At 37.1% G+C, this 52,733-nt stretch overlaps 1 protein-coding gene across 1 annotated transcript; it reads right to left on the reverse strand.

Moving 5' to 3' along the window:
- Positions 1 to 1,272: 1,272 nt before the first annotated feature.
- On the reverse strand, positions 1,273 to 38,649 carry CUL1 (cullin 1). Its single transcript, XM_027675788.1, has 21 exons — positions 38,335 to 38,649; positions 26,226 to 26,400; positions 25,150 to 25,317; positions 24,036 to 24,086; positions 22,984 to 23,074; positions 22,111 to 22,274; positions 18,661 to 18,823; positions 14,971 to 15,101; positions 12,142 to 12,249; positions 11,945 to 12,051; positions 10,740 to 10,788; positions 10,078 to 10,209; positions 9,416 to 9,533; positions 8,408 to 8,484; positions 7,762 to 7,893; positions 6,834 to 6,926; positions 5,470 to 5,517; positions 5,294 to 5,376; positions 3,722 to 3,827; positions 2,855 to 2,968; positions 1,273 to 1,903 (listed from the first exon to the last, which is right to left on the reverse strand). Exons 1-21 carry the CDS (start codon positions 38,472 to 38,474, stop codon positions 1,823 to 1,825), a joined length of 2,331 nt encoding a protein of 776 aa, XP_027531589.1. The 5' UTR covers positions 38,475 to 38,649; the 3' UTR covers positions 1,273 to 1,822.
- Between the last annotated feature and the right edge of the window lie 14,084 nt (positions 38,650 to 52,733).

The raw sequence follows: 52,733 nt of genomic DNA on the forward strand, positions 1-52,733 counted from the left end.
ATTCAAGAGAGAAAAAAAGTCCAAACATTAAAAACTTATTTTCTCTGTGCTTGGGTAGAACATGGCTCTTGGTCTCATGCTGCAGGGACAGTATACAGAGTACTGCTTTCACCAGCCTTGGGTTAAGGCTTGGCTTTGAGAGGCAACTTGGAGCAGGTCATTTCTGGCCTTCCAACTGAGAACAACATTCAGGCTGTTTGTTCTTCTGTCATCATACCACTCTTAACTCCTGCTACAAAAATCTACTAGCCCTGAACTTTCTGCAAGAATTGTTCACAAAAACAACACAGCATATACTACTACTAAAAAAAAAAAAGCCATCCCTGAAAGCATCACAAGCTCCACTCTTCTAAATTTCCAAAAGCAATTTTAAAACTGAACAGCAAGATGCTTCTAGTCCCCATGCTGGCAGTCTTTAGTACAATTAACATTAATTCAGAACATGAATAGCAAGCCTGCAAAATCTCGGGTGCAGATGAACCTTCCCCTCTGCTTTTCCAAATCACTTTGGATCACATCTAATACTGCTCCATAATTTTTTTTAAACCCATACATTTTTTTTAGGTCAGAGTTCAGCTGTAACCATTAGTTTCCCTCAAGAGAAAAACATGAACAACACCAAACCTGGCTCCTTTATCTTCCTGTGTGAAGAAACACTGAACAAATCACAAATTCTAAAGGGAAAAAAGAGTTTGGCTGCAGAAGTAAAGTTCTTTTCACCATCATGATTAGAAAATATAAATTACCAAAAATGAGACTTGTGAGGATGGCAGCATTTTGCTTGTAGCATGTGGAAAGCCAATACTCATTTCACAAAACGTTGTGAGAAGAATGGAATGAAGCCTGGTCAATCAATGTATGTGTAGTAACACTCAAAAGTATTTTAATTCCCATCACAGGCTGCATTTAATGGGAATTAATCTTTAGGAACACACTCAATTTTCTGTTCTAGCCAAAGAAATGGGCAGCCTAAACTTCATTTATTCCAGGCAGCATTTAAGCAAGTGTGATGCATTTTATAGCACACTGAGCAATATTAAAAACAGCTCCAATTTCAGATGACCGAGGATTGCCATGTCTAGCCTAAGTATTTTCTATTCTGCAGATCTTGTGAAATCATCACAACTTCCTTTTATTTTCAAAGTGCAGACCTTTCCTCTTAAAAAAGAAATAACATGCACAGATGATGATAGACGACAATTTCTTCAGAGAACAAAATGTGCTTAAATCACCAGAAAACAGGGAGGAAAAGCAAAACGAATTTCTAATAGCTTTCATAACCATTATACCTTTTATTTACATTTAGAAAGATAAGTCATGAAACTTAAAACAATAAAACCAAATGCAACTTGTACAGAAATCTTTTAATTTTTTTTTATTATTTATCACACATTAAAAAATGAAACACACTATACAAATGGTTTTTCATAGCAGATTACACATGGGTCCATTCAGACTCACTCTCCAAGTGCTGCCAACACGTATAAGTACTGCCTGTGATGGCAGCTGTTTATCATATAGCCAATGTATTGATTTAAATGCAGTAGCATGCAACCCTTAAAGGAGAAGGGTTTGATTCCTTTCTGTTCTTAAGTTAGGTTAAATGGCATTGGTGTCCATATTTACATACTTGAAATGTATCAATCCTGAGCAGTTCTGATGTAAATCTGAGACTGGCTGATGGGAGTCCTGGTCTCAGTTATTAAAAAGGGAGGTCCAAATGGCAGCAGGGTGGCTGCTATGAAGTTCCGTCGCTTTCATCCTTTCCATCACATACCTATTTGCCGAGTGTCACACAGTCAAGTAATTGCTAATAAAAATGTTAAGCCAAGTAACTGTAGGTGTCCTTCTCACCATCTACACGTTCCAAGTACTCCTTCTCAATGAGAATGTCAATGCATTTCTGTGGGATGAACAGAGGTTAGTGGTGGGACACTGGCAGAAAAGCCCTCTCTGTGGTTGCTGCAAACTTTGAAGGATTTTGGCCCCCGCGGGAGTTCCCTGCCAGGCCGAGGATGGGAGTAGGCAAAGGGCACAAACCATGGCAATTTGCTCTCCTGTTTCTGACCACATCCAAGTAGAGGACTTTGCTAATCCATTTAACTGAATTATATCTACTTGATGCCATTCCAGGGGAGTGACTAGTAGATCAACCCATCATCAGTATGCTGAGCAACTTCACAGAAAGACAGCAAACAGAGAATTAAACCAAGGTGCGGAGTGCTCACTGTAAGGGCACCAGACACAGCAGCTGCAGTAAGGAGCTGCCTGTGGCACTGCCTGACCGGGACCATCTCAGCACAGTTTATGCAATTGGTCTCCACTGCCTCTTCTTTGCCCCACCCATCCCCTTGGCTGTGTATGTAAAAACCACTGGTGAGCCCACTTCAACAAACTGGTAAGGAAATTAACACATTAATTAGTAATTAATATAATCAATAGAATTATTAGTAAATAATTAAATACAGTGCCTCCTATCCCAACATTTTTATCCTGAAAGAGATCAAGAAGCTGTTTCATCACGCCAACCCGAAGGCTGGCTGCACTCCCACAACTATGAGAGCAGGAACAAACAGTAAGCCTGGAGCAAAGGCTACAGTAAGCTGGCACTGATGTGAAAAGATGTAATCAAGCTACTACTTTACTTCTGCCAACAATGTGAAACGTGTATTACCCTAAGAGAAATGCAGTATTTCTGGTTAAAACATTTCCTACTTACTTAAAACTCAAAAAAATCTGTCCCTACCCATCCCATCTCCTTAGCTTTCCTTTTTAATTCAGAAGCATGTGTTTTGTCTATATAAATACTCATCACCTCCTGGAACACAGGTACAGAGATGTGGCTCTCCCATACCTTAATTACAGGAACTCGTGGCTTGAACCTTGAAGACAGCTGTGTTAGCACTTCTCCAAGCAGTTGCTGGTGTTTTAGAACCTTCCTCATTTTCATGATTCTCACAATAGCAGCCTGCACAGCAAAGTGGGAAAGGTGTGCTTAGGAGCAAACTACTTGTCCTGGATAATGCCATTTAACAACTCCCCCAGCAGATCACATCTGCTTGTGCAGAAGCACCACCACAACAAACCTGAGTACCAGACAGGGAGAAGTTTGCCCACAAATGTCAGCTACTCAGGCACACTGTAAGAACTCAGGTTCTACACAGCACACAGGCATTAGAAGTGGCTTTGACACAAGATTTTTAAGACCTGTCAGTCTTATCAATAGCACCAACTGGTACCAAGAGCAACATGAAACTACTTGTGTAACAAAAAAGCCTTCTTTATTTATATATTTAACTTTACTGTAATGCTCTCTTAGTAGCATATGTGTATTTCCTTCCCCTGACTCTTTGCTTCTCAAGTGGATTCCAAATGAAATGATATAAAAACACTGTTGATTTCATACTACTTAGGTATTATTAGTTTTCACCCTGAACAAGGTCTGGTGAGCGTGTGCATCCACGGAACCCAAACACTATCAACATCAGATTAGAACAAATGTGAAGAACACATTCTATCTGTAGAAATGCCTTCCTCCACTTTCTATTACAGACTCCAATCACCTTTAAGAGCATTTTAAACACATTTTTAATTCTAACACAGTGCACTGCAATGGCATGTTGTCTTCTAATAAAAATTAGAAAACCCCACAGTAAGCTTCATTAAAGGATTACAAAGCTGTAATTCTGAGATCATGGCAGCCTTCTGCAATACAACTCACCTGAATCAGTAGTTTCCTATCTTCCTCTATATTTTTGTGTGTAGTTTCTTGTTCCTGCTTCTGTTCAGTCTTCATTGGCACATTGATGTTTACCCTTAATTTTTTGCTGTAAAGAAAAGCAAAAGTTAATAAAACAATTAGCCTGTTTAAAAACCGATCAAAGAAACAAAGAAAAAACCCCCCTAACAAAATCCAACTCCAAAATAAAAGCCACACCACCACAATTACTTTACAACAAAACAGGACTCTGGGTCTTCTGAAAATTTTAGACGCTCTTATTTAAGTTAAAAAAATATTCAAAAAGACCCCCAACCAATCAAAAAACCAAAATAGCTTTTTGATCGGTATTCGTGTATTTCATGTCTTACTGAATCCAGCTAGTGACCTGCTAGGTCTAGCTAGCACTGTACAATTACACTGTATTTGAAACATTTCTGTGTTTAGTAAGAAACTTTGAGTCAGTGAACAGGACAAAGAAAAGTAAGTCGAAACAGAATGACCTTTCTGATTAACAGACTGGACTCTGACCACAATGTGAAGAAATCCATCTGTTTTGTAAAACTGAATTCTGCCTTTCTTCCACACGCTCCCTGGTGCTGATTGTTGTGCTGAAGTGAGCCCACTACCGCATGTGACCACTCTCAAGACAAGGTGCTGTGTCACAAGTGGGGAACAAACCTCAGCATCAGAGCACCAATGTGCACAGGGCTCTGCTCAGCTTGTTGGCTACACTGGAGGGGGAATCTGTTATTTATTTAGCGCAGTGTTGTGCATCATACATTGGGAACCACTAAGGTGCAGAGTGCAGCAACACTGAGCTGTTCCCATCACTGCATTAAGGTAACTGAACCACGAATGCTCAAACCTTTAATTATGGGTAAAGGGGAAGAGAAAACAGGTAAACAGTGAGGTACAAGGAAAGGTTTCAAAATGGTTCTTTCACTTGATATCTTATCTTCAGGAAGTACCAAACTCACTGAATTTACGTGTGTTTCCATCTATGCTCTGGTAAGCATGATAAAAAGTCACCACAAGTACTGTAAACAGCTTCAACTGCAGGACTGTTTAAAATAGGCAATAAAACCTACTGAAAATCATGTTTATTAAGTCTTCAAATCACTGTACACTCTGCGGTTCTAAAATGAGCCTGATCTTCTCATGTTAGCTCTAGTGGATGAGCATTTATGACTTTGACCTTTGCTGGTCACTGGGCACAACTGTAACCTTATAAAATACCACGTATTGTGCTGAGTGCATGCGTGTCATGCACCTCAGTAAAACAGCAGCACTATGTCTTACCAGAAATAAATAATTCAAGAATTAGACAAGAATCAGGGAACAAAAAGGGCATATGAAAATACATCGAGGCCTTGACAGACTTTTAAGTCATAAAGCTGAAATCTTACCCATCCCCCCCACTTGCCAGCCCTCTCCCTTAGTGCTGTATTTCAATTGGCAATTGAACCCTGAAGCTTTCATCTCAGGTATATTAGGTTTTACTCAGATTTGAAAGCAGAGGAGGATGCTACCCATTATACATAAGCGATGCATGCTGTTCAAATTTTTCCTTACTTTTTATAACCAAGATAGAGTTTTATTAAAGTATCTGGTTTTAACTCCACTTCATCAACATTTGCATTTTCATCTTCCAAAACCTGTAAGAAATAAATAAACAAACAAACAAATAAATAGTCATTAACACATTTTGCTGTGTGTTAAGCAGGTCATAAAAAAGCAAGAGTACTTACAAGCAATTTTGATTTCAAAAGTATCTGTAGAACTTGTGCCAAGATATCCTACAAAAATTACAGAAAATATTATCAGTACAGATTGCACTTTCTCTAACTTAGAAACTTGAACAAGAATGCACATATTTAGACTAAGAACTAGCAAGTGCAGAACACTGTAAAATGAGGGGGGAAAAAAGGCAGTAAAAACATAGTTCACAGAAATAAAATACAATAAGGCCCTTTTTGGGTGTTATGACATTATTCCCCTTGTGGTCGGTCAAGTAACATAAAATTCTTAAGAAAGACTAATTCCAAACAGTAGACCTTTCTAGTTGCTGGTTTAGGAACTATTTTGCAAGCAGATTTATAAGCCTAAGAAATAACTTTTCCCAAACCATGCAAATATATATACCATGGTAAACTTAAACTTCAGAAAGAAAGCACACTCTGCTTTCTGATTAACATCTTTTTACTTTCTTTGCTACACCAGGATCTGTTGTGTTGATGTTGCTGGTCGGTCACCCAGATGGCTACTAGTGTCAACATTTTGAGCAGGCTTGCAAAACTGCTCTCTTACCACAGCAGAAATCTTCTAGGATCCAAGCAGTTAGTTTTCAGCTGTATAAAGAGTTTTATTCTGATCCAGCCATAATTTGGGCTAAATATTTATTTTACAGAAATCTCTCTCTCTCTCTCCACAAAAAAAGTATCTATAATAAAGGGCAACCCCCTAAGACTTCTGGGTTTGCTGTAAACCATCATTAGCAGTAACTTTCTAGATATGAATTTCTCGAAGTAAAGATCTCGCTGACTAGGAATTGCCTAACTTTCCAGAAGTTGAAGCAGACTTGATTCAAATCTACTACTAAAGGCCACAGATGCTAAATAACCTGTGGGCTATAAAATCTACTTGGAAAGAACAGGAGGGAACCTGTTCCACAGGAGAGAGTTAGCCAATGAAACTTCAGATTTTGCTATGTTCATGTATAAAAGCCTTGAGATGTAAAAGAATGACAGATACACAGATCAATCATTTAGGGACAACGTTTTTTTTGCTACAGTGTTGTCTTTTAACATTAAAATGTACGTAGTGAAATTCTGAAAATTTCCTACCAGAGCTCATCAGGGAGCTAGACAATTCACTCCAGTCATGAACAGGAGTATACACTCACTAAGATTCATCAGAATCAGGCAGTTATGATTACAGGAAAGTAAACAAGGAAAGTAAGTTGACCAAGAATAGAGCACATCTGTCACCTTCAGGACAGAAACCGACTTTGGTTTCAAGCACATGCAATCCCAGTTTCTTATGATAGCAGAAAGAGCCCTGAAGACCAAAAGACTTGTTCACAAGAGTGTGGTAAAATGTGCAAAGTCACTACCATTTTTATTTGAGTACTGTCTGTCAGCTGCTGCACGGTATAGGCATCTTCTGTGTTGTACTGCAGTAAAATCGCCATCTGGAATGTGGATGCCTAACAGATCCAAAAACAGAGAATGAAAGGGAAAGGGGGAAAATCAGAAAATGAGAATGAACAAACACATTTTCTGAATTTGAACAGCCTGAAATTTACCAGTTAAACACACATACTGGAATATTTGGACAACAGAGAATACCCAACTAGTGCTAATCATTACATAATACAGAAAAATCTGATGTTGCTTACCCAACCAGAACTCCACCTTCCAGCATTATCTAAACTAAATCCCAGGATTCTGATCATTTAGCTAGCTGCAGACACTTCATCAAATCTTATGGTGTCAAAGCACTATCCTTGCACTTGCTAATATAGTTTTAAATTATTTTCCTCTGTCACTCCCTGACTCTTACCCATTTAATCTTCATTAAAACCTACACAGACTACTGAATTAATTCTCACAACTCCAGCAGAATAATGAAACCAAATTTATAAACAAGGCAGCTATCAGTGGCTATCACCACAGGGTTAACATATGTTGATAACATGGTCAAAGTCTGAGATTATCTTGTTTCTGCTCACTGTTGTGAACTCCCCTCCTCTGTCGACTTTTTGAGAGAAAGTAGACACAAAAGTATAACCAGCATCAGATCCTACACAAAGAGCTTGCAATTGTCTCACACAATGCAATTCAACACCTGTTTAGACCACAGGCAATGTATTCCCTTTCCGAAGTCTTCTTTAATTCTTCCGAATTTTCTTTTAAGCACAGATCGTAAGTATCAGTACAGTAAATAAAACAAACACACAATAAAGGTTCTAGCAGCTGCATCCAGTCCTCTGAATGCAATCATTACCAATTGTTTTACTGGCATGACATTGTCCTCCTCACCTGTAGTGTGTATCTGTTTTTGAAACAGTTGGTAACCAACTCCCCTTTGGACAGCTGATACAACCATGTTAATTTTCTTCCACTATGACGACTGGCATAAAATGCAGTAAATCTCTGATAGCTCCGTTCTAACTGTATAAAACCAAGAATAAATAAATAAATAAATAAATAAATAAATAAATAAATAAATAATGTTATTAACTGTCATTTACCGTTACTAAAACATGCTACGGAAGCAACAGATGAACATCATCAAATCTGATCACCCTCAACCACCGTGTTGTCTGAATAACACAAACAGAAATCCAAAGTATTCAAATTCTGCAGACTGCATGAAAATTTCCCCCTGTTATGAGTTTCCCCTTTAAAGTACCATTAACAACACAAATGTAAACCAGCATTTAAGTTTCATTCTTTCTTTCATGATACATTAAGCACAACTAGAAAAAACACGTGTTTCACACAGTTCCTTCCTACCACTTTAGTCAATTATCTTGTTCCAAATATCCTCAGGCCAAATAGGCAAATACCAGAGACACTTCCAGTCCCCTCATACACAACAAAACAGAAGGAGACACCAGCCTTGTAAAACAAATTTCTCACATGATCGTTTCATGTTCAGATGAACCAAGTGGAGGTGCCTCACCTCAGAGGGCAGAGCAAACGTGCAGGACTGCTGAAACGGCCACGATCCAGAACTCAGCACCTGGATGCTGAAATCCACTGGAAGAGAAGTGAAGAGGCTGAGCTGCATTGTTCTCCTTGCTCCTAGACACTCTTCAAACACAGCCCCAGTTCTAACACAAATGCCTTGTGGTCAAACTAACATAGTAAAAATCATTAAGCAAATTTTTTTTTTCAGATCATAAACCAAAGACACTCATGAAAGCTGGAGAGCCTTAGATGTGACAGGCACTCAATTTTCTCTAATTTGGAGAAGTTATCCTGTTCCTATCCCCACAATGGACTTCTTTTTTAACATGCAAGTGTGAAAATTGTGAGCGTTCGTCATCACTCCACAGGACACAACTGCAAGAATAGACCTTTCACATTTATACTGTAAGGCATTTTGGGCAAGTCAAGTAAGAATAATATAGAAACTAAGTACAATTGAAGCCTGACAACACACAACTCTAGTTGTAATCCAAGAATTAATTATCAATTCCTGGCAGAGTTTGGTTCAACGTGCTTCAATTAAAAAAATACATATAAAAAAGCGGTAATGCCATCTAGCAACCTGGAACACACTATACTTTTTCCCTCAATCCTTTCACACAAGTGTGAACTTCAGCCATTTTGTGTTCAAAATCAAAACTGTTTAAAGAAAAACATCTCTCCAGTCAAAAATTAAAAAAAAGGAAAAGAAAAAGAAAAAAAGAAAATACAGGATTCAACTTCATTTAGTTATATACCTAAACATGAGCTGCAAAATCAGGAGGAGGCTACCCACAAAAGATATAAAGTGCTATCAGAATACAAAGAACAGACCTATAGGACTAATTTAAAAATCCCAGCTATCTTAGACAGAAGAACACTAACTGTAACTTCCGGCAGAACGATGTCTAAGTCAAATACTTCCCTCACACAGTTAGCTCTACAGAAATAAGAGAAAGCTAAACTATGCAACAGTAACTTAGGTAAATGTATTACTTACAATCTAATGGTTCTGAGTTGGTCAGGTGCTTTTTAAACTGTTCATTCAAATCCTTGCTTACACCAATATCTTGGAACATCCGCTGCAGTTTGGAGGTATACTCAAAACCACAAGCTTGCTGTATTTTAAAAGCACAGATACATCAGCAAGACACATTTTTGACATTGGATAATGAGAAGAACAAAGTACCAGAACTTAATTCCTTAAAAAAAGCACGAAGTTCCCTATTTCCCTCAGTCAAAGTACTGATCCCAACTAGATGAGCTCTTTAACTGTCACTGAAAACTGAAGAAAATTTAGTTTGACAATGAAGCAAAACACACAGTGAAACAGAATACTCAAAGGGTATTAGATCATATTTTGCTTGACTCTGCATGAATAAGAGTTAATGAAATTAAACTACTTTTCAGTAGTCATTCCCTTGAACAAATATATCCATGTCATTTATTTGCATAAGAATAATGAAGTTTAACTCCACACGACAGACAGGCATTACCAGCTCCTTTGATTAAAAAAAAAAGGAAAAAAGACAGAAAAAAAAGACCTAGGTATTTTTCTATTGTACATAAAATAAAGAAATGAAGGGACATACATTAATGCTTTCCAAAACAGTCGGAAGACGTGCAAGGCAGTAGATCATGAGACAGCCATGGAATACTCACTTTTAATTTAGAGATCATGCTTGCCTCAGCATCATCACTAGCACTGTTCTGATGTACAAGTCTTTTTGCCAGCATTTTAGCATAGAATTTTTGAAACACATCTTTATCCTCAATGTACTTGAAGACAACCATCTGGAAAAGCCAAGATAGTTTGTAAGGAAAAAAATATTTAAACATTTGTCTTGAAAAATCTGTAGCAGTAGCTACTTCACTTGCACCTAAATTTTTAAGGTCGGGGGTTTTGTTTGGTGCTTTTTTGGGGGGGAGGGAGGGAGGAGAACAGAGTGGTAGTGTGTGTTTGTTTCAAATGTGGATATGATTTGAACACATGAACTTCATATTCCACATGTGCAGCCTTTTATATATATGTGCATATTTAATGATATAAAAAGATACTGTAGAAATTAAATGTGTATGTATACAAAGATGAATTAAAAGCATAGATTTAATATAGCCACTGCTGTAAAAGGCTTTTCTTTAATACACAAAAGAAAATAATTTTTAAAAAGCCACACAGAGATTATTACTGAAAAGCTGAAATACTAAGTAATGAAATCAAATATGCAAAAATATTTTTTTTCTTATCTGCCTTGTGTGACAATCGAATATTCCTAACTTGTCAAAGGTAACACAGAAGAGAACTGTATTTATAGACATCTTACCACTTGATTGAGTGTATCTTCCAATTCTGCTTCTTCTGGATTCTTTGAGCTGCAATTAAAGAAATGCATTTTTAATGAATCACAAAACAGTAGAATTAAGCCAACACATGGATGTATGTGGAAACTTCATAAATAAAGAAATACAGACTTGAGTAGTTCTGGGATCAGAGACTCTTTAAAGAAGAAACAATGTAATGAAATGAACACTTCACTACTCCACCTGTGAGCAATTCTGAAGTATGCAATTGAAGTCCAGGGTGAAGTCCTGGACCATGACTTGCTTGGGACTTCTCGATACCTGATACTTCTCAGGATTTATGGGCTTAAACACAGATCTGTCTCTTCCTGTTGCTAAATGCTATCTTTATTTCTTATCTTAGATAGTACAGAGAGAAGAAAACAGTTCATAGAGCTGGGACTTGACTGAGTGAAAGCTCAGGTGGCACCACACTTTTCCTCCATGGCATGATTGTCCATCAGGTATATCCCAAATCTACCCCGCAGTATTTATAATAAATATATACTATATTTATAGTATTTATAAAGGAGAAAATAAAATCTTTGCTCTAGGACAGAGGGGATGGGGAAGGGAAAAGTGAACAAGTTCTTCCATTTTTGGGTTGTTTGGTGGTGGTTTTTCCTCCCCCAAAACAATTAGAAATGTTGCCAGTGACAAAACTGACACCAATCCAGTATGAACTGAACTGATACCAACAGTATATGACCTGCTGAACAATTTGAAGTCAAATACTTTGAATTAAAGTATGAACCATCAGAAGTCAGAAAGTAGTTTTTGTCCTCCTTGGTTTCTGCCCAGATGGAAGAAGTTATAGAGAAAACAACAGGAGGAAAGCAAGAGTTTTAATTGAAAAGGGAATGTGCCTCTCTTCATTACAACATACAACCCAACTCAAATTTTTTTGATTTAAAAAACACCTAAACCCTCCTGCTGTTTTATTAAAAACCCAGAAGTTATATTCCTATAAGGAAAGAAAGGTTTTCTTATTTCCCCTCCTCTTCCTTAAAAAAGAAAAGTCAACATAATCTTTAGGAATGATCCTACCGAAATTTTTGTATCCAGAACTTGGTATATTTCAGTAGGATCATTAAGTTCTGTTTCTGAAGATACAGTATGAAACTTCAAACACTAAAACATTTTAAAACAAAAGCCAACATGAAATAATAATTTGTCTTTGAAGACGTACCTTTTCTTTAGTAAAGAGTCACAGTATCGTGCCAGTAGCTCTGGGGATTTACTGGATGATTGAGCCATTTTTGTCACTGCATTATTATTTATAAATCGACCACAAGCCTATAAATCACAAAAGACAGTGAAATTTTGGGAGACAAAACACTGAATGGAAATAAAAAAAGTTCACCATATGGCACTCCATACACTTACTTTGTCTAGTGCAGCCACAAAGCCAGCATCATTGTTGAATGCAGACATGACTAAAGCATTGTATTTCTTATGGACATCCAATACTGTCTGTACATACATTTTTGGATCCTGCAATAAAGAGAAACTGGATTTTGCAATATGTTGACTTCCTGCTTTCTACCTCCTCCAAAATGGAGCTACTCACTGGCCTAAGCAAATTTTTAAGGGGGAAGTCTACAAAGCATTAGAAATATTTTAAAGGTAAAACAGTAACTAGAGTAATTCAGGTCCTATGTTCAGGACTGACTTACATCAGTGCAAGTTTTCATTTACAGCAACCAGAGTGCAGAGTTTATCACATTACACAGTACAAAAGACAACAAAATCATTTACTCAACCACTGCAACCATTTTCAAAAACTTATGCTTAATTTGAATCAGTTTATGGCACTCACAGACCGAGTCCTATGTGCAATTACTGATCTTTGCATCTCAATAAAGACAGAGTGGAGTCAGAGTAGGGACAGTGAGAGATAAGTAAAACACCAGGCACACAGGACAGCTACTATACAACAGACTAAAAAGTCTAAAAATCTTCGATCTGGAGATCAGAAGTTTGAAGAGAGTATGACCGAAAAGATGAATTATCACTAAAAGCCACATTTTGTAACTATTGGGTTTTTGATGAAAGTGTTTAAGAGAGATAAAGGCCATCTTTACAGATGAGGTAGTGGATTTCTGGAACTTGCTGCCACAGGAGGTTGCTGGAAACAGAATCAGCAGGTTCAACCAGGCATGGAGTTACTCTTGTAACATTCCTATCTGGCAACAAGAGTTCTGGATGCTGGCAAGAAATGGTCGAATACAGGTTGGGTTTTATCAGGATCCTGAAAAACGCTTCTTGTTGCCCCTGAAGACAGGCATAGACTATGTGGACCACCAATCTAAAACAATAACCAAAAGCACAAAAAGCAGCAATCTTCCGAGTGAAGAGCAGTCTTGTTAACATAGTTAACAGAGACCAGAGCACAACTCATTCTGCAGTAAAAATCTAAAATAGGTGAAATGAGTCAAGCTGGTATGACTATTTCTCTGCACTGACTAAAGAGAAACTGAGAAGCATTTGTTTAGCTGATTATCTGTTTAGATACAGTATGGGTAAATGAAGTTAGGAATCAATCCTAGGTGTGACAGAGGGCTAACAAGGCAACGATGAACAGCTATACAGTGGTGTGAATGATACCAGAAGAATAGGCAAGATGGTTCCCAAGGGAAACAGTCAAAGGTACTGCTATGAATATGAAGAACCAATGTGTGGAATAAAAAAAAGGAACAAAAGAGAAAGATGAAGAAATAAGGAACAGTGTCATGAGCAGGTAGAGTTTTGTCAATGGCTGGAATCAAAAAAACTAATACATACAAATCTTGGGCCTCCCCTCTCTCAAAGAGGAACACTAATTCCTGGAGAAAGAGCTTTCATATTTTTTTCGATAAATTCTTCGAGGCCTAAGCAGAAAAAAACCTCAAGAGTGATGACCACTAGGGGGATGTGTCAAGCACACAATCGGAGTGCATCTGATTTCCAAATTTAAGGTGATATCTACAGATGAAGTTGAAGATTCCTGAACTTGCTTCATGCTTACTTCATGATTCATAAAGGATCAACACTGCTAAAAAGCTATGTACTTAAAACTACAGAAGTGAACCACAGACCCTACACACATCATTACAGATTACTGCTTTTAAAGATTACTAGTATGAAGTTATTTCAAGAATTTCTCAGGACAGCAACAGTTTAAAATGAACTTTGTCAAAAATCAAAGTTAATCATAGAATATCCTGAGTTAGAAGAGACCCAAAAGGATCACTGAAGTCCAACTCCTGACCCTGCACAAGACCACCCCAAGAACCATGCTGACATGATCATCAGTGACAATGCCTGAGAGCATTCTCCAAGTGCTTCTTGAACTCCATTTTAAATAAAATTTACCAGAATCTATATTCTATCCTGATTTTGCCTCGTGCAGTGTTTAATTACTTTTTTTTTCCTGGAAAATATCATATTGTCTATATATAGGCAGAAAGGTCAGCAAAGGGTTTAAACAACTTCATGTTTCCAAGATGCAACCCTAATGAATACAAATTAGTATTAGACATAAGTCTGAAATTACAATTATGGGATAAAAATCAAAAAAGCCAATTACATGGCTAAATGATCGCAGTGTTTCAGAAGACCTGACTTGCTCCTTATATTGTGACCTTTCCAACCACTTCAGTTCTTTCTTCCTCTTATATTTCTCATTCTTTTCTAAAAAGCATAAAGCCGTGTACCAAAAAACTCAAACCAACAGACACTTTCTCCAGACAGTCCTACCCAAGTCAGAATTCTGTAAGATGATGAAATAAAATACAGTCCCTTGGAGATAATGTTTCTTCAAAACAGTGGACTGTCAGGTGTATTTGTATTGTAAGTCAGGTGTTCTATCTGTACAGTCAGCTTTCCAAGCAGCATGACATCCTGACAGAGAGCAAAAACTCAGACAGAAACTCGCCCTCCCCCCCAAAACCAAACCAAACAAAAAAAACACCCCACCACACAAAACCCCCTCCCACCTAAACAAAACCAAAAAACCCCCCCAAAACCCCTTCAAAACTCAAAGAGTAGTAACAAAGGGATATAACTGTTGTTCTAAACCCACTATCAACATTCGAGAATTGCCTAGTCCCTACAAATTAAATTAGTGAGAGGGAAAACATAAGCAAACTGGAAATTTTATCAGAAAGCATTCACCATCCTCTAATACAAAACTGGCAGCAACTGCACACAGATTTATTTTGATGGGATACTTGCATTTAGAGCAGCTTCTCCACATTTCTCAATTGCAGCTAGACCCTGATTATGAATGTGGGTTTCCAAAAGCTTTTTCAGCTCTCCAAGGCCATCCTGGATTCGAGATACAAGGTTATACATGCGACCCAAGTCTGGAAAAGGCAAAAAAAAAAAAAAAAGAGGAAATCTAACAATTCCCATTTGCACTGGCTATGATTCCAATTCCTCATTTACAAGCTGCCAATAGGAGTTAAACATCCACTGTCAACAAAAACACACATTAAATTGCTCCTGTAAAAAGTCAGAAAAAACTACAGTAAAAAATTATACAGTATAGCAAACCTTTGCACTCACCTGGAAAGCTAACACTAGTTAAAGAGAAAACAATCCTTTAATATTAATATGTTTTAGCTTCACCATGTGACATAAATCTCAAGACTAAAAAAACCCACTTGAATGGTAGAAAATTTACTTCTGATTTCTAGTTTTCATAGATTTAAAGCATGATTGTTAAAACGCTCTTATTTACACAACATTCTGAAGTGTTACCATGAATTAGAGACTGTTATTAGCATTACTGTTGGCTGTGCTATAAGTACAACATTCTCCAGCTGACCACTGTCCTTTAAATCTTAATCTGGACAGGATAGTTCTCAGAGATCTAACACTACCTGTAGTCCTTTGTATATTAACACTTTTACTTTGGGCAGCATCAGTGGTAATGGTTGGAAATTTAAGGCAAAATGTTATGTCTTGATATGACCTTAGCAGATAAACTGAAACACCATAAATCAAATTTTTCTCAATAAAGCATTGTTAATAAAAGACATTTCTTAAAAAAAACCCCTAACTGATTACCAGTAGAAATAATTGTACCTGAAAGAAAAAAGAGGTTATGAAAAGTATTACCATAGAACAAAACTAATAAAGGTAAAAATAAATTGGATGTCATTTCACATATGTTAAAACATCACATTAAAATCTCACCAGTTTTCAGTCAAGACTTTCCAAATCAATTGGTAATTCTGGAAAGTCTAATATTGAAGAGGGTTTTGGTTTTATTATTCAGTTTCAACAGGGTAGATGCTTTGTACCTTCTGAGTGCAGAACTCTTTAAAATAAAAAGCAAACTTTAATACGACTATAAACCAGGTACACAAATCCACTAGTTATCCTCTTGCAATCTTGCCCTCACTGAACAGGCACTCAAGTGAAACAGTAAACAATCAGATTATTTACTGTACACTAATGAGGATATTTCACCTTGCAATTCCACCTTAAGGTTGTCAGCTGCATCAAGCTCTTCTAAAGTGTAAGGACTTCTCTGAAGTGCTTATGAGCAATTTGTTACCACATGAGGATTATCAGATTAAACAAAACTGAGCAATAAAGAAGCTGGAGCTCTAACTAACTCTGAAATACAACACACAGTTTGATGCCTTCTAATACTGAAGCGATGACATCTCAATTTAGATCAGTTTCTGTGTAACATTTTCTGTTCCTTAGAACTTTGTCACACTTTTGGATTAGAAAAGGAAACTTTTTTTTCTATGAAAAGCATGATTGCAACCTGATGTTAACTTTTATAAGAACATAAGAATACTGTACAGAATTTTAGAAAAAAGATAGGAAAATAATGCCATGCATAGATATAATAAGCTGCTGCCAGATCTATCCACAAGCAGGGATTCACAGGTTGGTCTATCAGGATGTCTATATAAGGTGAAATAAGGAAGAGACGCTACAAAGCCTTGGGGAAGATTTGCACAATAACTCCACCTACGTTGTTACAGTCTGCTCCCAATAAACATAATTATTTCCTATAGGGATCATACTGATGTGAACAGGTGACACGTGATGAATGTGTCCCACAACCTTTATAACCACTTTATGTATCAGCTGCACAATGAGATTAAAAAGTTACAGAACACCAACAGGAGTGGCCTGTAATAAGATAAGCTTAAGCACGGTTCACATGGGAGGACCTCAAAACCAGTGTGTACTTTCAAGAGCAAAGCAATATATATTTTAATCGAGAGCAAGAAGTTTTTATTATAAGTTTAGGATAGTCTATAAAAGGCTACGTTAGCATATCACAAATTTGAGAATGAACTGATTAGAGTGATTAAAGAATGAATTATCAGACAATCCTTCAAAATAAATGTTTCTAATCTTGAGGCTTCATGAAACTTAGAAAAGGGGCAGGGAACTACTCTAATTTGCACAAGGAAGCCCGATAAGAGAAAATATTTTGAAAAAGAAGAAGAAAATCGAGTGTTTTAAAAGATCTAATTTATCTCAGAAATAACCTAAATGAAAGTAAAACCAAAGACATACAACTAGACAGTGCCCAAGACACAAGATACTTATTTTTTTTTTCACCCTGACAAACTTACAGAATTGCATCACTACAGTAAGTGACTGTATTAAAGGCTCACATAACCCATGAGCTTGATAAAAGGGGAAAAAAAAGCCTGTGAAGGCCTCCTGAGTCCAAACAACCCTTTTCTTGCTTATTCTACTACTAGTTCGATTGTCAGAAGTCATTTATGAAGTCATTTATTCCAATTAGAAAGTAAATATTTCCAAACATAAACATTTGACTCTTAAATACTGGTAAAGAATATTTATATTTAAATCAGCTAGCTTCTGACCTACTAATCATGCTGAATTGCCCTTTTCAGTTTTGAATCATCTCTTAGTTATCAACATGCCTATTACAGTAATAATTCATAGTTGCTATTTTGAGACTGATATATAATGAGACAGCCATAGTTGCAATCCAAAACTTTCAAGTGAATAGTATCATCATTAGTAACTTAATCATAGTATCTCTTAAATCCTTAAAAGCAGTATTTCAGCTACAGAGCCTTACTCTGACTTCAAATACAGATTTAATCCCCCAACTGGAAAATCAGAAATATTACTCATCATCTGCATGATCCACAGGAATTACCTGCCCCTAGTTCTGTCTTACTTTGTGCTACGTATTAACTTCCAAAGAAACTCGTAAAACCCAGTACAATTGACAATTCCTTAAAGATACCTAAACTCTGATAATCTTCACTTTCGTTAGAGGAACTGCTGAAGAAGTCTTTATTTTATGTATTCTCAATGATGGTATAAACTCGATCCATTAGTAACACTTAAGACTCATTTTCACAGCTAAAATTAACTCATCGATTAGTAATTTCCACCCTTTCCTTGTGCTGATATGGGGTTTTATGTATTTTATATAGTCTGTTTTAAAAGCTACTTATTTGCTTCTATTCCTCTTTTCACATTTCCTATACATAATTCTAAATACTTTAGATTTTAAAATTCTCACTGATGACTCAGAAAGATCCACGGATTAAACTGAAACAGCTGGGAGGGGCAATGATCTCTTTTCCATCTCCCATCTCTCTCACACAAACTTCAGCTCCTGCTGGAAGGATGGCTCCAATGCTCTTGAAGCTCTTCCAGCCATGTTAATAGAAATCAAACTAGTGATGTTCTGCCTTAATATTTGGGATTGGGATAGGTTCCTTGAAGCAATATTATCAGACATCCCAATTTAATCAAAACTTGCTTGTCAATCAGTATAGTAACTATCTTCTCTCTTAATCTAATTCCTGAACAAATCATATTTAGCCAGCACCAGATTTTACATTATTCACAAATCATCAGGGAGGAGAGCTCAGCCTAAAACCAATGTTTGAATCTCCTTACCTTCATTTTTGTCAGCATCCAACAAATTCTGAAACTCTGTATGAAATATCTCCAGATGTTTTTCAATAAGTACTTGCTCACATTTTCGTGCTAACTCATCTTGTGTGCTCTCATGGAGATATACCTGAACTCTACGCTGTTCCTCAAGAAGGCGAGCTTCAGCCTACAGAACACAGAGGGAAACATGAAACCTGCATGGAAGGCAGAACACGAATCCAACAGCAGAAAACAGATAAAATAATCTAGAAATGGCAAAATAATCTAGAAAACAACAATAAAAAATCAAACCTCTCACTAATGTGGTGTTATAGACGACCTACTCAAGCAGTTGTTTTTCTGGAAATCATAACATATGTTTGGAATCGATGCTTATGTTGATGATAATATTATGTACTGTTTAAATGGCGGGGGAGAAGCACAGCAAGACTGTTTTCCCATTGCTTCTGAATAAGAAGTTTACAGATGGAAATCTGCTGTCAGAAAAAGAGAAAGCTGCTGACATGAGATGCTGGCAGTTTTAGAATCAGAAAGCTCACCAGCTACAGGGGTAGTTTTGTTTAAGACAAACATGAAGGTATTTCATGCCTCCACAAAACTAAAAGGCAGAAAACTACAATTTAACAGTATGCCCATGACAAATTTATTTGAATGATCTCATCTACATTCTTACACAGAAAAGCTTTCCAATAAACTACAATCATTTAAATTATACTACCATTTAATCTGGCATATGAAATGCTACATATGCGTATCTTCCTGACAAACTAAAATTTTAAATGTCACTCGAGGAATAGTACCTACACCAAAATGTAAAACTGAAATTGTTTATATAACAATTATCTCTATTTTGTTTGGAAAAGTGTTAAAGATTCGCTTTACAAGTCATCTCTAATTGCAGCACATTATTAAGGATAATGTGTATGTCCTCATCAGTCCAAATTATTTAAATTAGCAGTGTCACCAAGAAAATGACATTAGGTTAATTCAGTTTCCTAGTATGTCAGAATATCGACTAAGCATGAAAGATCATAATATGGACAATAAAAAAAGGAACAATTCCACTGCAAGTATACTGCATCATATGTAGACAGCTTTAAATAATCTCAGCCACTGTTAGCTTCACTTTCTGTAGATTTTGCACTTAAGCTCTTGTGAAATGGTCCTGGATTACTGTCTCCTAGAGCTAAACCAGTACTGATTAAAATACAGGAAATGAAATCAACAGTTTGGGAAGGAATATAAACTCCTGCTTCAGAGTACTTGCTAGTTTCTTACCAGTATGGAATAACAATCTTTACTGACAGCAAATAGCAGCAAATCTTTCTGATGAGCACTCGGGACTGGTATCAGACTAGTAGTTCTACTGATCTTACATTTAAGCGATTCTGTACTTCTGTAGTTCAGGAAATTCTGCTGCTTCTAATGCTGCTTCTTAAAATATCCTTAGACCATCACTTTTAACATTAACAGTAAACTCTCACTTTCAGCTCCTTTATGAAAAGAAATATTTACTCTGACTTCATGTTTGCTTATGGTCTTATTTTTTGTGTGTTCTTATAATTCCATTTTCCTTTTAAAGTCACATTTCAGAAACAAGGGAAAAATAATTAGTTCACACAAAATATTTTCACCTGTTTTAACTATAATGATCAAAAGTTCAGTTTCAGACTATATTTCAAGGGACAGTCTTAAAAAATACTGACCTTTTTCCCTACAGCACATCAGGCTATGCCAGCTTTACTCATGAGTTCTGGCCTGAGAAGAAAAATTCACATTCCTTCTAAACTCAGTAAGTCTGCCTGTATAACTATATACACAAATCCTAATTCTAATTAAGATTTCATTGAGTATTCTACAAGAAACAACTGTAATTCTACTATAACATGGTAACACTGATGTTATGCTGGTGTGCACTAAGGTACTCCAACAGGTTTCTTTTTGTTTTCCAATGCTATTTATGCCCAGTCAGAACTTAATGTACAGTGCTTCAGGGAGAATGTCAAGTAAGAGTACTAACAGCAGATTACTCCGTCTGCAGTTCATGCTTCCAACAGATTACTTTTAAGATCTTATAACCACTAGTCTATAAGGAGATGCCAAGACTGCTCAAATAGCTTGTATACATCTCTACTATACTAATTTGAGCAGAGACTTAAGGCTATACATTTTCTTGCTGAAGATCTGCCCCGTCTTCTGCCAAGTTTATAAGTGCTTTCAGCTTCAACATCAGCTTCTAGCAGTGATTTGCTCTTTTGTGGATTTTTGAAGACTTGAGGATTGTTTGGGGTACTAATAAGTTATTTCTACTTGCCACTAATCTCTAGTTCTTGAAATAGCAATGACCTTCAGACAGCTTTTTACTGTCCTGTACCAAGGAAGCCTGGATGAGACAGTCATTCAGGTTATGAAGGATTGAAATTCCCTTACTCCCTTTTTACACGTATATTAGGATGAAAGTTAAGACAAGAAATTAAAATGGAAGTAGCAAAAAATAATTAATTCAACAACAGAAAAGTAAGCATAGGTAGGCTGGCTAATTACTGGGCAACTATCCCAACAGACTAAAGGCATGATTCGTTTTCCTGTGTTATATCAAGGACTCCCACTTTTTTTTCTTGAGTAATTCATTGACTTTAATGCCAAGAGTCAAGAGAGGATGTGTTCTGTGGTAAAAAGCATTACACAAAGGACACTGCATGGAGGGATGTGTATCTGCATGTCACATACTCAAAAAACTCTTATTTTTTAACTAAGCTGAAAGAGAAAAAACAAGCAGCAATTCAGAAAGTAAAGAAATGTGCTGAGAAAAATATATAAAGCAGTACTTGTCCAAGATGGAAGATGACCTATCTATTTCACATTCAGTAAGACTGACCCAATAACCAGGCTAGAAATAGTCAATGTTTATCCTGTTTGCTCTTAGTTGCTCTGTCTGGGATTCTCAAAAGCAGAGACTAGTCAAGACTTTAAATCTGGCCTCTGTTGATCAGAAGTAACTGCGTAAGGTTCATTACAACGAAATATTCTGAGAGAATTAATGTCCATTAATGATCTATTTCCTTGGCCAGCTTGGTCAGGAAGAGATTCCAATAATGTGCCAACACACAGTTCCCTGTACAGGAACAGTAAACCTGTAGGTTTAAAGCAAAATTACTGTTTTAGTGTCTTGAAGTCTAACAAAATGTGAATTTATTTTAACATTCTCTCCTGTTTTGCCCATTAAGAATGTTTCAAACTTTCACTGTACTTCCTGAAATGCAGCAAGGAGACAAACTTCAGACCAGATAAACACAGAAGCAAATCACTACAGGGAAAAAGAACTAACTCTTCCCATCAAAGAACCAGCATTTTAAGAAACTGCTAATAAAAGCCTAGAATTTATATTATTTTACCTCTAAAAAATATCTGTATCCAGAAAAAAATAATCACAAAGCTGATTAAGTAACTTACCTTCTTCATGTACTCTGTGACTGGGTTCTGTTGCAAGAATTCAGTACTTTCCCGTGTATAAAATCTCTCTGTGTCAGCAAGAAACTGAGATTCAAAGGATTCTTTATAGACAGTTAGTGTAGGTCCTTTTGCAAATGCATCATCTTCATTCAGCCCCAGCTCCACTACATGAAAGAAAAACAAAACCAAAAAAACCCAAGTAATGACAAAATTGTTTTTTATGAAGTGGTCTCTTGCAAATAAACGAAGTACACTCCTTCTAACCTAGATGAAGGTAATTGATTGGGACTGTATTAATGCCACTTTTAAAAACTTTTAAAAATACACATTGATTTTGCACTTACACAATAACCAACACAAGACATTACTCACGTAAATTTCATTTTTGGATACATTTCTTAAATGGATTATAGGATTTGGAAAACTTTGCAATCTCAAAAGCTAGTTCAAATTTCCCCCCCCTCTTAGAGTTCCAGATTATATGCTTTTGTTTTTATTAATGAAATCTATAATCTGGATGGCAAAACTCTCAATATCATGCAAACGGGAAAAAACAACCCCACTCTGCTTTGTAAACTACTATACTTCTCCCCTTCCAGATTTAGGTTCTAAATATCAGATTTGTAAATAATGAACACTCTTGTCCATCTGTTGCACTTTCAAGTATTACAAATATGGTATAATCAACTGTAATTGTACCAAGTGTCAGTACAATATGAAGTTAAAAAATAAATAACTCTATTTAGGTTATTATAAAAAAAAAATCTTTATTGGACATCTAAGGAGGTGGGATGTTACTTCTGGGCTCTGATAGGGTACCTACATTTACTTATTCTTAAAAAAATAACAGAACCTTAAAGAAATCTCATTTACCATAGGATTGTACAACTCCACTGATCAGCCTTGTATTGATAGTTTCACCATTTCTTTCCTTTTCAATCAACTTCAACACTGCATTTGTTACCTTAGAAAACAGGAATTAAAAGTAAGTCAAGAACAGAAAAAGCAGCTGGCAGATCAAGCACAGTATTTAATCAGGAGTGTATTCCTATACTGAAGACAAGTCAAGTCCCTTGAAAACAACATTTAAAGAGATCTGAACATATGAAATTCCTACAGAGCATGTTACACCTTTAAGTTATATAACATAATTACAGTCTGATTAATGGTCAGATATATATGGGTATTAAAGTGCTTAGTCTTTTTTCTTTTTTTTTTAATTTCAAAAAAGCACCTTCTAAGCCAATCTTCTTTTGTTTTATACCTGAAAGATGAAACAACTCTGTGGCAAGAGCTGAACTCACCACCTGTTCTTTACACAAATGATCTGCTGCAACTACTTCATCATGAAGTACTGGTAAGTAAGTGAAATCAACATACATACATACCTGAAAATTGCGGTGGAATGTCTTGTTTTATACTGTGTTGATTTAAATAATTTAAAATATTTGGTTGACCTGAATCTCCCAAGCATCAGTGTAGATTTAACAATTCACAGTAACATCAGAAGAGACCAAAATCCCTGCCTGTCACTATCTGTTCTCATAAAAACTTGACTCTCAAACCTTAAGACATGACTGTCATCAGCCCGGATTCCTGCATGGCTTAGAAATAGCTGAAGTTGCTACTTCATTTAAGATGAGTCTCCTTAGCTTTTTTTTAAAAAAAAACACGGGTCCTCTTTGCAAAGAGATTAGCAGAACAGTCTTGGTTATCAAGGTTCAATCATACACACAGAGAAAGGCCTATTCCCTCAAATATTTCTCTTTTTTAACATCACAAAAGAGAAGCAGAAGGCTCCCTTTTATTTTCAGGGTTTGTGCCCCTCCCATCCTCCAAATTCTCTATGAGCAGTTACTAACAATATATAAAACTAACCCAATAAAATAACACTATAATAATAATATATTTATATATATACATACCTGCTTATTTAATGGTCTGAATAAGCAGTCTCTCCAGGTCACCAAGGCAAGCTAGAAGGAAAGGAAAAAAGGTGAAAGATGGAATAAAAATATTCCTGTTTATGGAATAAATATATTCCATATACACATATACATGCAGGATAACTCCTTAAAGAAAGCTGATAAAGTATGCTAAATAATCGGAACTTTTACAATTAATGTATTTTGGCACACACATTTCTCAACCAACAAGACTGTTTCACACCTAAATTACCACTTGCTTTATTATTAACTCTACCTTTTCTGACAGCGATCCACTGCCAACTGTGAAAACTAACAAAGCCAAGAAATTACTTTGACAATATATGGGGTTTTTTGTTGGCAATTTCCAGGCTGACACAGTCCCTTAGCATTAGGGTAGTAAAGTTAAGAGGAAGGGAACTAAGGATATCAACTGTTTTTCTACCATATGCAAAGTTATTTTAGTGAAGCAATAAAACAGCACATCACCTTCCTAATGCTATACCAACAAGGACAATAATTATCATTTCTAAAAAACCCAAACAACAAACTTTTAGTTATCTGAGATACGGAACTTCTGCTAAGTTCTTCTCTTATTTATATTACTTTACATTACAAAAAAAATTATCAAGATCACATATCAATCTTTCAGAACTGTACCAAAATAACTTACTCTACAAACCAAATGTTGACTGAATCTTAGCAGCTTGGATACTAAAAAATTTGAAGAGATGTATTGAAGTCATCAGAAAAAAAATGCAATTTACTTCTTAATTTGGTATTTGAAATTCTAGGCTGAATTCTAAGAGGAATGACAAGGCCACACTGATGCACACAGACAGTGGTATAAGCAGCAAATATTCAGACAGACAGACAACCCTCAACAGTCTAATACTGCAAGTCCCAATACATACAAGGCAGATTGAACATATCACAGTCTGAGACCCTTGGAATTTTTACAAATATACCAGGGTGGGAGTATGGAAAGAGGGGAGATTTCCACTTTGCTCAACTTCTGTGAACTTCCTACAAGATTCAAGCAGCAATCTGCAGGATGATAATGCAAACATGACAGATGGAATAGATAAATTGCTCCCTTCAGAAAGCTACTTACTGAATAAATTTCATATATTCCTTTACGACCTTCATCGCACTCACGACGAACCCAATGTCGATTGAGGTAGGCACATATCCCATTCAATACTTTGCTTGAAAACCTATAATCTTCCCACTGTTGAGTGTAGAATTTCAGCACACTCTCATCCATCAAATCTTCACCATCCTAAAATAACAACAGTTTATCAGTACTGTTGGGCAATTTAAAGGTAAAACCAAGATATATAAGGTGTACAAACTGACTGTGTAATTAATCTACACCATGCAATGTATTCATAGGAAACATAGTGTTAATACATCTAGTTCTACATTAATAAAGCACAAAGCCAGTATGAGATTTTGGAATTAAAATGCTGGGAAAAAAATGCACAGCATAGACAAAGCTCCAGAAGATACCCCTGTCCCTCCTGTGGGAGAGAGCACGAGGGCACTATGTCAGAATCAAGCAGCAACACTGACAGGTGCACCACGTAAAACATGCCAGTGCAATGGTAATGCATTCAACATGCCAACCTCCATAAAACGTACCACCCGTTCCCACTGTTGCTCCTTGGGGAGCTGAAACCAGTGAGTGTGGATGGAAGAGAAGTAGTAATGAAGTAAATGGGCAGTAAATGAAGCCCCACATTCAAGGAAACAGGTATGGCATAATATTTGTTTTTCTTAAGGAAAAAAAAAAAGGAAAGAAGGTAAAATTTTAAAGTTCAAGTGTCTTTTCAAACTGGACCTCTACAGCCTGAATGGACAAGGGAATAAAACCATGAGTACATTCTGGATAACGTTAAAATACAAGATAGTTTGAGATGGCATGTAACAGTACTTCTCTAAAACAGAGGAATGCTGTTTTGGCTTGATGGGGAAAAGCAGCTCACAGGTACAACTTAGCAACTGAGGTAAAGCCTACAAAACATTCTAGTGGCTAATGGAGACAAAAGCAAATTTCAAGATTATTCTTTTTTTTTTTTTTTCACTTCCAGTGGCTGCATACACCTCTAGGTTTGTTGATACAAGCTTTTCTCAACCCAGTCCCTATTACTTACTACAAGTGCAGATCAATCTCACGTCCCATCTTACCTTAAGGAGATTTGTCAAGTAGTTCTTCAGAAATTCTTTTAGCCGTTTGTACAACTCCAAGCCAACAAACTGAGCACCTCCAGGTGTCTGGCCCTTTTTTGATTTAGAAGGAGGTACTCCAGCTCCCCGTGCTTGATTAGACTGGTGTACACTGGTACAGTAGTTATAAACATGACTGACAGGAGCGTTAAGGAACACATATGTACCAGTGTAAGACATTAAAAATAAAATGAAAAACTATGTTCATTTCAATAAGCTATTACTTACATGACTTAAACATAATACATTACAAGATGCATTAGGCCACATCAAATCATACCGAAGCTAAGAAAATGAAGTAATTTTCAGCAGAGTTATCTGCAATAGAAACCTGTAAAACTGCTGAGAGCACTGCAAGTACTAACCCCAACATCAAATTTACCTAACACTTACTTAACAAGATCACCAAGAAAACAAAGCAGTGGAATTTGCTGGTAAGGTTATTTTCAACGTTTAAATGGAGTTTATTTGATGTATTATATTGGCCTTCTACAAATACATAAGCTTTCATTTGAACTGGAAGAAATTTCAACACTAACCCTCAAGCAACATTTAGTAGTTGAAAACACAGAGAATATTTTTGCATTCTTTCAAACACAGTCCTTTATAAAAGATTTGTCCACTTAACACTGGCAGACAGGGTACAAACCTGGAAAGCAGTAATGGTGAGACACACATATATTTAAAAGATTAATAAATAAAGATTAATAAATAAATAATGGAACCTAATTTTAGTCTACAAGTATAATCCCAACATTTAAGTGTAAAATCACAGACTCATTGAATTGCTTAGGTTAGAAAAGACCTCTAAGATGAGTCAAACCATTAACCCAGCACCTCCAAGTCCACCACTAAACCACCTGTCCAATCACCACGTCTATGGGTCTTTTAAATACCTGCAGAGACAGTGATTCCACCAGCTGCTCCTCAGAGGACTTGTGCTCTAGATCTGTCACCAGCTCTGTTGCCCTTCTCTGGACACGCTCCAGCACCCTAAAATCTTTTGTGTAGCGAGGGGACCAAAATGGAACACAGGATTTGAGCTTCGGCTTCACCAGTGCCAAGTACAGAGGGACAATCACTGCCCTGGTCCTGCTGGCCCCGCTATTGCTGATACAGGCCAGGATGCCATTGGCCTTCTTGGTCACCTGGGCACACTGATGGCTCATGTTCAGTCAGCTGTCCACTAGAACCCCCAGGTCCCTTTCTGCTGAGCAGCTTTCCAGCCACTCTTTCCCCAAGTTGTAGCGCTGCCTGGGGTTGTTGTGACTTAAGTGCAGGACCCAGCACTTCTCCTTGTCGAACCTCATACCACCGGCCTTGGCCCATTGACCCAGCCTGTCCAGATCCCTCTGCAGAGGCTTCCTACCCTCCAGCAGATCAACACTCTCACCTAACTTGGTGTCCTGTGCAAACTGACTAAGGGTGCACTTGATTCCCTTGTCTCAGTCATCAATGAAGATATTACACTGAACTGGTGCTGGTACTGAGCCCTGGGGAAGAACATTTGTGACTGCCTGCCTGTTTGTTGCCCATGCTGCATGCATTGATATAGATGCACTTGGGTTACTGAACCCAGGGTGAAAAGCCCTAATTCCTATGCAACCAGGCAATTCTGTGGTTTCTAACATATCAGTGACTCTTTTGTCTTTGCTGTCACATGGATCTCTATCCCCTACCTCCACTGAGATGGCAGACTGAAGGATCTCACTAGCACGCTACACCTTAAACATTGGTGCTGCCCCCTGGTTTCATTCCTCTCCCCCTTCAAATGTAGTTTAAAGCTCTCTCAATAAGTCCTGCTATGCAAAGACACTTTCCTCCCTTTGAGACAGGTGTATCCTGTTTGTTGCCAACAGGCCTGGTGTCGTATAAACCAACCCAAGATGAAAAAAACATAGAAGAAAATCAAAATTCTGTCAATGACACCAGGCTTGGAGCCAAGATATTGATCTGCCAGCTTTTCCTGTTTCTTCTCTTATTCCTTGCAACTGAAGGAGAGAGGAGAAAAGTACTTTAACTCCTGATCTCTTAACCAGTCATCCCAAGGCCCTGAAGTGTCTCTTGATTACCCTCGGACTTCTTGCTGCAACGTCATCGCTGTTTACCTGAAAAATCTGAGCACCATACCAGGGTAGGAAGTGTTCTCTTCACACCGTTAAGCCAGACTTCACAAAGGCAGCAGACAACCCTAAGAAGTGGTAGCAATAATTTTTCCTCTTACACTAATACAGCCTGGAACTTTAATATAACATTTCAAGAAAACACTCAGTTTTCTGACCTAAAACATCCAAATATTCAGAATTCTTTCAAAGTAGTAAGTGGAAGTCACATTGCCCAAAACACTTCAAATAGGAAAGCATTCTGAAAGAAATCACTCCACATGCAAGAAAAATAAATTAGCTGGGTAGCACCTAAAAGAACTTGATGAGGACTCAGATCTGACAACAAAAATCACCCTAATGACTCACATGGCAAACAATCAGCCAACAGGAACAAAGCTACCGAGCACTCATGCTTCTACTGACAGTCTAAGGGCAGGCTTTTGAATCACATCTTGTGTTAGAGAACACTGTATTAACCAATCCAGAAGGTTTAATTTGGTTTTAACTTGTGTTTAGCACAAGTGGACCCAGCTTTAACCACCAGACAGGTTTCCTCCACAGTACACCACATATTATGAAATTAATAGAGAGCTGACTTTCATCTTTCCTTTCAGAAACTCCATCACAATGTAGTGGAAGACATCAGCACAACCAAATCCCAAGGGAATTATAAACCCCAGATATATGACACATTACAGTCACTGTGAACAGAGTTGCTTGTAATAAATAGCAAACTCAAGTAAATAAATTTCTTAGAGTATCCAGTTAACTTTCTTTAAAGTCATTAACTTTAAAAAAGCTTCATAGACAAATCATACCCTTAAACTGGGTTTAATGATCAGAGTATCTTGCATGCCATTAGGAATAAGGCCCACAGTCTTCATATCAAACTGGAAGGAAAGCCTGCTCATGGTCTATATTCACATACTTGTTCAGAAAGCCATTGCATTCTATGCAAAGAAGCAATGCCCTTTGCCTAAGATTAACTCTTTCTGAAAACATAAAGCATATTTTCATTTCCTATCTGTTATCTTATCCAGGTGCCAAATAACTAAATTTCCAATGGTATCAACCAGTAACATAAAGACTTCATCTGTGTTGAATTGAAGCAACTGAACTTTTAATCAGCCCCTTATCTCTATCAGCCACTGATTTCCTGGACATTAATGATTTCTTCTACCTCCTAATCATTTGTTTGTTCAAATTCCCTGGTAGTGTTGCTACTTTTACCATCTACACTTTGACTTCAGAATTCCCTGTTCAAGTGAGGAACACCACACAGCACAACAATTTTTTTCTAGATATGCAACTTACTTTCTTTCCACAAACAAGAAAAGCAGGGCTTATCTCACAGTTTATTTTTAAAGGAGTTACTATAAATTTATCTAAAATGGAAAACCTGTCCATCATGATACAAGGAACTTAGGGTTGATCCATAAATACCCAGTTGACAGACTTGTCTCCTTCTTCCTCTAACTCTCCTACCCCAAGTGGCTTTGAGCAAGCCTAAAAATATGAAGACTGTCTAGATGATGGGTAATTCTTGCAGCTTTGAGAGTAGTGCCTGACAAAAATACTCCTCCTGTTCATCTCTACAAACAATCACAACAACCTTCAGAAAAATAAAGGCCAAGGTTAGAAGGCATAAGCCTTTTCCTAACTCTATACATTTTACTATTAAATTCAGGATTCCTTGTAAAGTAAATACTGAGAGAGACTGAGACTTTCTGTCCATCCCTGACAGTAATCAACTCTGAGCTGAACAAAAGTAATATCAGTAATGCCCATCTTTGTCTTTTATTCTGGCTTGAGACTTGCTAGCCAAAGGGTTCAAGGCAGCACTTTTGAAATTCTCTAACATAGTTGTTCTATACAAGTCACACTGAAGTTAGTTTGCCTGTGCAGAAGGCCGTTTGCAAGTGTAAACAACTCTTTGACATATTACACCTAAAAGAATGCTCTCTTACACTTTGTTTACAATCTGTGTCCCCATCTGCTAAAGCCAGCCACTGACAGAAAGATTGACATATTCAACAAAAAAACAGATTTGTGCTGTTACAACAAAGTATATGACAGTCCATCTCAGAATAACAAGGGGAACGCTATGAGAAGAATTCTTGGTTGCAGAAGGCAAAATAATCCCCTCAATGCTTTGTATGCTAGAAGCCATATACATACACAAACAGCTATCAAGAAACTTTTTTGTGGGTGTTTGCACAATTCTGCATAGCAATTTCCAACTACAATAAGCAGAGAAGTAAATTCATCAGTAGAATAGTTTGCACCACAGTGAAGCCGTGTTGGTCCCCAAGCTTCTGGTTGCTGAACTTCAGATTTGGCCCAGCAAACAAACCATCTATAGGAGGAACAGATCAAGATCAATGTCCTCTAACCTCTACACCTTCCTTACAGTGAAGGAGAAATTACATTTACTTAACAAAATTAAAATTTAAGGAACAAGACTGCAAGGAAGTTTATGAAATGATTCAGCATTGTGCTGTTCAAGATGAAAAACCTATTTCTGAATGTTATTCTCCTATAAAACTCTTCAAAATGGGATACAAAAAATAGCCAAAGACAAATTAATTTTACCACCTTTGTCATCAATATAATTTACACTACTTTCGACTTCCTTGGCTCAGTTTCTAAAGGTGGGCAGAGCAAAGGGGAAAAAAAAAAATCCCATGCCTCCAAGCCATCTTGTATAAGATCATTTCCACAAACCACCTGGAGAGCTTCCTTGGCACCTGCTTTTTCAGTAGCATGAGAGCTCATGCAGGCCATCACTCATCTGGACTAGGGAAGTAACCACCACTACAACTAACTGTTGTCCCTGTTTCCAGATCCTTTGCTCAGTAGGTCTGAACTTCTGTGTCCACACAACGGAAGTGAAACAGGCTCTCTCAGTAACAGTCCATATATTTTTTGGGCAAGTATGCCATCAAAACACAAGCTTGAGCATGCCATGCTCAGCTCTAACCTGCTCTCCTGCCCAGAAAAGTACCAAAGTACTCCATACAGCTTTTTTTTTTATTTCGTCCAAGAGCAACTGCAAAAAGAAATTATATGAGGAAAATTATCAGTTTTGTAATTCAACACACAACAGGAAAGCAGTTAGACTTTACACTGATGGGTGCAAATTACTCAGTTTTGCAAGAGTCCTTAGTCTTAAATTTTTAAAAAAGAAAACAGTTCTGCTGAGGTAATAACTGATTCCTCTTTCAGCAGTATAGCTGGGTCCCCACAGTTTTTCCATTTTCCTATGAAAAATTCATATAACTGGAAGAAGTCTGCTTGAGGAACAGATATGTAAAATTAAAGGAACTGAAAAGGAAGCAGAATTAACACAACATAGCACAAACTATAGTGCAGAGAAAAATGACAACAAAGCTTTTTAAAAGGAGGAAGCCCACAAAAACAACAAAAGCTGAACGCTCTACCAAAATTTCTCTGTTTTTATGTCTAGTCTCTTTATTATAAACATCAGTTTTAGACATAAATTTGCTATTTCACAGATCTCAAGCAATAATTAACTTTATGCTCTATGTTCAATGGCTGGCCTACAGGACTAAGTTGAAATTAGTTCCACTTCTGTGAAAAACTTGTATTTTCCTAGATCACACCAAAGGCATGCAAGAACACCATAAAGAAAGTTACTGAAAATACTGATAAGAAAATTGCTAGGAACGATTATGGAAGTTTTGTATTCTTGTAAAACCACTTCTAATACAAACAATACAGCCTATTATATTTACTAAAGAACACCTTTACATATTTTCTTTAAATTAAAGCCATTCAACTTCTGTTGAAATCCAGAAGATGAGGCTGTGTGAACCTCACAAAGCCACCTCAGGCATCAGTAAAGCTGCTAAGAGACATACCTACATGACTTTAATGTTTCATAAGCCAAATAGATTAAGGAATTTTGCAAAAGTTCTTGAAATTATAAGGTTGTCAAAAAGCAATCAATCTTCAGAACAAGTGCTTTAAACACTCACTTTAGCTTTGCGAGGAGCAGCAGTAAAACAAAAAACCCAGAAACCTTCATTCTTTTCCAGGAGGTATCATCAAGAGATTTTACCTATGTTTGGTTCATCATTCAGTAAGGAAGGGTTACCTCCCCAAAACAGTTCAAAGGAAACAAAGAAACAAATTAAGATCCCTTCCCCAACCCCACACATTCACCACTTGTGTTACAAAACAATTAAGTCTCTAGACTTAATTGATACATCTAAGTATTTAGATTTGATACAATTGCTGTTCAACCATCCCATTTCAGTCAAACCATTTTAGTCCAGGAAGGACTGCAGCAGAGACTGAAGGAGCTATTACAGCATCAGCTGTGCAGCTGCTATGAAAATCCAGGCATAACTCAGCTCAGACACATTTCTACAAGTCTGAGATCAGAGAAACTTCCAGCAAAAGCCATCTGAAGACTAATAGATAACTTCTTGTTTCCCTCTTCATGGCATAACCTTAAAAGAATCATAGAGAAGCACTGAGTTACAAGAAAAACACAAATTTTCAAAGCCAAATGCATAAACAAAGTGTACAGTCTTAATGCCAGGAAATGTAAGATCCACTGTAACTGAAGTTGCTTTTAAATTTAGCTTTTGTTGCATTGACAGAGGTTGGTTTTGTACAGAATATTATTAGTTACTATAAAAAGAAAAGTAGAACAGCAAGCGATCACTGTGGAAGAGGACATAAAGGGAAATGATTAATATAAACATATTCTGCCCTTCTTTCAAACTGAAGCTGCCATTTTTGTAAATACACACAAATCCATACAATGATACCTACTTTTCCACACATGTAAAGACACGTTATGTACCCTTCAAACATGTAAACAAATACATTTACTTCTACCTTCGTGTTCCACACAAGCCCTAACTGGCACATGATAAATGCTACGAAATCGGGTATTGAAAGTAAGCAAGACTAATAGCAGACAGCAGAAGCTGCTTTGATGCACCAAAGTGACCTTAAACAATCTGACATTGAAGTGAAAGGATGTCTTAGAGTGACAGAAACTCGAGAGAAAGTGGAAGTTTCCAAGATTAAAAAAAAAAAAAAAAGCATGCCCTAAGACCTCAGTATCTTTTCTGTACAGAAAAAGCATAATAATGTGTTCAGACAAAAAATCCCCACAAGAACATACCATGCTGCCTGGTAACAACAGATTCATGTAATTAGAAAATAAGGATTTTCACAGTTTTAATATGCATGTGCTGAGTAAAAATCCTACTAAATTACAGGAATTCAAGTGAAAGCCACTAGGAAAAGGATTGCAACAGAAGCAACTACAAATGGATGCCAAGAGAAGGGCTTCATGGTTTTGACTGGGCAACATGTGCTACTGGTGCTGAATCTATCCAGAGGCAAAAAAATTGCTAACTATATTTATACATTCTATTTTATGAACAGACAGATTATCCTGAGTCATCTGGTATTTTTAAAATGTAAGCATACTACACTTAATTATTTAATGTTTAACACAGCATTTTCCTTTACCACTTGCCAATATCTGAGAAAAAAAAATCCCACCTTATAAAAAAACTACAGTAACCTTTTGTGAGGTACAGTTAGTTACATTTGGTCCAATGGATAATTATTAACTACCTTTTTGTTAAAATAAGTAAATAAGTAAAAAAAATTGAATCACAATAAGCAAATTTTGAAACAAGGATTTCATAAAATCATGAAATGTAAAAAACCAGCCTAACCTTTACTTAACCTTAAAATACTTAAAAAAATTATTTTGAAAATAATTACTAATGATGGCTAGTAATGGAATAATATAAGAAACACATTTGTAAAATCCAATTTACAGGTGACTTGAGCAAATTTTAAGTCATAGTAAATTCAGTCATTTTACTTCAAATTTTCACATAAAAGCTATATGATAATTATGCCAAACAACTACTCAAATGTATCACTGGTAATTTTTATGTACACATTAGAAAGACTCCGAAAGCCAGTCCAGACACTGCAATCTGGACACTGCATTTTACATCTTAGTAAAACAACCACACCACACTTCCCACAGTATAGTAAACTATCCTTATCAATGAAAGATTTTAAGATATCTCCATGTAAAGAAAAATCTTATTTGTTGTTAATTAATGGCATTTGGAATCTTTAAACAGTCTTAGTTTCCCCAACTGAATTTTCTTTAAATATTAAACTGAGTTTATGTAAAAAATGGTAATTCTGGCATTTCAAGTAAAAAGTACACACATACAAAATAGAAGCACAACACTAATCTTTCCATTCACCGCTCATATCTGAAAATTGGTAAGTTGATGTGTGCTTGGACAAAAAACATAAGTATTTTAGGAAGTTACTCATTTTTTTTTGCCCAAGTCACTGTGAAAAATTATGCTACTTTAATAGTCCAGGAAAGTTTTCTGACAGTCTAGCACTTGGTCTGCAAATCTGCTTAAGATACATAAAACAAGAAAATTAACAAAATCCTTTCATTCTCTCCACTGCAGAGTTTAAATACAAATGCAAGTAAATCCCAGTTCATCCTCTCATACCACGAGGCCTCAGGAAAATAAACTGCAGGCTCACCATAAGATTAGTTTGAAAAACAGGCATCACCTTCTGGCAAAAAAAAAAAAAAGAAAATAACACAAGATGTATGACTATTTTATCCTTGCCAGGTGACATTAAAAAGAGGTGGCCATAATGACAAGTGACTTACAGCAATATAAATAAGTAAGAATAATTCTAGTAAACAATGTAATAGGTCTTCAACTAATAATTCAAAACAGAAACTGGCAACTTGCTACACACAAACACAGTCCTCTCTTGGACAGTCTAACTGAAGTTTCCTCCAAATAGACTAAATGCTGCTGAGAGACTTTAACAAACTAGTCCTGTGGCTCACAGCCTATAAGCTAATTGTCACTGAACTAGAAATAGGGTAAACAGGCCCTTCACTCACATTAATAGTGCTGTTAGATCTACTGTTCTGAGAAATCTAGTTAATTTTATTGACTATTTCTCTTTTCTGCATGAAGTCAATGCTTGGCATATAATTCTATGCTAGCTTGTAATACAGGCTGTCAGATGATGTTAGTTACTGCTGTAGGAGCTACTAGGCACTTCAGTACTAGAAATTACTTGATATCTGGGTAAGGAACAGAAAAGCATCCAGATTTCATTTTCAAGAATGTCACATATAGGGAAAAAAGCCGAAACACCAGAACAACAAAACACATAAGAAAGAAACAGATGATCATCTGATCTGACAAAAAAACTGACAAAAACCCCCACATCCTGCAATCAAAAGCACAAATAAATTTTAATTAGAAAAAGGAGGCATGATGACCTTGGTAACCACTGTTGAGAGGAAAGATTTTTTGTTCACCTCAGTATTCTCAGATCTAGAAAAGCCTTGGAATAATCAACGTCTTTCTTCTCCTACTGAAATGAAGTGGAAAAAACCCCCACATAAAGTACAAGCTCTGGCCTGTACTCAGAGATTGACTCTAGTGTCTCACAAAAAGAGACACTGAAAAAAAAAAATTAGTGCAGGTGTGATAGAGATACAAACATTCTGAATTGCATAACTATTTTAATTCTTTTCCAGATCCACTTGACCAAGGCACAATAAAACCTTCTACATGTCCCATCAATTTTGACTGAAAAATCGACAGCAGATACAGGATTAAAGGCAAGTTTGCTCGTACGCATGGTTCTCCTCTGCTTATAAATTAGAGGGATGAAATGGAATCCATTTCATACCCTGACAAAAAAAAGAAAAAACAGGGGATGGGAACGGAGGAAAAGGACAAAAGAGGATGAGGGAAGACTAAAGTGCCCACTGCACAAGACCTAGCATCCTTTAAGCAGGGCTGATCTTCAGACCAATTAGAGCTGCAGCTGAAACTCATCCGCATCTGTTCTGCTTTCCAAACTAAGCTGTTCGATAGGCAGAGCTTCCTGAAATAAAAGTCCATCAATCTACTGGACTTGCTGTACACAAAGACTGAGCAAATATGTTACAGTTACTGCATTTGAAAGGAGAGTAATCTTTTAAACACAACTTTTGAACATGTGCACATGGTATAGGATGCAAAATGCATTGTTATCTTCATAGTAGATGAAAACCTCAGCCTAACCAGTGTCAAATATTCTGAGTTATCAAACTATTATATTAATCCACAAATCAAACTTGACCAACAAAATTATCCACTAAATTATTTCACTTATGAAAGTAAAAAAACCAGTCCTTAGTTTTGAACCCGACAACTCCTTGAAGAAGCAATGGGAAGAAAATGAGTAGTTAATAGACAGTATATCCCTTTTTCAGCTTAATTCCAAGAATATTTGAGAACATCAGGAGAGGAAAAAAAAGAGAAAAAAAAGAGGAAAAAAAAGTGTTTTACCATTATAATTAGTACCTAGTCTTCAGCTGCCTTGCTTAACAGACCTCACAAACAAGGATATATTAAAGGCACTCAGAAGAAAAAACTCTCTCAGAGGTTCTACCACATGACAAGTTTCTGTCGGACACTCAACTTTTGCAGACTGGTTTCACTGAGTCAAGAACAATGTTGAACCTAGCGCTGCAAGAAATCAGTAATTTTAAGTCTTAGTAAAAGGTCTGACCCGAAACAAATGTCATTACATCTTCCCATCACTATTAAAGAAGTATCCTAGAAACACTCAGCAGACTGATCAGGGTTCTTCCCTCCACCTCCAGAAGCATGGATTCTGCAGGCACAGATGGGTAAGATTACACACTGATGCTGAGATTACATGTACAGAAAAACTTTTCTACCTCCTTAGAAAGTCCAGGGAACTACTGAATTGATTGCTTTATAGCCTTCAAGCTTCTCTTCTTTTATAAAAGGTCTGTCCTTTCAAAAAAATTAACACAGGCTAAAATTTTATATGCTGCACTCAGTGCCAACAACAGCTTTAGACATTAGTTTATGTATCAGAACAGTAACTTTGTTAAAACAAAGCAACTCTAAAAATTGATAAAGAAAAATAGCAGAACTACTTAAAGGAAGATATGAAATGTATTCAGTCATCACTTCTATCATATGTCTACACACTTAGCAACCACCTTCTTACTTACCACAACTTACCACCACCTTCTCAAGCAGTATTTACTCTACAGAGCAATACAAGGTTACGAGAGTCACTGCAACACAACAGATGCAAGACAAAGGTGGTTTCTCACCAAATCCTTTTACATGCCACTGTATAGGTGGAATATAAAAGAATTTCTCACTTTCTAAATAAAATCCTTAAGTCAAACACTGAAGCTATAATATAGCACAAGACACATGTCTCCTTCAAATTAGTTTTAAAAGATCCTTATGCACTACTCGACAGAAAAAACCTTCCTACAATCTTCCAGCACACTCACACAAGGATGTTAACCCCCCTTTTAGCATCTTATAACCACTCCCAGAATGGGAAGATGCTGGAAAACAGCTCTCTGATGCAAGCTAGGAATTAAAGAGAAATTCACTGGACACATTATAAAACCAACTCAAGAGTAAAGTATTACTTTGAGGATGACATTTGAAAAATTTTTCAGGTAACTGGACATTATTACCACTAAGACCTGCAGCATAATGCCAGAGACTAACATATAAAGGAAAAAGAATTTCTGTTTTCTTTGTGTGTATTGTGGACTCAAAATTACACCTATTAATAAAATCACTTTAAACATCTGCTCTATCAAAAATAATAGTAATCAATCTTGAAATACAGAGGTAGCCATAATAATTATGGAAGTCAGTTTTCCAAATAACAGAATGTTCCTGCTTATTTGCCAGTAATATTAAATAGAAAAGGTCAATCTTCAAAATAAAAATAAGTATTCTTAAAAGCCATTAAGTCCAATGCTTATGAAGCAATTTTGAGTTTTGAAAAGTAAAAAGCTATCTCTAATCTACTAACAGGGAAAGTACTAACTGTCACAGGCATTAGGATACGTGTAGAGTTCCATGTATCTGGATTTCGCCATACTTTGTCTGGTGTAAACCTGTTGAATTCCAGCTCTAAGGTCATCCCATATCTGGTCAAGACCAATCTGTTTAAGTCCATGCGGGTTCTGACTCCTATTCGATGACATTTTGTATTTCCTGTAAAGTCTTCCAGTGCAGCAGCCTGAGATCTGGTTATTCCTCCATCAGAATCACAAGTCAAGTAACATTCTAAACTCAGTTGCAGCAACTCAGTGAGATATTCTTTACATGCAAGAAGTGATGTTTCCCAGGAAGATTACCTGCAAAAGGAAAAGAAAATATACACCTTATATGACAGTCCGAATTCATTCACATTAAGGATACAAAATTAATTATTTCATTGAAACGTTGTCAATTACACAGATGAGAAATCCAAGATGAGATCTGAAATACCAAAACCAAGGAACGTAATCTTGCAATTCAGCAAGCCACTACGAAATGGGACAGTTAGTACCCAGAGCTGCCCAAAGGCTGCTCTGGTCAGGGCAGCTGACAACAACATCCTAATGCTAGTAACAAAACCTAACAGTAAAAATCTTTCCAAGCAGCAGACACTATCTTATCAAGAAGTGTTTCCTCCCCATACAACAGTAAAAGTCCAGTATTTCCAACTCTGGGTTCTGTGGTAGCTCATTGTTTAACAAACATCCTAATGGATATCAAAGATTAACCAGAAGATACTACAAATAACTTTTTCTGAAAGAAAGAGTTATCAGTAACTCTTCCAGACTTGAGATTCTATTGCAGGTAACCTGAAAGTCCAAGGTATTTTGGAAGCAGAGAATTTTTCTGTCTGGTAAACACATGCTTACATCTTTCCTAAGTAAAAGAACACCACTTCCTTCATGTAATTTTAACAGCAAGAGAACATGCAGTCAAAAGTGGTGGGAAGAAGGAACTACTAAGGGAAGTACACAGAATAAATACTGTGTGAACTGTGAATGAAAGAATCAGAAACTAAGAAAATGCACTACTCCCATGAGTTTTAAGTGCCCATAGTTTGGGACATAGTGAAAAGATGGTTATCAATTCATCAACTTCATTAAATGACAGGGTAGGAAAACAGTCACCTGGAAAGGACCACTGAAAACATCAAGCAGAGAAGACCCATTTTTACATAAGTCCATAAAAATATTTTTCCAATAACATGGAATCATGTCTTATCCACCAAAGCAACAAAATTAAGATATAAAAAAATAACAAAGATGGTAGCACAATAAAAAAAATTAGCCCAAAAATAAGAGAGTTTTAATTAGTCAGGACCAACTTAACCTTACTGCAGCCTTTCCATTTATATAGGGAGCTTATAAGAAAGATGACTTTATACCAGCAACTGTAGTGACAGGACAAGGGTCAATGGTTCTAAATTAAAAGAGGGTAGATTTAGACTGGATAGAAGGAAGAAATTCTTTACTGTAAGGGTGATGATGAGACACTGAAACAGGTTGCCCAGAGAAGTTGTGGATGCCCACCCTGCCAGTGTTTAAGTCTGAGCTGGATGGGGCTTTGAGTAACCTGATCTAGTGGAATGTGTCCCTGCCCAAGGCAAGGAGACTGGACTAGATGATCTTTAAAGGTCCCTTCCAGCCCAAACCATCCTGTTATTCTGTACCCTAGAGTTCATTGACTGAAATACTCAGAACACAATGAAACTTGATGTTTTTCCATTCTTCTATAGACAATATAGCTTTATGATAAACCTGTCATCAAAGGCTCATATGAACACTTCCATAATTTCAAAGATAGTATAGATGGTATAGATAAATCCTATTATTTGTTTTTGGCTTCTGACAGCAGAATATAAAGATATTCCTTCAGGATCTACAGTAAGTCAGAGGTGCTTTCTCACAGCCACTTCCAGGCTATTACATGTTTCACTCCAGGTTTCACAGAGTTTTAAAGATTAAGTATTGTGTTACACCCTCCCTGAACCCCACCCAATTATTTGTAGGTCTCTTCTGCCTCTTCTCCTGGACCCTAAAAAGACCAGCTAGGATCAAGACATTTCTTCATTTTTTTCAGCCAATGACTGTCTTACTACAGGAAAGCAGAAATTACCACTCCTAATAGTCCTTTACTTTCCCATTACCTGTAAGTATTTAAATCTCAAGCTCTAAGTAGATACACCGAGAAATACTTTCATTATGTCAGCCTCAGCAATAAGTACTGTCTCATTTTAATCTGACATACAACTGCTTATGTAGTTAATTTTTTTTTTTATATGGCTAACAATTACTCAGAGAATTAGGTGGAAAAACGAGAATTCAATCAATATATATCTTAGAAAACACACACCTAAAATTCAACCCTGCCGTTTTCCTTCTGTAATTACAGTAAAGTCGTTAGTAAAGACAGATGAGAATAATGCATCACAATGCTGAAGTGTAAACTAGATGATACCTTGGTTGTATTTAACTTCTTTAATTTCTGGAAATCAAACCTGCTGTGGTACTAATGATGAAGGACTTTCACAACTGAGAAATGAAAGCCAGGAAGAACAAAGGTCCAGGAGTTGCCACTCACCTCCACTACGGGAAATACTCTGTACATGTTACACACCCGCAATCATGGACTATGATCATAAGTAAGCATTGCAATGCAAAGCAAGAAAATTAACTAAATGTCTACAATCCAGAAGAGCAAAAACTTTTTGATTCCTTAAATCTGGTACTATTTGAACTCTCCATAGAAGTCAGAGAAGACACAGTTACGAATCTGCAATTCTATCATGAACGTGTGCAAAAATTAACTGACCATTGCTCTCTTATTAATCTGCCAAAAGCAAGCAGCTTACAGTTAGAGCGCATTTTAGTGAACACATTTTGGTGTACCTAACACAAAACACTTCACTACTGGATAAAAGTTTATAACAAAAGGCCAAACCCTTGTTAGCTAGCAGAAAGCGTGGCCAGCAGAATGACAGCATCTCATTTCTTAGGCTCAAATAATTTACCTCTTCCAGTTAATACAATCAGGAAATAGAGCAATAGATGAAGCTACTATTTATTTTTTTGCAGATTTTTTCATGTGCAGAAAAACAGTAAGGTAATTATTAATATATTACCTTAACAGGAATAAAGTTTCAATACATAGGAATACTTCGACTACAAAAGCATATTTATGAATGCAACCATTTGTACTTAGTGGTTAAACTAAGTTATGATATTAAATGTGTAGAAAGAAAAGGGGTAAAACAAGGCTATGTAACTCAGCACCACTGTTATTATACACAAACACCCAGTGAAAATCTGAAATTGTATTTAATGTGAAAAGTGCTATTTTTGTGTATCACACACACAAAAAACCCTTTCCTAGGCAAACAATTCTTGAAGGTCAAATCTGGTCCACAGTAGTAACACTGCATCTCTTCACTCAACATTCCAATGGCTAAACTTAAAAGAGGGAGAAAGAGTTCCTAAGTTCAATTTCTCAGTGCCCAGGCCATGCACAACTGCCGAGAGCAAGGTGAATTGCTACAGGTGAATTAAAACCTCATCATTAAGTCATAACCTTTACATCAGTGGGATCTCTCACCTTGCAAAGTGCTGTTGGCAGGACTTCTGCACAAGCTGGTCTTGAACTGACCATCACTGTGCTTTCCTGCCCAAACAGATCAGACTTGTGCTGACCTGCTTCAAGGATAAGACCACCTGCCCAAGTTGCAACATTCCCTCTGTAGCTTTGGACCAGAGAATCCAGATTTCATTACAGCTTCAGGCCAACTATATTTACATGAAAAAAATTACCCCTGGAATTTCCAGACAATATATACACAGTGTGATGCAGCAATATGACTGTTCAACGCCATCCAATCTTTCAACTCTCCACTCAGGTACTGCAATTAAAACAAAACAAAAGGAGGTAACACTTTAGAACAGTCTTGAAGGACTGAAGAAAATGTTATTCCCTCTTTTTCATTACTTGAGGATACACATCATGACAAGCCTCATATGCAAGGAAACACATTGTATTAGAAAACAGTGGTTTTGTTTTCACCGATAATCTAAAAAAATACTCTTAATTATTAGGTATCCCCTCTGAGAAAAATTATGTGTATCCTAGAAGAGGCTTTTAGGAAAATGCCAAAGTTAACCCTTTTATCTACAAAACATAATAAACTCCATCAGATTTACAGCATCTCAAGCCATCTGCTGAAGTATCTAATTTTTTTGTCCTAATACAACACAACTTTCAGCTTCACTGCTCCAAGGCCTATGCATCACCTGCTGTTCTCCCACAACCCCTTATTTCTAAATTACAGATTTCCAGGTAGTTTACTTCAATAACTACAGATAGAATTTGAACTTGTCAGCTTCTTGGCCCAGAAAGAACTTACAGGTCCAGAGCAAGGTTTCCCAGCTGACCCAAGAGCCCAGATAGCATTTTTTAAAAGACACAGACAGGAACAGATCCTAGACTTAGTAATTTCCAAGTATTTTATCTCCTGTCTAATTTCAGACATGAAGAGAACATTCTTGTCATGTCTAATAGCATGAGCTAAGGTGACCAGATTTAATCATACTGAAAACAAACACATTAGAGAAATAAGATTCACTAATAAGCTATTGTGGAATGAATGTCATTAAAAATAAGTTCAAAGACCTTTAGTGTTATGAAGTTTCCAAAGTTTACAGGCATGTGTTAAAAGTCAGAACTTCATCTCTGTACATTGCCTCAAATTTCATTTTCTAAAACTGAATGCTAGTTTCTCAATAACAAAAACAGAGTACTAGTTCATTTGGACAGTGGGTGCAGGTTGGTATCTTTCGTAAAAACTGGGGCAGTGAACCATGTTCACTTTAATGGCTGCTAAAAGCAAAATATCTTTCTGTGCTGAAAGAAAAAAGCATAATGAACGTTTAATCTTTGGCTTCAAAAGACAAGAAAAAGGAATAAGTTTAATACAGTCACACCCTTAAAAACGCAGCATGAAATTCCTTTTGCAAGCTCTTTCCTCCCCATTTTTCCAGCCTGACGACTCTAACTTACTCTATCCTGCTCTCCTGTTGCTGTATTTCAGCAAGTCTGATCCAGAAATTCAACAGATGCTCTTGTGTTCAACAAACAGCAACACTCAATAACATTCCCGAACAGTTTTATTCCCCTCAAAGTCTCTGCTACCACTACACTGAGCCAAGACAACTACTCACGTGACCCCAGATATTCGACATTGATTGAATGCTATATGACACAAGCATACAGGTATTTTCAAGAAACTAAAACAGAAGCACATTAAACAAAACCTTTGGTCTAGCACAAACTGTTTGCTTGTTCTTGTATTACTTCAAAAACAACATAAGATACTGAATGCTAGTTTATACTCTAGCTCACATAAATTTCAAAATGGCTATAGTTGAAGTGACCCTTAAGTATTACCATATCAAAACATTTGGTTTGTTTTTGCCTTAAAGTAAGCATCCAAAGGCAGATTTATTGTCTTCAGCTTTAGGCTTGAAACAAAACATACCAAAAAATAAACCAAACCCCTCTTGTACCCAAAATAATCAATTTAATATTCATATATCCTCTCTCACCAAACAGAGACAGTTTCACAGATAGGACACTGCCAATGACCCATATTACAAACCAGCTTTAAGATTCCTCTTGAAGTCATGCAAACACATGCCTTTTAAAAAGGCATGCAAACGTAATGTACAGAGCTAAGAACAATACATCTCCCTCTGCTGCTAGTTAGCCTGTAAGATACAATCTACACAATTAATTAGATGTAAGTGCTGGGAGACGTATATATAAGTATACACTTGAATACTTATGTAAGTATATACTTACAAAAGTATAAATATTTAAGTACAAGGTGGGGAGAGATTTAAAAACTGTTTGCTTTCACCTTTTACTTCTTTGCCTTCACAATGTATAAGCTATTTCTTGGAAATTTTTTCCAGGTTAAAAAATTGTCTCTTGACTCCTGAAGGACGTAACCTTCATTCCAACACATATTTGTTTGATGGAGAGGAGACATGAGAAATAATTCTATTTTGTCCCTATAATCACTTGCACTCACAATTTATGATTTCAAAGACACTTCATATCCATGTACCTGCAAATTAATTTTGTTTACTTGACTCCAGTTGAGGTTACCATTATGAGCTCAAAATTGTAACACAGCTTAGTTAAGGCCATGGTCCTGTGTGCAACATTATTTAGCATTCACATTTCTGTCCAGAAGTATTTTAGGTCACTAAATATAAATAAAATAATATAAACTACACAGGCAGTTTATGCATGTGACACAATCCTTAAAGCAAGACTAGGAGGAAGTGTAACATCCTTAGCACTTCATGTGCTACAAATGTGTAATTAATCAACATCTGGAGAATCTGTCTATAGCAGACATTTTCACAGTGCCCCAGCAAAATGACACAACTACTGTGAAAATTGGTTATTCCAGAAATCACATCAGTACCAGAAGAGAAATATTAGAATCTTTTCTCCCTTTTCAATAAAGATATTTAAGAGACAAATTATGAAAATTACAATGTTCAGTTCCTCTGTATTATTACAAAATACTGATTTACATGTAGTGTGAAAAGCTTTAGCTCATTTTATTTTCAAGAGAGTTAAATTCAGTTCATTATGAGAAAAAGGCAGAGATGTATGCATGCATACACTCCTCCCTTCCAAAAGTTGTCTTTGGGTGATAAAAACATTCTGTGCAGCATTAAAAAAAAAAAAATTACAGTAGAAGCAAGTACGTTTAATTTGCCAGTAATTTCAGACCAAGTCATGTATATTTGTGTAAATTTTGAGCAGTTACTACTGTACCTCCCAAACGACAACTTAATTTAGGGCTCCAGTGTTCTCCCCACACCCGCTCCTGTATGTGTTATAGCTCTGATCAATGGTATCTAAAGCATTATAAGGAATACATTCCTACATTACTTCATATGCCAATGATACAAATGCCAGCTGAAAAAATATGCTTTTCACAGCTAGAAAGACACTTAAGTTCGCTTTTATTTTCAAATTTAAACACAATATACGGAAGTAACTTGGAATTGCAGTTTTCACACTTGCATTATTTACTTAAATTATGCATGATTGTGTTCACTAAAAGCCTTTTTAAATGACATGGTTTTAATCTGCATGCCTGACTACAAGGATTTTTCCAAAACATCAATTACTATTCCTCAGAAAAGCATCAAGAAACTTGGAATTTTTCACTTCTCTTTGCCTACTTTTATTAGCTCTTTAACATTTTTCCTTTATTTCTTCCTTTACCCTTGTCTTCCTTGACCAAAGAATTCCTACAGCTTTTAACAGATATCTCACTACAGTAATGCAATAGCTAACAAAAAAACCCCCCAAAACAAGCCAAAACCCAACATGTACATGCTGCCTCATAAACGAAAGCTAGATCTAGACTAGACAAGGTTTGCAGTTGTATTCCATAAAAGAAAACTCTCCCTTCTGTAATTGCCACTAAAGTAAACTTTGGTCAATATTAACAATCCCTTCAGCTTTAAAAGTTTTGTAGTAGTCTTACCACATCAACTTTGAAAACAGGGTAAGGGACTAAATACTTAACTATACAGACAAAAATTCTCAAGTTTTGCTTGGCCATCTTTAAGAGAGCTCACTTTGTCATTGATGAAGTAATTCTTATGTACAAAGTTTTTATATTACTCCTAACCTAAAATGTCCTTTCTAACCTAAGGGCTCCCATGTTCCTGTACTACAAACAGGATGCAGGCCCTGCAGTAAATGAGCCTGCAGTAATAATAAGCTTCATACCTCCTTAAAACACTGATCATGCTCAGCTTTTACACCTCAGAAAAAGGAAGGCTGCAGATTAGGAAAAGAACATCACAACGCAAAGAGAATCAAGTCAAGACATGAGTGCACTGAAGAGAAGGAAGAAAGGTTTACATAAGTTTACTGGGTTTGTGTGGCGAGGCTTTGGTAGCAGGGGGACTACAGAGGTAGCTTCTGTGAGAAGCTGCCAGAAGATTCCTCCATGTCTCACAGAGCCAATGCCAGCCAGCTCCAGCGCTGATCTTCTGCTGGCCAAAGCCAAGCCAATCAGAGATGGCAGTAACACCTCTGGGATAACACATTTAAGAAGTATATGCGCTCAGAGAAAAAAGGAATGAGAATATGTGAGTGGAACAACTCTGCAGACACCAAGGTCAGTGGAGAAGGAGGGGAAGGAGGTGCTCCAGGTGCCAGAGCAGAGGTTCCCCTGCAGCCTGTGGGTGCAGACCATGGTGAGGTAGCTGTGCCCCTGAAGCCCATGGAGGAGTGCAGAGATCCACCTGCAGCCCTCGGAGGAGCCCCACACAGGAGCAGGTGGATGCCTGGAGGCTGTTACCCCATGGGAATTCCATGCTGGAGCAGGCTCCTGGCAGGGACCTGTGGACCTGTGTAGAGAGGAGCTCATGTTGGAGTAGGTTTCCTGGTAGGACTTGTGACCCTGTGGATGACACGCTGGAGCAGGCTGTGCTTGAAGGACTGCACCCCATGGAAAGGGCTCATGCTGGAGCAGTTCATGAAGCACTGTAGCCCGTGGCAAGGATTCATGCTGGAGAAGTTTATGGAGAATTGTCTGTTGTGGGAGGCATCCCCCACCTGAGCAGGTGAAGGACTCCTCTCCCTGAGCAGTGGCAGAAACAGCCTGTGGTGAACTGACCATAATCCCCATTCTCTGTCTCCTTGTGCTGCTGGGGGGGAGAAGGTAGAGCCCAGGAAGGAGGGAGGGGTGAGGGAAATGTGTTTTTAGGATTTGTTTTACTTCTCAAACCTGCTCTGATTTCGATTACTAATAAATTCAATTAATTTGTTCAAGTCTAGTCTGTTTTGCCAGTGATGGTAATCGATGACAGATCTGTCCCTGTCCTTGTTTCAACTCATGAGCTTTTCATTGTATTTTCCCTCCCTGTTCACTTGTGGAGGGGCTCTGGTGGGTGCCTGGCACCCAGCCATGGTCAAACCACCACAATAAAACCATTCTCTCTCTGGCTCAAATCACATATATGATACAACCTGCATAAAAACCCAAATGAAACAAGCAAACAAAAAACCAAACAAAGCCAAACAAAACCCAAATAAGCATAAGCCCTGAAGGACAATGCACATGAAGATACACTTCTTGAATCAGTCAGGAAGATGCAGAAAAGGAAAATGAGGGAGGAGAAGCCATGAAAACTCAAAGCTAGATACCCAGCATGCCAAGCAGAAGACAGAATAACACACCTTGTTATCTCAGAAAGACAAAAAAAAAAAAAAAGAAAAAAAAAAGAAAAAAGCAACAGCAGCAGGGAGCCAGTTGAGAGCCCTTAATGATCCTGCAAGGACAACTCTTACACATAACTGCTTTCCCAAAAGCTCTTACCAGACATCAAACTTTAACTAAATCCAAGTTAATACACTAAAACACCATGATCCTACTGATCTCCACGAAGAAAACCTTGGTATTTCTTACAGTTTGCTTCAGACACAGCATGACCTTCACCAGAACCCACAGCGCCTCTGAACTACAATACAAATCCCCCACCATTTTAACAGCACTCAATGCACCACAACACACACTTTTATACTGACCTGTTAAGACACAAACAGGAATTTTCACCTGCAAAAATATTTCCATACAGAGTTTTCCCATGCCCTTCGTAGGTAGCAGTTTGTATCAATAATTTTAAACCAACATTAACATGTTGCGAACAAGCATAAAATAATTCTGGCTGGAATCTCTTCCCAACAGGTTGCTAATTTTACCGCATCTTCCATCTTGTTACTTTGGCAAGAGCTCAACTGATCAAGGCAATGCAGTTTTCCACTTCATTTTATAAATAAAGATGATGGTCACACCAATTCATCTTGCAAACAGTCTGATATTTTCAGACATTCAAATATACCACAATAGCACAGCTTAAATACTGAAGAGCTTCCTCCTATATTCACCTTCATACTAATGTTTCACTAGACTGCAACTATCAAGGATTGTTGCAGTTACTCACATTCATTTCCAAAATCATGACCTGTGAAAGCTGCCCCCTCTATATTTTCTTATTTTTCTTTTAAATCAGGTCTACATTAAGTGCACAGACATATGTGCTAGTGATCTTGAGTCCTACTGTGGTGTAATGCTGCAACCACTGCTAGCATGAACAGTACAGTTCTCATATAGTCATTCCAGATGCCTAAATACTGACAAGGCACATGTACTCACTTACACAGCCAGTGCAAAAAAGAATGGGAAATTTCTCATTAAAGTCTAGAAAGGGATTTGTATGTAATTTCTATGCTTCAACTATGCAATCTGAATTGTAACAGCCCTAACTTTCAGCAAAGAATTTAGACTTCACAAAATGTTAGTTCTGCTTAAATTCAGTTACCATTTTCACCAAACTTTTAATCAGTTTTGACGTCTAATGACTGCAACAGTTTTGACCTCTAATGACTGCAACAGGTACCTCTAATGACTGCAACAGTTTTGACCTCTAATGACTGCAACAGGTACAGAAGTGAAAAAAATTGACTTAATTTTGTAAAAGTTAAAATTGACACACATCCCTAGCGGCCATATTTATATTCTCCTTCTTGTCGATTAAGCTTGCATCATTAAGTTTTAAAGCTAAGCCTGCATCAGAATCTAACAAAATCAATTTAATTACTTAAGGATACACATTTTGATTTTATACTATCCCTATTAGTGATGGCACCATAGCAAACGGGTGATGGCACACTTTCAGAGATAACAAAACTATTCCAAAGTTATCTCTGAAAAAAGGACAGTAAAAGAATAGTCTGTTTTCTTAAGAAAATGCAAGCATTCTAAAAAAGCATTTTGAATTGTACTGTGAAAAGTTTATCCTTTCACTACCAAGAAGCAAGTAGAGCATTTCCCCATGAAATTATTACCATGAAAAGCAAGATGAAAACACTAACAGCTAATAAAACAGTATATTTCCTATAACCCTCCTTTTCTGCCTAATTCAATCCTCCAAACTTTAGATAAAACTTTCAGATGACAGTCTCCACTACTGTGAGACTAGAGGAGCTTGCAAATTTACATATGAAATAAAGTTTAAACTACAGAGCAAAACAGGGTGAACTAAGGTCACACCAGCAGCCTTAGTTCTGAACTCTAATCCACATTAAGATACTGTCCAAACTTAAACACACAGAGCAACAAAAAGCCAAGTTACATTGCATGCAAATTAATACCAACAAGAAGCTTCTGAGTTCAGCTAGGGCTGAAATTGCATTACTAATAACCCAAATTCTTGTAGATCCCTGCTTTAAGTTTAAAAAATTAACTTTTGTCTACCTTGTACATTAATGAATCAAATACATCTGGGTCCCAGTATCAAAACCACCAGTACCTCCAAAAAAATGGGAGAAGAGAAGCATACGTGTGTCCTCAAAAGATAAGTACACTACTAGAGCAGAGTGCCCACACTGCAAGGACTTTACATCATCATGATCCTCACCATCCTATGTGTAAATAAAGTTTCCATTTCTCCTTCCCAATAACACCAAACTTGAGACATAGGAGCATTAACCAGAGCAAATCTATTGAAATCCAAAGACAAGGAGCATTTTATATCACTTGTATGTAATTCTAATTTTAAGAAAAAAAGAAGTCAACGGTATCGAACCGATATTCAAATCTAGTGGTAACTACAAAGACATCAGAGAAAATGTATTTGACCCTCTATTCTTAGTACTGATGTCAAGCAATGCCTTGTGCCTGCTATACCAAGTTACAGCAGTGAACCTTCTGACTCCAAAACCAGAACAATCAAAAGGGTAAGAAAAGGAGACAATATACATTTTTTTTCCTGAGTTTTTGGAAGAACATCACATCAAAGATACACAGTTTATTCAAGAACCATAAAATAGTTTGGGTTGGAAGAGACATTTAAACCTTACTTAGCTCTCACCCCTCTGCTAAAGGCAGAAACATCTTGCACTAGACCAGGTTGCTCAAAGCCCCATCCAGCCTGGCCTTGAACACTGCCAAGGATGGGGGATCCACAACTTCTCCGGGTAACCTCTTCCAGTGCCTCACCATTCTCACAATAAAGAATTTCTTCCTTCCATCCAATTGAAATCTACCCTTTTTCAATTTAAAACTTTTGCCCCTTGTCCTGTCACTACAGGCCTTGGTAAAAAGTTTCTCTCCACCTTTCTTATAATTCCCCTTTATATACTGAAAGGCCTCAATAAGGTCTCCCTGGAACCTTCTCTTCTGCAGGCCGAACAACCCCAACTCTCTCCGCTTGTCTCCATAGGAGAGGTGTTCTATCCCTCTGATCACTTTTGTGGCTCTCCTCTGGATCTGCTCTAATACGTCCATGTCTTTCTTGTGCTGAGTGCCACAGAGCTGGATGCAGTGCTCCAGGTAGGGTCACATGAGAGCAGAAGAGAGGGTGAGAATCACCTGCTTCTTTTTACAAGTTCAGCATACAACTGGCAAAGAAAGCAGTGCAATTTTGGAGAGATAAAGTATAAGATACTCCAACTCTTGTAAGAAAATTTATATATGACTCTATACCAGTTTCCTGAAGTGCAAAACAGAATTACTATTCTCCTATTTTCACAGTAGCCTTCACTTATTTCTCTGAGGCTCATAGATAAAGAGGGGTTTGAAAAACACTGCATTATATAAAGTGGAATGTAGTCAAAGTTTGGTTGAGTTAAAAAAATATGTATTTGATTTTGACCTGTAGCATTTATAAGAAGATGTAAGGCAGCAACATGAAGAGGTTCACTCTTGTGGCATCAGCGGTTCTGTGGGTAAAAAGAAAAGTAACAGAAACTACCCACTGGGACACACACTGTTTCCTAAACCAGTGCTCTTCCCAGTAGCTGGGAGAGAAGATTCCAGGTATTCCCAATTCACACAACTACTGACACCCAGGATATGACTCATCATTAAGCTGGGCCCTATTGAAATAATTGTGGCTATGCTAACCTAGGCACTACTTGAGAAACGCTACAGATGAAAAGAAGGACTCAGAGATTGTAACATGTAAGATAAAAATTTTAAGTTGAATATCTGAGAAAACTTTCTCAAAGGACTCAGTATTGTTTTCATAACAATATAGCTAAAATCCAAGAACTTTCACCAAGGCTAAGAATAAGCTAAATTCAAAAAAAGTCACCCCCAAAGCAGTATCCAAATAAAGATGTGCATCCATTTTGCTTAAATGAATTTAAGTTATTTAAATTAAAGCAATGTGATTTTCTCAAGCTGACAGTCTCAGTAACAGGCCAGAGTTACAAGGCCAGTTTAAACCAGTGTACAAAGGAGTGAGGTGGAAGAAGAATCATTAGCTAAACCAGCACAACTATTTTGTCAGCCAAGGAGCAGGAAGCATATGCCTAATTTAGGTGTTCTCTACACAGTCTCTAGATAGGCAATGGAAAGTTTCCTCCAGAGGGGTAATTCAGATCAGAAGCCTAGTTCAGTTGTTCTGAGCTGCTGTTGAGTTTCTAGGGTCTGTGTGTAGCCACCTGAGAAAATATGAAGCTGTTAACGCTAGGCACCAAACCTGGGTTTTAGAGTTAGGTGTATAAATTACTCCTGAAATCAAATGTGTTCATCCCGCCTCCATGGGACAAGTAGGTCCAGTGTTTCAACTGCACCTCAGACACATGGTGGTGACATGACTGTGAAACGTAACCAATCTTAAGACCCAAGGTGGCTAAGAAAGACATAAAATAAGAAGTTGGACAACAAATACTGAGACACAAGAGAAAGTACAAAGCAGAGGGAAAAGACTTCTTTCCAGTCGAGTCACCATCAAAGACACAAAGTGTCGATGAAGCATGGACAGACACCTAACCATTAACACACACTATTACAGCAGCTCATTGTGAGTAAAAACTATGTACCTTATATATTATCTTACTACTTCTCCAAAGAGGAAGCATCCCAAACACACTCCATATCAACTAAGTACCAATTCACAATATGGTATTACAAACATTATTTGGCCTAACTGAAGTTACATGGCCACTACATATTTCTGGCCCCCACGGACCATTCCTCCCAGTCCTGCCAAAAGGATTTCCAATACAGACTTTTCCCTCCCTGACTAGCATCAGGATATGTGTGTGTTTTAGGGCGGAGGTATATGATTACATATGAACACCTATACCAGGTTGCCGAGGAAGTCGGTAACAAAACAAATTAAAACAAAATAAGGTAAAACACGTAAGTCATCTCTGCCCTCTTAGTGCTGACAAGTACACAGATAACCTAGGGTTAAATTACTTTCTCCTCAAAGGCACAGATGAAGGATTTAAATACAAAGTCGGGGAGACAGCATATGAGTCTACAAAGGAAAGGAGTGTGTGGAAAGGAAAAAGTATTAGGTAAGATCAAAAGGAAGGTTCTA

Source organism: Neopelma chrysocephalum, unplaced genomic scaffold (genome assembly GCF_003984885.1).
Source record: "Neopelma chrysocephalum unplaced genomic scaffold, ASM398488v2 Primary Assembly neopelma1_26, whole genome shotgun sequence".
In the NCBI taxonomy this organism is placed as follows: Eukaryota; Metazoa; Chordata; class Aves; order Passeriformes; family Pipridae; genus Neopelma; species Neopelma chrysocephalum.

What these genes read in the sequence shown, in the direction of transcription:
- CUL1 (XM_027675788.1), bottom strand. Translation starts at nt 38,474, where the DNA reads ATGTCATCGAATAGGAGTCAGAACCCGCATGGACTTAAACAGATTGGT. An exon ending in GAATATATGAAATTTATTCA is followed by an intron (nt 24,087 to 25,149) that starts GTAAGTAGCTTT and finishes CTTTCCTTCTAG; the next exon opens with CTTGCCTTGGTGACCTGGAG. An exon ending in GCATGATCTCTAAATTAAAA is followed by an intron (nt 9,534 to 10,077) that starts GTGAGTATTCCA and finishes TTTAAAATACAG; the next exon opens with CAAGCTTGTGGTTTTGAGTA.